The sequence below is a fragment of the Mustelus asterias genome, chromosome 1, assembly GCF_964213995.1.
Source record: "Mustelus asterias chromosome 1, sMusAst1.hap1.1, whole genome shotgun sequence".
Classification (NCBI taxonomy): Eukaryota; Metazoa; Chordata; class Chondrichthyes; order Carcharhiniformes; family Triakidae; genus Mustelus; species Mustelus asterias.
Genome location: NC_135801.1, coordinates 2855162 through 2910532, shown reverse-complemented (window position 1 = coordinate 2910532; position 55371 = coordinate 2855162). Strand labels below are relative to the sequence as shown.

Sequence of the window (55371 nt, the reverse complement as noted above, 5' to 3'; positions counted from 1 at the left end):
TGATGAAGAAAGATGACGGCAGTTTTAAGCTTTGCAATCGAGAAATACGGAAACCGCGAGAAACCTCAGAAAGAGCTGAGACAATATTTGCTGAAACTAAAAGCCTTGCCTTTCCTGAGCGGCTGACTCTCAGAAGTGCTACAGAGATAAATGAGTAGAGTTCAGGAAGCGTAGTCACTGTTCAAACCTAAAGGAACAGAATTTGTTTTAATATATCCGATTGAGTTTAATGGCACCTGCCATCAGTGTCTACAAATCATCTCACAAATCGCAGCACGGCAGATTCCATAGGAGTTGTGAATGGTCGCTGGAGGATTTGTTTATCATTAACTTCGTGAAAAATTTGGCATGTCCGCTATGACTCTCACCAACTTTTACAGATACACCATAGAAAGCATCCTTTCTGATCGTATCACAGCTTGGTATGGGTTCCTGCTCTGCCCAAGACCGCAAGGAACTACAAAAGGTCGTGAACGAAGCCCAGTCCATCACGCAAACCAACCTCCCATCCATTGACTCTGTCTACACTTCCCACTGCCTCGGGAAAACAGCCAGCATAATTAAGGACCCCGCGCACCCCGGACATTCTCTCTTCCACCTTCTTCTGTCGGGAAATACAAAAGTCTGAGATCACGGACCAACCGTCTCAAGAACAGCTTCTTCCCTGCTGCCGTCAGACTTTTGAATGGACTTTCCTTGCATTAAGTTGATTTTTCTCTACACCCTAGCTATGACTGTAACACTACATTCTGCACTCTCTCCTTTCCTTCTCTATGAACGGTATGCTTTGTATAGCGCGCAAGAAACAATACTTTTCACTGTATGTTAATACATGTGACAATAATAAATCAAATCAAATCAAATCAACAGCAACTCGTTCTCAAGCTCCTGCAAGTTTCAAACAATTGCTGCTTTTGCAAATGAATTGCACATAAAGTTAGGTCTGGTAATGATCAGCGTAATGACCTTTCCAATTGGTAATGACTGAGATCCGCCCTTCATTTCCTCAGAAAGTAAACAATTGTAAATGTGAAGTTTCACCTTTAACTTTATGATTGCTTTTAAATGTTTTTTAAGAAGTCAAATTTTTAAATGATTTTTTTTCATATCTGCGCTATCTCTCTCTCTCTCTTCTGAGCTTTCTCTCTTTCTCTCAATCCAGCCTTTCTTTCCCTCTCTTTATTTCTCCTTCTCTTCCTGATTTGATTCTAATTTGTTCGTTTCCTTTTCTGTCATCACTCAATTACCTTCCCAACGGCAACCAGGGATGGGCAGTAAATGCTGGATAAATGGCAGACTGTTGGCTACATTGTTGATTGAATAAAATGGAGAATTTTAGACTAAGTCTCACAAAGGGTTAACTGCAATGCTCTAGAAGGAAAGGACAGATATTCCTGTGATTGGAGAGAGTCTGGGAGAAAGCAGGATGGCCAAAAGCTGGAGAATGGGAGTGTTACACAGAAACATAGATAGAAACATAGAAACTAGAAGCAGGAGGAGGCCATTCGGCCCTTCGAGCCTGCTCCACCATTCATTATGATCATGTCCAATCATCATATTCAATATCCTGATCCCCCCTTTCCCCCCATATCCCTCGATCTCTTTAACCCCAAGCACTAATACCTAATTTCTTCTTGAAATCACTTTTGACATCAACTACTTTCTGTGGGAGTGAATTCCACACATTCACCACCCTCTGGGTGAAGAAATCTCTCCTCACCTCAGTACCAAAAGGTTTACCCCCTTATCCTCAAACTATAACCCCTAGTTCTAGACTCCCCCACCATCGGGAACATTCTTTCTGAATCTACCCTGTCTAACCCTGTTAGGATTTTATAAGTTTCTATGAGATCCCCTCTCACTATTCTAAACTCCAGTGAATATAATCCTAACCGACTTAGTCTCTCCTCATGTGACAGACCTGCCATCCCAGGAATCAACCTGGTAAACCTTCGCTGCGCTCCCTCTATAGCAAGGACATCCTTCCTCAGATGAGGACACCAAAACTGCACACAATACTCCAGGTGTGGCCTCATCAACACCCTGTACAATTGCAGTAAAACATCCCTATCCCTATACTCAAATCCTCTCGCTATGAAGGCCAACATACCATTTGCCTTCTTTACTGCCTGCTGTACCTGCACGCTTACTCTCAGTATTCCCATAGCTGTAAATATATTAAGAAGTCTCACAACACCAGGTTAAAGTCCAACAGGTTTATTTGGAATCACGAGCGTTCGGAGCGCCGCTCCTTTGTCAGATGTGAGTGAATACATTACAAGAGTGTTTGTATCTAACCGTCTGTGCCAAATATGAAATCTACTCCAACCCAAAAGGATAATATTATCTCGGGGCGAGAGGTAAAGGAAGGGCCTGAATTCCGGGCCTGAATTTTTCACTCTATGCAGTGGCGGCAATCCTGGTGGGCAGGCACTAAATTCGGCGTGACGGATGAAGTCAACTTGCCGTTGGCTGGATCCTGGTTTGGGATGCTGCTCTCCTGACTTTGCTGGCAGGTCAAAGGTCAAGTTCCCCTGTTGGGAACGACAATTCACATCTCACATACACTCATTAACAGGACAACTCAGTGGAGCCCGTCGTCGCGAGGGGGTCATTCGAATGCTTCGTTTATAAAGAGTGTGCACTTGAGCAGCTTCCCTTCTCCCTGTGAGGTCCGTAGCTGCTGGGCGGGGGAGGCGGGGGGTGGTGGGGGGGGAGGCGGGGGAGGCGGGGGGAGGCGGGGGGAGCCGGGGGGGGGGGAGGCGGGGGGGAGGCGGGGGGAGCCGGGGGGAGCCGGGGGGGGGAGGCGGGGGGGGAGGCGGGGGGGGGAGGCGGGGGGGGAGGCGGGGGGGAGGCGGGGGGGGAGGCGGGGGGGGAGGCGGGGGGGAGGCGGGGGGAGGCGGGGGGAGAGGCGGGGGGAGAGGCGGGGGAGAGGCGGGGGGAGAGGCGGGGGGAGAGGCGGGGGAGAGGCGGGGGGAGAGGCGGGGGGAGAGGCGGGGGGAGGCGGGGGGAGGCGGGGGGGAGGCGGGGGGGAGGCGGGGGGAGGCGGGGGGAGGCGGGGGGAGGCGGGGGGAGGCGGGGGGGAGGCGGGGGGGAGGCGGGGGGAGGCGGGGGGAGGCGGGGGGAGGCGGGGGGAGGCGGGGGGAGGCGGGGGGAGGCGGGGGGAGGCGGGGGGAGGCGGGGGGAGGCGGGGGGAGGCGGGGGGAGGCGGGGGGAGGCGGGGGGGAGGCGGGGGAGGCGGGGGAGGCGGGGGGGAGGCGGGGGGGAGGCGGGGGGAGGCGGGGGGGAGGCGGGGGGGGAGGCGGGGGGAGGGCGGGGGGGAGGCGGGGGGGAGGCGGGGGGAGGCGGGGGGAGGCGGGGGAGGCGGGGAGAGGCGGAGGGGAGGCGGGGGGAGGCGGGGGGGAGGCGGGGGGAGGCGGGGGGAGGCGGGGGGAGGCGGGGGGGAGCCGGGGGGGAGGAGGGGGGAACCGGGCGGGGCACGGGGGGGAGGCGGGGGGAGGTGGGGGGGAGGAGGGGGGAGCCGGGCGGGGCACGGGGGGAGGCGGGGGGAGGTGGGGGGAGGCGGGGGGAGGTGGGGGGGGCACGGGGGGGAGGCGGGGGGGAGCCGGGGGGGAGGCGGGGGGAGCCGGGGGGGAGGCGGGGGGAGCCGGGCGGGGCACGGGGGGGAGGCGGGGGGAGGCGGGGGAGCCGGGGGGGGAGGCAGGGGGAGCCGGGGGGGAGGCGGGGGGAGCCAGGCGGGGCACGGGGGGAGGCGGGGGGAGCCAGGGGGGAGGAGGGGGGAGCCGGGGGGGTGGAGGGGGGAGCCGGGGGGGAGGAGGGGGGAGCCGGGGGGGAGGAGGGGGGGAGCCGGGCGGGGCATGGGGGGGAGGCGGGGGGAGGCCGGGGGGAGGCGGGGGGGAGGCGGGGGGAGGTGGGGGGAGGCAGGGGAAGCCGGGGAGGAGCCGCGGGGGAGGCAGGGGGAGCCGGGGGGGAGGAGGGGGGAGCCGGGCGGGGCACGTGGGGGAGGCGGGGGAGGTGGGGGGGAGGAGGGGGGAGCCGGGCGGGGCACGGGGGGGAGACGGGGGGAGGTGGGGGGAGGCGGGTGGGAGGCGGGGGGGGGGGGCACGGGGGGGAGGCGGGGGAGCCGGGGGGGAGGCGGGGGGAGGCGGGGGGAGCCGGGGGGGCGGCGGGGGGAGGCGGGGGGAGGCGGGGGGAGGCGGGGGGAGCCGGGGGGGGGGGAGGCGGGGGGAGGCGGGGGAGGCGGAGGGAGCCGGGGGGGGTGGCAGGGAGGAGCCGCGGGGGAGGCGGGGGGTGGTGGGGGGGAGGCGGGGGTGGAGGCGGGGGAGGCGGGGGGAGGCGGGGGGGTGGCGGGGGGAGCCGGGGGGAGGCAGAGGAAGGCGGGGGAGGTGGGCGGGACATGGGGGGAGGAGGCGGGTGGGGCGCGGCGGGGGGCAGTATCTGGGAAGGGGAGGGAATTTTTTTATTATTTGCTCGTTGGACATGGGTGTCGCTGGCTGGTCAGCATTTATTGCCCATTCCTAGTTGCCCTTGCAGGGCAGTTGAGAGTCAACCACATTGCTGTGGCTCTGGAGTCACTTGTAGGCCAGACCAGGTAAGGACGGCAGATTTCCTTCCCCAAAGGGCACTCGTGAACCAGGTGGGTTTTTCCGACAATCGACAAAGGTTTCATGGTCATCTGTAGACTTTTAATTCCAGATTAGGTGGATTGGCTGCTAAATTGCCCCTTAGTGTCCAAAGATGTGTAGATTAGGTGGATTGGCCGCAGGGAATGTGTAGGGTCACGGGAATTGGGCGAGGGAGTAGCCTTGGGTAAGATACCCTGTCAGAGAGTCATTGCAAACCCGATGGGACGAATGGCCTCTTCTGCACTGTCGGGATTCTATGATTTTTATTGAATTCACATTGCATAATCTGTCATGGTGGGATTCGAACCCAGGTCCTACAAGAATTATCCAGGGTCTGTGGATTACTAGTCCAGTGACAATACCACTACGCCACTGCCTCTCCTATGTCTTAGAGGGCGGGTTCGGTAGTGTTGATGGTGGGGTTCTGGGGGTGGCCTCAGGGTATTGGTGATACACAGGATCAGTCACAGATAGAGGGGGGATGAGATGTGTTAGGTGGCAAGTCCGGGGTGAGAATCTGGCAGCTGAAGGACTTGTTGGGGGGGTGGGGGGGGCTCACTCAGGGGATGGGACAGGTGACTCAGATAATGTGAGGAGACAGGGTCAGGGTGGGCATAGGATGGTGACAGGCGCTGACATTCAGGGGAAGGGAAGGCATGTGGAGGTGGATCGTGATGGGGTCCAGAGTGACGGGGGAGGTTCAAGAGCGATAAATGGTAGTTTATGGGGGCAGGAAGTTGTTGGGTGACGGGGGGAGGGTGGAAGGTGGTGGGTGACGGGGGGAGGGTGGAATGGATGGAGGTTGAAAGATGACATGAACCATCTTCAAAACTGCCCTTGACGAGGTTTGCGAATCAGTCAGACTCTTCGGGGGGCGGGGGTGGGGGTGGGGGGGGGGTCATTGCAGGCAGATGCAGTTAAAGGTCGGGACAAGTGGTCGATTAAAGAGACACCACGATAATGATGAGGCAACTGGATGTTAGCGAAACGCACTCACTCTCCTCTCCGTGCTGAAGCGACAACTTTATCCCACTCACCGTTCTCCAAACCTGAGATCCCAGCAACGCGTGGAGTGGCCATTCATTCTGTGCCATTGGCCATCAGAGGGAGAGAGGGAGGGTGGGAGAGATGGAGGGAGGAGGGAGGGAGAGAGGCATGGAGGGAGGGAGAGAGGCATGGAGGCAGGGAGAGATGGAGGGAGGGAGGGAGGGAGAGATGGAGGGAAGGGGAGGAGGGAGCGAAGGAGGAAGGGAGAGATGGAGGGAGGGAGGAGTGAGGGAGAGAGTGAGGGAGGGAGGGAGGGAGGGAGGAAGAGGTGGAGGGAGGCAGGGAGGAGGGGGGAGGGGGGATGGAGGGAGTGAGGGAGGAGGGAGGGAGGGAGAGAGGGATGGAGGGTGAGGAGGGAAAGATGGAGGGAGGGAGAGATGGAGGGACGAAGGGGGAGAGAGGGAGAGATGGAGAGTGGCAGGGAGGAGGGAGGGAGGGAGAGATGGAGGGAGTGAGGAAGGAGGGAGAGAAGGAGAGAAGGTGAGATGGAGGGAGAGAGAGAGAGATAGAGGGAGGGAAGGAAGGAGAGAGAGGAAGGAGGGGAATGTCTCCGAGGGACACAGCAGGTGGACAGAAAACATGCCTCCATCCTGCCAGGTGAATAGCCACGGCTGACAAGAGCTTGTGTGGTTCGTGTTTCTCTGCTGCCAAGGCAGTGGTCTCGCGATAGAGTTCTGAGGGCAGTGGAGGCAAGTGGAATAGTGGCCATGTTTGGACAGCTAGATGAAGACCGGCTGCTGTGAGAAGGAGAGACCTTGTAAAGGACGCGCTCACTCAATGTGTCACTTAAATCCATTCACACATCCTCTGGGGCTTCGATGACACACCCTGCACACAACCCAGCCTTGCTAATGACTCTCACCAGATCAGGAACTGGAGGGCCAATCACAGGTTGGCACAGGGCCATAGGGAACCAGGAGCTGAGCAGCAAGAAGAGGCGGTGCCTCCTACGGCCAAGAGATTGGCAAACAAGAATCACCACAATGGTGAGCATTGGCCTGACCAGTGAGTGCATCTCCAGCAACCTACCGCCTGTGGCCCCCCCCCCCCCCCCCCACCCACTCCACAAGATTCTCCAAGCTCCTCACGGTTACGTAATTAGTGCACTGAAAAGCAGAAGATTTTGCAGGTTCACTCACCCTGCTGCCCAACGGGAACCGCACCAACTTTCCTGCCTGCAACAGGGCTTGGTCTCCAGAATGGAAGGTTCAGTCCCCGACCTCCACCGGAATGCTTCGAGCAAGTGTCAGGCCTAACTCAGGCTCAGGCCTGGTCAAAGTGATTCACTCCCTTTCACACCACATCAGCTCACACGGTGAAGCCAATGAGAGGTCAGTACACTTCTGTACAGAATGGGTGACTGTGATGATGACATTTTAGTTACCTTGGGGATTGATGGGGGTAAATCACATGTGCACATTGGAGATATATTTCAATCACTGCAGGAACACCATCGGAGAATGTGGAAAATTATCATAGAATCAGAAAATCCTTACAGTGCACAAGGAGGCCATTCGGCCCATTGAGTCTGCACTCACTCTCTGACAGAGTATTCCACCCAGGCCCTTTCCCATAACCCCACGTATTTATCTTGTTAATCCCCTAATCTACACATCTTGGGACACTAAGGGGCAATTTGGCATGGCCAATCCACCTAACCTGCACATTTTTGGACTGTGGGAGGAAACCGGAGCACCCGGAGGAAACCCATGCAGACACGAGGAGAACGTACAGACTCCACACAGACAGTCACCTAAGATTGGAGTTTGATAAATGTACTCAGAGACATGGGAAAGCCCTGATGCATTTATTAATGACTAGCAGAAGACTGTGAGTCTGGTAATCTGAAAGAGGAACTAATTCACGGCAGAACAGCTGTTGGAGTGATGGATGATACATTATCAGATCATTTGCAGTCTCCAGAAGGTTTGACGTTGATGAGGATGATTCAGTGATGTAGCCAAACTGAAAACAGGACGCAGAATTGATCAGGTCATTGGAGGAGAGAGTACCGGAGAGAGAGAGCTCGAACCCCAAAGTAACAGATACAGTGAAACTCACCAGACATGAACAAGGGAAACCAGAGAGAGGGAGGGGTTTGTGGCATGAAAAGCAAATAATGGTGGAAGCCCAGGCTAACTGTTGCTGGTGTGACTGAGAAAGATGTGGATGTGGGAACTGTCCCACCGAAGACACACTATGTCATTGGTTTAAAAAGATGAGTCATCAAAGAATTTCTAGTTCCAAGGAACATCACAGAGTCACAACGGTTTAATGGGATGGCAAACTAAGTGGCAAAGTATCTAAAAAAACTTAACAGAGTGCAACAATCCATTATCTATTTGCTTCACAGCACCAGGGACCCGGGTTTGATTCCCGGCTTGGGTCACTGTCTGTGCGGAGTCTGCACGTTCTCCCCGTGTCTGCGTGGGTTTCCTCCGGGTGCTCCGGTTTCCTCCCGCAATCCGAAAGACATGCTGGTTAGGTGCATTGACCTGAACAGGCGCCGGAGTGTGGCAACTGGGGGAATTTCACAGTAACTTCATTGCAGTGTCAATGTAAGCCTACTTGTGACACTAATAAATAAACTTGAAACTTTATCTCAGTTGTTACGCCATGACGATGAATGGTATTGGGAAGGAGGAAGATCAGAAATCATTAAAAAATCTCAGGAAGAGATTGATGTCAGCAGAAGTATGAGGCCATTCAACCTGCATGATTCTACACTAATAGCAGATGGGTCACATATTCAACTCCAAACTAGGAATCAAAAGAACCACTAACATCCTCTTCACTTCCTACAAAGTCATGGAAATGTCCAGAAATAGATTCATTTGAAATAAAGGGAAAAACATTCATGACGACATGAGATATATTGAAGTGAAACAGTTGCATGGTCACACATTGGAATCAGTGGTAACACCATTGAAAGAAATGTTTACAGTCCATGGAATTCCAGATATTGTGACATCTGATAACAGCCCACAATTCACCAACTTATAGTTTCAAACGGACTCGAAACATTGGGTGGGATTTTACGACCTCGTTCGGGCGAGGTTTGTAAAATCCTGCGCGGGACCAATGGAGAATTCCATTCATAGAATCATAGAAACCCTACAGTGCAGAAGGAGGCCATTCGGCCCATCGAGTCTGCACCGACCACAATCCCACCCAGGCCCTACCCCCACATAGTTACCTGCTAATCCCTCTAACCTACGCATTTTAGGATTCTAAGGGGCAATTTGTTTTTAACCTGGCCAATCAACCTAACCCGCACATCTTTGGACTGTGGGAGGAAACCGGAGCACCCGGAGGAAACCCACGCAGACACGAGGAGAATGTGCAAACTCCACACAGACAGTGACCCGAGCATCGAACCCAGGACCCTGGAGCTGTGAAGCAGCAGTGCTAACCACTGCGCTACCGTGCCACCCTCCGCGAGCCGCGTTCGCCCCGATTCTGGGATGAGTGAGGCGGTAAAATTCCGACCAGACTCTGTTTCCCTCTCCACAGAGGCTGCCAGACCTGCTGAGTTCATCCAGCATTTCCTGTTTTTATTTGATATTAGAATGGGTGTTGTGTGTAGGTTAAGTATATGGAGCTAACAGTATTACTCACTACTCAGGTCTTGTGCTGAATTCTGACCCCACTAGTGAAAGGATAACGTGCCAGCACACTCACTCTTGAGGGACATTAGACATTTTCAGTATAAAAATTTGAACCTTTGAAAAGTTGGAGCCTCTGCTCCAACAGAAACAATCTCTGTGGCCTCAATGGTTGTGCAAGTTGTCAGTTTACACTCAGTGGTGCCAAACAGCACCAGTGTAGAGTAACATTACTGTGATGGACACCCCCCCATTTATATCCTCACAAACCCACGCACCAGCCACATGAAACACTCTCACATTTTCAACAGCTGGGGAATTTTATAGCAATACGAAAACAGTAATTTTAACTCTTAAAAATGTCAAAGAGAGACTGATCTCCAGCCCTGCCTCTGAACAATGATGGTTCAAGTAAGTTAGCAATGAAACAAATGGAAATCTAGGGGACAGAAAAGAGTTACCAGGATATTGCCTGGTATGGAGGGTATTAGCTATGAGGAGAGGTTGGAGAAACTTGGTTTGTTCTCACTGGAACGACGGAGGTTGAGGGGCAACCTGATAAAAGGCTACAAGATTATGAGGGGCATGGACAGAATGGATAGGCAGAAGCTTTTTCCCAGGGTGGAAGAGTCAATTACTCGGGGGCACAGGTTTAAGGTGTGAGGGGCAAGTTTTAAAGGAGATGTACGAGGCAGATGTTTTACACAGAGAGTAGTGGGTGCCTGGAACTCGCTGCAGGGGGAGGTAGTGGAAGCAGATACGATAGTGAGTTTTAAGGGGCATCTTGACAAATACATGAACAGGATGGGAATAGAACATAGAACAGTACAGCACAGAACAGGCTCTTCGGCCCACGATGTTGTGCCGAGCTTTATCTGAAACCAAGATCAAGCTATCCCACTCCCTATCATCCTGGTGTGCTCCATGAATAGAGGGGTATGGTCCCCGGAAGGTTAGGGGGTTTTAGTTCAGTCGGGTAGCATGGTCAGTGCAGGCTTGGAGGGTCGAAGGGCCTGATCCTGTGCTGTAATTTTCTTTGTCCTTTATAACCAGTGGAGTCTGGAATGAAGGTGACTTATGAACAACATCCTCCACAAGCCAGTGACTTCACTCCTCTCTCAAGCATCGCCCATTTAAAAATGTCATCGCTTTATAATTTCTTCAGCTTAATCCAATGGGCCTCCCTCTTTCCTGGTCGATTTTGGAAAGGTGGAGAAATGATTTGACTCTGGAAAAACTTGAGAGAACAGAAATTTGCACCAAAATCGAAATTAAACCGCAGGGTGGAATTAAACACGGTGCAGCGCCAACACACCGCTCTACGCTGACTCTGCGATTTCCTAAAATGGTGAACATTGATATCGGAAACTCAGAACATTAACCTGGACTACAGCTCAGGAGCCCAGAATTCAGCTTATAGTTAGTAATGTCCACAGCCTCGTACCTGAGACAGGATGTTGATACATTGCTGGAGCAGAGAGACTGGAGGATTACCAAAACAACAAAAGCAGAAAATGCTGGAAAGTCTCAGCAGGTCTGACAGCATCTGTGGGGAGAGAATAGAGCCAACGTTTCGAGTCTAGATGATCCTTTGTCAGAGCTAAGCTTAGCAGAGCTAAGTTTGCACGTTCTCCCTGTGTCTGCCTCCGGGTGCTCCGGTTTCCTCCCACAATCCAAACATGTGCGGGTTAGGTGGATTGGCCATGATAAATTGTCCCTTAGTGTCAGGGGGACTAGCTAGGGTAAATACATGGCGTTATGTAGATAGGGTCTGGGTGGGATTGATGTCGGTGCAGGCTCGATGGGCCAAATGGCCTCCTTCTGCAGGATTCTATGGTTCTAACTGGGGTGAGACAAATAAAAATGGAAGGGCAACAATTTTGGCAAACAATTCTCATTCATGACAAAACATCCAAAAAAGCACAAGCCCATGGAGACCAAAGATTTATTGGTGTGAATTCTGTGATAAATGCAGGATGCACAAATAACTGTGAAGCTTCAATTCTCCATCTGTAGTGCCTTTGTAACTTTACTCTCAATATTCATGAGGAGAGGTTTGATGCGCGATTGAATCACTCGGGAGGCTGGATCGTACCCGGGAAATAAAGGCTTTTATTACTAACAAGAATGGAGCATACTATATACAATACAATCCCAGACTAAAGGGTCACCAGGCAGTGCAGTGACCTTTATACTCCTCCAGGTAGGCGGAGCCAACTGGAGTGTACCACAGAACAATATCAACAGGTAGAACACCCCAACCCTAACCCCAACAGTGACAACAGTAACATATCTACAAGTACCCATAGTGCTGACCATCTATGGTTCAGTACTCATAGTGGTAACCAACTATGGTTCACCACAAGGTTTTATCGGGAGAATTCTGCTGAGCTATCAGAACAGTTTATGAAACTTTTCTCTGTCTGTCTGCACGTACATTATTAATACAATGTCAGAGCTTTACACAGAGCTGTAACTTTGCTGATTGGTTCTTATTAGCCATTCCACAACATGACCAGATTGATTGCTCAATCTATTTACAGTCAGGATAATAATTCCCCATTATTCCCACGCAGCCTCCTCCCTCACCAGCCTCACAACTCTGGAATTTTACCCAGCAGTTGCGGAATTACATCTGCCACCCCCCTGACTCCCTCATGAATAACAAAACCTTCACTACTTTCACTGAGGCCCATTCAGGCAAAGCCCCCCAACTCCGTTCCTACCCCCCACTCATTTGAAACAATTCAACTCGGGTCACTGTCTATGTGGAGTCTGCACGTTCTCCCCGTGTCTGTGTGGGTTTCCTCCGGGTGCTCCAGTTTCCTCCCACAGTCCGAAGATGGGCGCGTTAGGTGGATTGGCCATGATAAATTGTCCCTCAGTGTCAGGGGGACAAGCTAGAGTAAATGCATGGGGTTATGGGGATAGGGCCTGGATGGGATTGTGATCGGTGCAGACTCGATGGGCCGAATGGCCTCCTTCTGCACTGTAGGATTCTATGAATTCCCAGTTCCTTCATTGCTCGGGTCACCGATCTTCAGACCTCCACCCCCGCTTTCCAAAGTGGCTCTCAGTTAGAGAATGTCCGATTCCACACCAGGTAAAAACGGGTACAGCTGTATTGTCTGAACCCGGTGAAACACTCAAGAATGCCCACTTCCTGAACGCATGAGTGTTACCATAGAATCCGACAGTGCAAAGGGAGGCCATTCGGCCCATCAAGTCTGCACCGACTCTCTGACAGAGCATCTTACCGAGGCCCTACCCCCATAACCCCATGTATTTACCCTGCTAATCCGCGCCCCCCCCCAAACACACACATATTGGAACACTAAGGGGCAATTTAGCATGGCCAATCCACATTAATGCTGAAGACTCTCTGAATTTGGGGATGAGATTCACCTGCATGCAACGGAGATTGGAAGGTGTTCGCTCTGCAACCAGTTTGACTCTGATTGGATGAATGAACTCTGGGTAAGTGATGCTGGGTAAGTGTGTGAAATTCAATCACTGCCCCCCAGAGACCTGGTGAGAAACTCATTGAAAAGAATAAGAATAACAACATCTTTCCCATAATGAAGGCAGCATCCAATTGCAGATCACTAACAGGGAGGGAAGGAGTTACACTTCAAATAATGTGATATATTCTAATTTGGATAGTTAGGCAGTGAAGGATACAACTGGTGCCAATCTTTACCCTTACAAATTTTTATTTACAGAGATACACATTATAAGCGCGCTTCTCCAAATCCAACAAAGCCAATTTCAGCCTGATCCTGTATATAGGAATCAAATTTATGAGGTGGCACGGTGGCACAGTGGTTAGCACTGCTGCCTCACAGCGCCAAGGACCTGGGTTCAATTCCCGGCTCGGGTCACTGTTTGTGTGGAGTTTGCACATTCTCCCCGTATCTGCGTGGGTTTCCTCCGGGTACTCCGGTTTCCTCCCTCAATCCAAAGATGTGTGGGTTAGGTTGATTGGCCATGCTAATAATTGCCCCTTAGTGTCCTGGGACATGTTGGTTAGAGGGATTAGTGGGGTAAATATGTGGGGTTGTGGCGGTAGGGCCTGGGTGGGATTATGGTCGGTGCAGACTCGATGGGCCGAATGACCTCCTTCTGCACTGTAGGGATTCTATGTTTCTATGTGAATCCTCAGCCAATGCCCACCAGCCGAACACTATTAAAGACACAATTAATTGTATCATCACGATAATATTTATGGAGGATAGAGATTTATGATTTGTTCTGCCCAACAGACAGGAGAAAATTTCCCCCATTTAGTTTCACTAATGTCTGAATATTTAAATTACGTTGTAGAGTTAATTTTGATCTTCATAGAATACCCTCGACTTGGCCTGATTGCAAATGGCAAACAATCTCCCCTGAAATCACCCACACATTGAAAAACATTCAAAGGTTCCTTTATATCGATGTGTTTGTGACATTATTGATGGATAATGTGATGAATTCAATGAACCAGCCAATGGGAATGGACTGTATGTTCAGTATCAGCTTCCCAGATTTGGGAAACCAGGATGAGAAAGGGGAGCAGGTGAACAGAATTCCTTCAAAGACACAACACAAAGTCAAAGTGTGAAGACCAGGCGGATTTACTGGTTCGCAAAGTAGAGGAGGGTTTCATTCATAGCAAGGCTGAGTGCACTGACACTTCCAGTGTCAATATTCCTGTGTAACATCACACAAGATGCATTGTCCTGCTGGGGTATGTTACATCTCACACACCAGAAACAACTGCGAACACACACTCAGCAACATCTAGAGAGAAAAACAACACCCGAACCAACATTTATGGAGCTCTGAAGATTCACACAGACTCAAAACTTTCTCTCTCCACAGATGCTGCAAGACCTGCTGAGTATTTCCAGCATTTTCTGTTGTTATTTATGGACCTCGAATGGTTAATTAAATATGAAAATAATGCACACAAATCAGCAATAATGCCATCTTTAACAAAGCTAGCAACAATAAACGCTGACTGATCTATCTAACTATTTCAGTATTGTTTGGACCTTTTCTCAGTTGGAGGTTTGAGTGGCTCTGATGAAGCGAGGGTTAAGAATTTAATAAACTTGTGCAAAGTCAGCACAGATGAACGGAGGGTAAATGTTGCTAATTCTCCCTCCCCCTCAGTGACTAACGTCTGGAGGGTTAATAATGATTGTATCAGCTCATTTCGTCAGATTCCCAAAGCAGGGATTGGCTGGGATATGGCCACAAGCTGAAGAACAGGGAGATAAGTTTCCAGAGGGAGCTGGGCTGGCACCGAGACTGATCCTCAAACTGCCACTGACTTCACTCCAGTCACAGCTCAGAAAGACTTTCTCTCACTTTTTAACTGGACTCCCGTCATCTCCACATCTTCTGAAAGTGCTGAGGTAATGACAGAGATATTTCAATCACTTTCAATGTTCTGTTTGTTGGAGAACAAACTCAGAGTCAAATGACTGAAATGTTTATGTAACAGTTTGCAAGATGTACATTGGTGTTCTATCTTTAATAAAACACTGAGAGGATCACTAATCTTTTCTAACAGGTGAACAGAATTGATTTTAAATGGGGCGCCTGTATTGGAGCTGATCTGAAGTAATTTTTTTAAGTGTTTGCATTGGGAAGTGGCTGCCTGTGTCTAAGAGATTGCCTCAGGAAAGGGATTTCGCTGATTGTAATGGAATCTTTTTCATGTTCAAACTCTCACATTCAATATATTCCAATTGATTTGATGCCATTCAGCAGAGTAACTGATTTCTCAACCTTTAGGGTTTGTTTAATTTGTGCATCTTTTCATTGGCTTTCAGAGCCTGAGAGGAAGTGTTGGGAAGTTTGAAATCAGCCTGGGAAGTTGGTGGAAAACATAGGCAGTAATTGTCAGTGAGCTGCCTCACGGGTTTCTGAACGGATTGCTTGCCTGTCTCAGTGCTGACAGGTGACAGCTCTCTACACCCCTCACCCACCCCATTAGAGACTCCTTTCACCATCTCATCTCCGCAGTGGCTGTGCTTCACCAGTCCCCTGGTTTACCTGTTGGGTTCTGAACAATGAAATCAGATTGTTAACTAATTCTCAGAAAGGCTGGGATCGCTCAAATCTCAATCCTGGTTGTCGCTGTGAGCTGGGTGTGAAAGCAGAACCCCTTTCTGTAGCAGTAAGAATCAAACGGGAGTTCTTACTTTGAATTAATTTGATGCAAAATGTTGAAATCTTTTTAAAGATGCTGCTTCATGAATTTTGGATATAAAGGAAGCTGCATTAACCATTTAGAAATATCCCTGACTGGGACCAGTCTCATACAAATGTTTACAGTTGTCATTTTAAAAGTGAGTTTTCCTATCAATGCAGGATAACATCCTGATATATTTCATAGAACAGATATAGTCAGACATTTCCTTCCATGTGTAGTTCCTCTCATTTTGCTCTTTTTTGTACTCAGATTCCAAGCTGTATCTTGTGGGATCTGATAGCCACCCTAAGGCATCACTTTCCCAGATAAGGGATAGTTGCAGATAGATAGTCCCGGGGCATGCATCATTTGAAACTACATCCCTCGTTCAGTTGAGAGCCTTTTATGATATGTTGCTTCTTCCTTCATTTTATATCTCGACCGAGTTAGTTTCTTGTCGATTAACCCAATCTCCCTTTACTTGTCTCAATGCATTCACTTCCAGCAGTGACTGTACGAAATGAGAATCCATCTGACATTCGGAACTGGGATATCACATAACTGAGAGAGAAACCTCAGTTCTAAACTCTGGGGTTAAGTTTCTGCTGTGGATGTAATTGGGGGCAAAATGTTCTCAAGATTGGATTGGTTAGGTAATGGTTCATCAAAAATTAATTTGCAGAATCCAAAATGTAGTCTTCAATAAACCGGTGAGGGCAGTGGAATAAAACTTTTTTTATGAGCGGCACAATGGTTGGCACTGCTGCCTCACAGCGCCAAAGGGACCCAGGTTCCATTCCCAGCTTGGGTCACTGTCTGTGTGGAGTCTGCACGTTCTCCCCGTGTCTGCATGGGTTTCCTCCGGGCGCTCCGATTTCCTCCCACAGTCTGAAAGACGTGCTGGTTAGGGTGCATTGACCGTGCTAAATTCTCCCTCAGTGTACCCAAACAAGCGGCGGAGTGTGGCAACTAGGGGATTTTCACAGTAACTTCATTGCTGTGTTAATGTAAGCCTACTTGTGCCTAATAAATAAACTTTATTTTTCATCTGTATTCATGCGTGTTTCTGAGTGTGTTTCGAACCTGGTGCAGATTTATTTCTCGAGCTGAAAATGGGGTTAACACAGAAATAAACCTTTGACTAAGAATTGTCAAAGTCCTCCTGAAACCTGAGTGCAAATCACTGGAAATATCTTTCTGAAAACTGCGCTGAGTTATTTAAGTTTCATTGATGTACAACCGGTCATTTTATTATAACATAAAATAGTTTTTAACAAGGAGGTCTTTACAACGTTGTGACTAGTGCCTGTGCTAAAGGAAAAATGAGCAGAATTGAAACTAAATCATCACACTGAGTGGTCATGCAAGGTTTGAAACTGAGGCTGGTTCAGTGGGAGCAAGGCAGTGGTGAATCTGTCAGATTACACTGATATTCCAGGTGTAACCCATTGACGGGCAACACGGTGGCACAGTGGGTTAGCACTGCTGCCTCACAGCGCGTTCTCCCCGTGTCTGTGTGGGTTTCCTCCAGGTGCTCTGGTTTCCTCCCACAGTCTAAAAGACGTGCTGGTTAGGTGCATTGACCCGAACAGGTGCTGGAGTGGGGCGACTAGGGGATTTTCACAGTAACATAATTGCAGTGTTAATGTAAGCCTACTTGTGACATTAATAAATAAACTTTAATCCACTCTGTACCTAGTCTGTCTGAGAGATGGGTTTGTAAATTAATTTCATAGAATCCCTACAGTCCAGAAGGAGGCCATTCAGCCCATCGTATCTGCACTAACTCTCCAATAGAACATCTTACCCAGATTCTATCCCTGTGACCCCATGTATTAACCCTGCTAATCTCTCTAACCTACACATCTTGGGACTAAGGGGGCAATTTAACATGGCCAATCCACCTAACCTGCACATTTATGGACTGTGGGAGGAAACCGGAGCACCCGGAGGAAACTCACGCAGACACAGGGAGAACGTGCAGACTCCGCACAGACAGTCAGCTGAGGCCGGAATTGAACCCGGGTCCCTGGCGCGGTGAGGCAGCAATGCTAACCACTGTGCCACCGTGCCGCCCAACTCTCATATACTTAAATCCACGGTTCTCTGTTATTCAAGAACCTGATGTGGAGATGCCGGCGTTGGACTGGGGTAAACACAGTAAGAAGTTTAACAACACCAGGTTAAAGTCCAACAGGTTTATTTGGTAGCAAAAGCCACACAAGCTTTCGAGGCTCTGAGCCCCTTCTTCAGGTGAGTGGACCACTCACCTGAAAAAGGGGCTCAGAGCCTCGAAAGCTTGTGTGGCTTTTGCTACCAAATAAACCTGTTGGACTTTAACCTGGTGTTGTTAAACTTCTTACTGTATTCAAGAACCTACCCGACAAGAGGTCTCGATATTAGGTTCTATCAAGTGATGTCATGCACAGAATTTTAATAACCCGGGAAATTATAGGCCGGTGAGCTTGACGTCCGTGGTAGGGAAGTTGTTGGAGAGGATTCTTAGAGATAGGATGTATGCGCATTTAGAAAGGAATAAACTCATTAACGATAGTCAGCATGGTTTAGTGAGAGGGAGGTCATGCCTCACTAACCTGGTGGAGTTTTTTGAAGAAGTGACTAGAATGGTTGACGAGGGAAGGGCTGTGGATGTCGTCTATATGGACTTTAGTAAAGCGTTTGACAAAGTCCCTCATGGTAGGCTGGTGAAAAAGGTTGGATCTCATGGGATAAAGGAGGAGGTGGCTAGATGGGTGGAGAACTGGCTTGGTCACAGAAGACAGAGGGTGGTAGTGGAAGGGTCTTTTTCCGGCTGGATGCCTGTGACTAGTGGTGTCCTGCAGAGCTCTGTATTGGGACCTCTGCTGTTTGTGATTTATATAAACGAAGAAGGTGTAACTGGGGTGATCAGTAAGTTTGCTGACGACACAAAAATGGCTGGACTTGCAGATAGTGAGGAGCATTGTCAGAAGCTACAGAAGGATATAGATAGGCTGGAAATTTGGGCAAAGAAATGGCAGATGGAGTTCAATCCAGATAAATGCAAAGTGATGCATTTTGGTACAACTAACATAGGGGGGAGCTATACGATAAATGGCAGAACCATAAAGGGTGTAGATACGCAGAGGGACCTGGGTGTGCAAGTCCACAGATCCTTGAAGGTGACGTCACAGGTGGAGAAGGTAGTGAATAAGGCACATGGCATGCTTGCCTTGATAGGACGGGGCATAGAGTATAAAAGTTGGGGTCTGATGCTACAGTTGTATAGAACGTTGGTTCGGCCGCATTTGGAATACTGCACTCAGTTCTGGTCGCCACACTACCAGAGGACGTGGAGGCTTTGGAGAGAGTGCAGAGGAGGTTTACCAGGATGTTGCCTGGTATGGAGGGGCTTAGTTATGATGAGAGATTGGGTAAACTGGGGTTGGTCACTGGAAAGACAGAGGATGAGGGGTGACCTAATAGAGGTGTATAAAATTATGAAAGGCATAGATAGGGTGAACGGTGGGAAGCTTTTTCCCAGGTCGGTGGTGACGTTCACGAGGGGTCATAGGTTCAAGGTGAGGGGGGGAGGTTTAACACGGATATCAGAAGGACATATTTTACACAGAGGGTGGTGGGGGCCTGGAATGCGCTGCCGGGCAAGGTGGTGTAGGCGGACACACTGGGAACATTTAAGACTTATCTAGATAGCCATATGAACAGAGTGGGAATGGAGGGATACAAAAGAATGGTCTAGTTTGGACCAGGGAGCGGCACGGGCTTGGAGGGCCGAAGGGCCTGTTCCTGTGCTGTACTGTTCTTTGTTGTTCACAGATCTCGGGATTGGTATTTTAACCTACAATTCATCAGTAACCCAACATTCTGAAGCCAGGTTTAATTGGTTTAGAATTCCTCACCTCAATTATCTCAGTTATTGCACTCAATGCTTTGCTGTGATTGGTTGATTGAAATGGGTAATTGGTGACAAGTTGTTTGTCTCAATGTTTTTAAACAAGAGGAAATATTTGAAAGTTTCGTTAAGTACTGAATATCCAGTGTCACACTGGAATTAACTTCCACTGTCACATTATTAACTTTCTTTGTTACACATTTATTGCATTATGTTCTTTTACAGCATTAAATAGTTAAAAGTATAATGTGATTTATATAAACTTCATCATCGATTTCACAGCACAGATGGGAGGCCATTCAACTCATCACCACTAATGATGCTAGCTCTTCCAATATCCTTTTAATATTCTTCCTTTATCCATATTTATCAGATTTTCACCCCATGTCAGTCGCCACTCCTGCTAAAGTTTTACATTCCAATAACCAACAGAATCTCAGTGAAACAAGACGGACGTGTGTTACTGTGTCAGCAACATTGACCTACCCAGCATCCACCTGTGGCCATTGACCTACCCAGCATCCACCTGTGGCCATTGACCTACCCAGCACCCACCTGTGGCCATTGACCTACCCAGCACCCACCTGTGGCCATTGACCTACCCAGCATCCACCTGTGGCCATTGACCTACCCAGCATCCACCTGTGGCCATTGACCTACCCAGCACCCACCTGTGGCCATTGACCTACCCAGCACCCACCTGTGGCCATTGACCTACCCAGCACCCACCTGTGACCATTGACCTACCCAGCACCCTGTGACCATTGACCTACCCAGCACCCACCTGTGACTATTGACCTACCCAGCACCCACCTGTGACCATTGACCTACCCAGCACCCACCTGTGACCATTGACCTACCCAGCACCCACCTGTGACCATTGACCTACCCAGCACCCACCTGTGACCATTGACCTACCCAGCACCCACCTGTGACCATTGACCTACCCAGCACCCACCTGTGACCATTGACCTACCCAGCACCCACCTGTGACCATTGATCTACCAATACCAACCAGTGACCATTGACCAACCAACACCCAGCTGTGACCATTGACCAATCAGCACCCACCTGTGACCATTGACCAATCAGCACCCACCTGTGACCATTGACCTACCCACCAGCTACGTGTGACCATTCACCTATCTCTCATTTTACAGGGGTTGGGGAGGGGTCCGACAGCTTGCACATCTTTGGTCTATTGAGGCCTTTAAGTGGTCAATTAATAATAGACTTGTGGACAAAGTCACAGTTCACAAAATAAAAGGACAGTTTGTGGAAGCATGGATACATGATTAGCTGAGTAACAGGAATCAGAGAGTAGTGGCTAATGGCAGATTGGCAGATAGTTTGTGCTGGAGTTCCCCAGGGGTTATTACTGGGGCACCTGCTCTTTCTGATATATATGAATCATCCAAACCTCGGTGAAGAGAGCGCAATTTACTCTGCAGATGATACAAAACTCAAACATTCTGAACTGTGAGGATGAGAGCACAGAAAATCCAAATCACAAGCTGGCTGAATGGGCAGACGGGTGTGCAGAGAAACGTGAAGTGATTCATTTTGGGAAGAACAATAAAACATAAAGGATGCGATTCTAAAGGGGGCGCAGGAGCAGAGGGAGCTGGGTTTATCTGTGCAAAAATCATTGAAGGTGGCAGGACAGGAGGAGAGAGCAGTTAATAAAGCAGATAGTATTCTGGGCTTTATTAATAGGGGCATAAAGTACAAGAGCAAGGAGTTAATGCTGAACTTTTTAAAAAAGTTTATTTATTAGTCACAAGTACGCTTACATTAACACTGCAATGAAGTTACTGTGAAAATCCCCCAGTCGCCACACTCCGGCACCTGTTCGGGTACACTGAGGGAGAATTTATACTCAGCTGGAGTATTGTGTACAGTTCTGGGTGCCATAGGGAGGGTGTGAGGGCTGGACTGGGTTTGGTGGGGGGAGGAGATTCTGTTCCTCACAAATCCATAGGCTACATGAGTGGAGTCTTGATGTGAGCAGAAGCCAATGAACTTTGAGGATATTGGGCCACAGGCTTTGTTGTCTCTCATCAATAGTGGCTCACACACGGGTTCTACCACAGGGCAGTGGGGTTAGCCTGGAGAATATCAGAGTAAGCTTGTTGTCAGGGCCACGGGAACAAGGTTTACCCTGTTACTCCAGACCGTAACTCACTGCAGTCTGCACCTGCTATCTTTATCCATGGTGTTGTTGACCTGTGCTTCCCCAGTCAGAGGTTACAATCTGTGATAAAGAGAAGGATTTTGGTACGTGCAGTTGTATCTGGGCTGCGGTGCACACAGGTTGACGCAGGATGTGCAGAGCTCCAGAGTGTGGGAAGGACACATTGAGTTATGGTGTATAGATGTTGCAATCTCCAAGAACCTGCCCATAATTAACCCAAAAGTGTAAAGTGTTTCTCTAACTGAGGCAAACCACAAAATAACTTGGCATGCCTCAATTTGGTTTGGAAAGAGAAAGATATAAGGGAATAATTTCTCTCTTATGTAAGGTTGTTTGTAATTGGTTAAAAAGTGCTTTCAATTTTTGTTTTGCTGTTATTGAATTGTTTATCTCGATCACATGAACAAGATATAAACTTCGATTCGGAACCAAAATGTGGCTTTCCTAAACCCATTGGCTACTCGAGATACAGCAGCTGAATTGGGAAAGCTCACAGTATGTGTCTTGGCCGCTTTATCCAAGATTTTGTTTGGTTTGTCAGCTTCCTGAGCTGGGTCTTTCAATGAGTTACCAGTCAATCTGAAACAAGATTCTGAGTTGGAGTTTTAGTCATTCCTGCAGTGTGACAGTGGGCTTTCACAGCTGTGTCAACCAATCCCATGAAGGAAATTTCTATTGACATAGCAAATAGAAAAGCAAAGAAGCTTTTTAAAAAGTGTCTACACGTTAAACAAACAGAACCAACTCGTGTGGAGGCAGGCCGAACACATCCGTTCCCCCTCGCCCCCCTTTCCTTCCTCCTTTGCATCCCCCAACCCCTCATTATCCTCCCACTCATTACCTCCAGCCGCCCTAATTGCCCCCTACCCTCGTTCCACTGATTCTCCCTTGAGCCCCATTCTTCCATATTACCCACACCATCCCTGTCCCTCATCCTACTCCCAATTCCTCTCCCATTTCCCCCTTTCTCCTTGTCCTTTCCCCCCATTCCCACCACTTGGTTCTATGTGACTGTGGGATGAGTTTTTGGAAGATGTTCCGATTTCCCACAAAGCATCACATTTAAAATCCCTGAGTTTAAATTCTTTCAGAACCTCCCCCTCCCCCATCCAATCCTCTGACTCCAATTACCTCCTGTAACCCGCCAGCTTCTCCGTCTTTTACCCTCTTTGACCAATATTTTGGTCATTACTCTTTCCATTGCCCCCTCCTTATTTGTTCCATCTCTCCACTCACTCCTTTTCCCCATTCCCAGTTCTCTCCGTTACACCGTCTTCTCATTCACCCCTTCCCCATTCGCCCCTCTTTCTATTTGCCAGCCCCTTGTTCTTATTTGTGCTCCACTCAAGCCAGAGGGTGGTTGTAGAGGGTTGTTTTTCAAACTGGAGGCCTGTGATCAGTGGTGTGCCTCAGGGATCAGTGCTGGGCCCACTGTTATTTATCATTTATATAAATGATTTGGATGAGAATATAGGAGGCATGGTTAGCAAGTTTGCAGATGACACCAAGATTGGTGGCATAGTGGACAGTAAAGAAAGTTATCTCCAATTGCAACGGGATCTTGATCAATTGGGCCAGTGGGCTGACGAACGGCAGATGGAGTTTAATTTAGACAAATGCGAGGTGATGCATTTTGGTAGATTGAACCAAGGCAGGACTTACCCAGTTAATGGTAGGGCGTTGGGGAGAGTTACAGAACAAAGAGATCGAGGGGTACATGTTCATAGCTCCTTGAAAGTGGAGTCACAGGTGGACAGAGTGGTGAAAAAGGCATTCGGCATGCTTGGTGTCATTGGTCAGAACATTGAATACGGGAGTTGGGACGTCTTGTTAAATTTGTACAAGACATTAGTAAGGCCACACTTGGAATCTGTGTGCAGTTCTGGTCACCCTATTATAGAAAGGATATTATTAAACTAGAAAGAGTGCAGAAAAGATTTCCTAGGATGCTACCGGGACTTGATGGTTTGGGTTATAAGGATAGGCTGGATAGACTGGGACTTTTTTCTTTGGAGCGTAGGAGGCTGAGGGGTGACCTTATAGAGGTCTATAAAATAATGAGGGGCATAGATCAGCTAGATAGTCAATATCTTTTCCCAAAGGTAGGGGAGTCTAAAACTAGAGGGCATAGGTTTAAGGTGAGAGGGGAGAGATACAAAAGTGCCGGAGGGGCAATTTTTTCACACAGAGGGTGGTGAGTGTCTGGAACAAGCTGCCAGAGGTAGTAGTAGAGGCGGGTACAATTTTGTATTTTAAAAAGCATTTAGACAGTTACATGGTTAAATGGGTATAAAGGGATATGGGCCAAATGCGGGCAACTGGGATTAGTTTAGGGGTTTAAAAGGGCAGCATGGACAAGTTGGGCCAAAGGGCCAGTTTCCATGCTGTAAACCTCTATGACTCTATGACTCTATGATCCCCACTCCCCCAACGTTAACTCCTTCTTCAGATCATTTCTTCTTGTGATGATGCTTCCGTTGGATGCCTTGCGACAATTTCCCCCTCATCAAAGATGAACAGAATGAGTAACAGTTGAGCAAGGTGTGTACAAACACGCTGAGATGCTGACAAGAGGGAAGGTGACTATTTGAAGCTTTTGGCCGGGTGATTTCACACTCTGCTCTCTAATGAAGGAAGTCTTGTATTGCAGATCAGAAACCCCGCATAAAGATGAAAACTGTCATTGTCATCACGTGTCTGGTGGCCGTAGTGTTTACCAGCCCGGTAAGTAGGACCTTTTCCAAATAGGAAGCTACTTGCTAATTAAACGAAACCAGAAATAATTTGTTAACTTCTTTGAATGTCTAATTGTCCCAATTAATCAGAGTCCAGCTATTACCCTTAAAGGAGAATGTATGAAGCTGGTAGCTATGATGTGGAGATGCCGGTGTTGGACTGGGGTGGGCACATTAAGAAGTCTCACAACACCAGGTTAAAGTCCAACAGGTTTATTTGGAATCACGAGCTTTCGGAGTGTTGCCCCTCCATCAGGTGAGTGAGCAGCACTCCGAAAACTTGTGATTCCAAATAAACCTGTTGGACTTTAACCTGGTGTTGTGAGACTTCTTACTGTGAAGCTGATGACATTGTCTGACTAGACTCACTGCACATGAGGATGAAGAATGTGTTGAATTGTGAGGTTTATCGCTTTAAGCACAGACCTGTACATTCCAGCACAGTGCCTGGGAACACGGGGGGATTGACAGACCCGTGTACAGGGAAGAGTGGTCACTGACACAGACTCAGGGTTATAGCCGATAGAAAGTAGAGCGGGGAGAGGCTGTAGGGACTCGTGGATGAAGATATGAAGAGAAAGGTGAGCGAAGATCAGCAAACCTTGATCACACTCACCCAACCCCAATTCTCAGAGAATATTTTCAGCCAATAACAGGAAGAGTTCTGGGTGATTTTCCCCAAAACATCGGGAAATTAACCCCAAAAACATTCGTCATTTCTCTCCCTCATCCCTGAGATTCTCCTCGAGACACTAAAGACAACAGTGACTGGAAACTGAAAATGAGAGTAAGTTACTCTGTCCCAGTGACCATCCGGAAAATTCCTTTGTATCATTCACAAGGGAATACACAATGAACAGTAAGGCGTTAGGAAGCACAGAGGACCAGAGCGACCTTGGCGTGCATGTCCATAGATCCCTGAAGGCAATAGGATAGGTAGATAAGGTGTCTAAGAAGGCATTTGGGATACTTGTCTTTATTATCTGAGGCACAGAATATAAGAACAGGAAGGTTATGATGGAGCTGTATAAAATGCTGTTTTGGCCACAGCTTGGGTACTGTGTGCAGTTCTGGTCACCACACTATAGGAAGGATGTGTTTGCACTGGAGACGGTGCAGAGAAGATTCATCGGGATGTTGCCTGGGCTGGAGTGTTTCAGCTATGTAGAGGCTGGTTAGACTGGGGTTGTTTTCCTTGGAGCAGAGAAGGCTGAGCGTGGACTTGAGATTTACAAAATAATGAGGGACACAGATAGGGCAGATAGGAAGAAACTTTTCCCCTTGGTAGATGGATCAATAACTAGGGGACATAGATTTAAGGTCAGGAGATTTAGCAGCAATATGAGGAAACTCCTTTTCACCCAGAGGGTGTTCGGAATCTGGAACTCGCTGCCTGAAAGGGTGGTGGAGGCAGGAACCCTCACAACATTTAAGAAGCATTTAGCTGAGCACTCGAAACATCATAGCGTACAAAGCTACAGGCCAAGTGCTGGAAAATGGGATTAGAATGGATAGGTACTGAATGATCGGTGCAGACACAATGATGGGCTGAATGGCCCCATTCTGTAAAACACAGGATTTTCTGTGCAACTCGCTGCGTGTTTCACCACGATGGGAGGAAGCCTACCATTGGCCGATAGCGGGATGTTCTGGTCCTACTTTTGTCAATGGGATTTCCCATTGGATGCTCCCCTCGCCCCTGTGTAACCCAGTGTGGGGGGTGCAGCCTCGGTGGGACTGGAAGACCCTGCCAGTGTGAATGGCCAGAAAGCTCCAGTCTATGACTCTAATGTCTTCCATCTAATGTTTCAGATCCGTAAAGTCAGAAATTTGGGCAGCGACAGTTATGAGGTAAGTTGCCTTTTCCAGTACTTCTAAAAAAATGTTTCCTTTAACTTGTTCAATTTTGAATAAAATGCTTTTCAGTGAATGTAGAAAGGAGTATAAACAGGTGCAGGTGTTTCACAGAGATGCTGGGAGGGGGGATGTGGAGAGGGGCTTGGTGCAAGATTAGATATAGGTAGCAGGTTTCTGGATGAACTGAAGGTGACAGAGGAGAATGAGAGATTGCATTGGCAACTCCAGTGGAATAAATGAGTCTACAGGAGGAAGAGGTGTCAGAGATCAGAGCAGGAATATGCGAGATGATTCCGGAATCTGTTCCAGCAATCAGTCAGATCACTGCTGATCATCTACCTTAATTCCAACCCCATATCCCCAATTCCCTTGATTCCAATGGCATGCACAGATGAGGGATCAATAACTGATGAGCTGGGATGGGGATGATTTGATTTATTATTGTCACATGTATTAACATACACAGTGAAAAGTATTGTTTCTTCTGCACTATACAGACAAAGCATACCATTCATAGAGTACATAGGGGAGAAGGAAAGCAGAGGGTGCAGAATGTAGTGTTACAGTCATAGCTCGGGTGTAGAGAAAGATCAACTTAATGCAGGGTAGATCCATTCAAAAGTCTGACGGCAGCAGGGAAGAAACTGTTCTTGGGTCGGTTGGTACGTGACCTCAGACTTTTGTATCTTTTTCCCGACAGAAGAAGGTGGAAGAGAGAATGTCCGGGGTGCGTGGGGCCCTTGATTATGCTGCTTGCTTTTCCAAGGCAACGGGAAGTGTAGACAGAGTCAATGGATGGGAGACTGGTTTGCGTGATGGACTGGGCTTCATTCACGACCCTTTGTAGGATGTAGACTGTGCACTGTGGAGGCTGGAGTTCACATCCATTGTACAGTGGGCACCTCACTTTGTGCCTTCCCAGCTGAGGATAAACCTTGGCCCCTGTCTCCCAGTCCACTTCCTCATGTGGGGGTGGGAGTGGGTGCAGGCCCAAGCTAATGGTATCTTAGTTGGAAAGTCCCAATCCTCTGTGAACCATCTTGGGACCATTTCTAGATTGAAGTCATTATAAATACAGAGGATTTTTTCTGTATAACTGATGTGTCTTTTCAATTCAGTCTAGTTATAGAATAAGCTTTGAGAGCAGTTTATAATGTCATGTTGTTGTTCTGTAATTGCAGAATCATTATCGTTATTATCAACAGTTCTATCCACCTGTATACAACCGCTACTCACCTTATCAACCCGGATTCCCTATGCAACCTTATAGCCCACATTATCCCTACATACCTATGACTCCTAGATTTTCTGGCTACTTCCCTACTTATAACTACCCAAACTTCAGACAGTTTCCTGTATTTAATGGCTTTGCAAGGAATTCTAATTCCCAACTACCAAAGGTAAAGAAAGATAATAATGTGATAGAAGAAAGTCCTCAGGAGTATTCAGTAATCCGCAACACTAGACCTCTCAGTATGAGTTCCGAGGCTTCGTATGAAGATTCGGGCAGTATGGAAAATACTAATTTCAGGATACCCTTCCTGGATGTACCGTATGATGTGCCAGATTATGGTGTGCCAGGAGACACAGATTATGGTGTACCTGGAGACCGAGATTATGGGGTACCCAGAAACCCAGATTATGGGGTACCCAGAAACCCAGATTATGGGGTCCCCAGAAACCCAGATTATGGAGTCTCCGGAAACCCAGATTATGGAGTCTCCGGAAACCCAGATTATGGGGTCCCCAGAAACCCAGATTATGGGGTCCCCAGAAACCCAGATTATGGGGTCCCCAGAAACCCAGATTATGGGGTCCCCAGAAACCCAGATTATGGGGTCCCTGGAAACTCAGATTATGGAGTAGCTGCAGTGCCAGATAATAAGAGACCTTTCACACCAGAGATAGATGCCAATGCAGTGGATGCTGGGTTCAATCAACAAAATACCAAGGAAGTGGCAACGGAAGTACTTGATCCAGAGGAACCTGCTAGCGTGCTCCCATACACTGACTCTGTGCAAGGAATGGATTCATTGGGATTAAACGGTGAAGATTATTCTATGATCAGAGACGTTGATGAGGGTCTTAGCCAACAAGACACAATCTATGAGCCGGTCGGATTGGATGAGAAATATGATCAAACTCTGAATAATGAGGAATTTTCCAATCAGCAAATGCCAACTGAAAACTTGGATGAAGATGATTTAACTCTGGAGGTTGAGGTATTTGTCTCTTTCTTTAATTTATTGCGAGACAGACTCGGTGCTTTATTCATTGATAAAATAGAAGGGGCTGAACATTCTCTGATGTCTCAGCTTTGATAACATGGTATTCTGACCAAGTGAAGATTCATTCCTTTCTCAGCTTGGTGTCTTTAGAAACACTGCTCACAAAGAATGTCTCAGCATCTCTGATATTCATCACATTGAGTCGACGACACAGAAACAGGCCATTCAGCCCAAATGGTCAATGCTGGGGTTTCTATTCCTGACCAGCCTCTTCTCACCCTGTCCCTGTTTCCCTCCATTTGTCTCTCTCTCCCGTTGGCATTGAGCCTCCCCTTAAACACTTCAGATTTCTGGCCTCACTGTTCTGTCAAATCCCAAACTAACATTTCAGAGCTGAAAGGCAGTTACTCCTTGTTGGAGAGTCCAGGATTAGGGGATCGTACATACGAATTAGGATGAGGACTAGACCATTCAGCCCCTCGAGTCTGCTCCGCCATTCAATAAGACCATGGCTGACCTTGTGGAATCTTCATTTAGAGTAAAGGGTCATCCATTTCGGACTGAGGTGAGGCGAAATATTTGTCACTCAGAAGGGTTGTGGATCTTTGGGATTCTCTACTGGAGAGCTGTGGAAACTCAGTCATTGAATAGGTTGAAGACTGAGATTGGTAAGAACTTTTGGACATGAAGGGAATCAAGGAATGTGGGGGAATCCAGTGGAATGAGGAAGAAGATCAGTTGTAATACTGAAAGGTGGAGCATTTTTGAGGGGCTGAATGGCCTCCTCTTGTCCCTATGTTACCATAAAAGGCAGGATTGCTACCGTGCTGATCCCTTCCCCTACCACCCTCAGCCTGATACCCTTCTGTCCAATAAACTATTAGAAATGTTTATGAGAGGTAAAAATTACAATATTGATCAAAGGAAATAATTTACAGTTAAAGAGTCATAGAGGTTTACAGCAGGGAAACAGGCCCTCGGCCCAACTTGTCCATGCCGTCCAGTTTTACCACTAAGCTAGTCCCAATTGCCCGCATTTAAACGCTTTTTAAAAGACAAAATTGTACCCGCCTCTAGTACTGCCTCTGGCAGCTTGTTCCAGACACTCACCACCCTCTGAGGGAAAAAATTGCCCCTCTGGATACTTTTGTATCTCTCCCCTCTCACCTTAAACCTATGCCCTCTAGTTTTAGACTCCCCTACCTTTGGGAAAAGATATTGACTAGCTAGCTGATCTATGCCCCTCATTATTTTATAGACCTTTATAAAAATCACCCCTAAGTCTCTTACGCTCCAGGGAAAAAAGTCCCAGTCTATCCAACCTCTCCTTATAACTCAAACCATCAAGTCCCAGTAACATCCTAGCAAATCTCTTCTGCACTCTTTCTAGTTTAATAATATCCTTTCTATAATAGGGTGACCAGAACTGTACACAGTATTCCAAGTGTGGCCTCACTAATATCTTGTACAACTTCAACAAGACGTCCCAACTCCTGTATTCAATGTTCTGACCGGTGAAACATTAGGGTTAGGGTTAGCATGCTGAATGCCTTCTTCACCATTCTGTCCACCTGTGACTCCACTTTCAAGGAGCTATGAACATGTACCCCTGGGTCTCTTTGTTCTGTAACTCTCCCCAACGCCCTACCATTAACTGAGTAAGTCCTGCCCTGGTACAATCTACCAAAATGCATCACCTCGCATTTATCATAAATTAAACTCCATCTGCCATTCGTCAGCCCACTGGCCCAATTGATCAAGATCCTGTTGCAATCGGAGATAACCTTCTTCATTGTCCACTATGCCACCAATCTTGGTGTCATCTGCAAACTTATTAACCATGCCTCCTATATTCTCATCCAAACCATTAATATAAATAATAAATATAAATAGTGGGCCCAGCACTGATCCCTGAGGCACACCACTGGTCACAGGCCTCCAGCTTGAAAAACAACCCTTTACAACTACCCTCTGGCTTCTGTCATCAAGCCAATTTTGTATCCATTTAGATACCTCACCCTGGATCCCGTGAGATTTAACCTTATGCAACAACGTACCATGCGGTACCTTGTCAAAGGCCTTGCTAAAGTCCATGTGGACAACATCAACTGCGCTGCCCTCGTCTACCTTCTTGGTTATCCCTTCAAAAAACTCAATCAAATTCGTGAGACATGATTTTCCACTCACAAAGCCATGCTGACTGTCCCTAATCAGTCCTTGAATCCCTAAATGCTTGTAGATCTTGTCTCACACAGTATCTTCTAATAACTTTCCCACTACAGATGTTAGGCCTACCGGCCTGTAGTTCCCAGGCTTTTCCTTGCAGCCCTCCTTAAACAAAGGCACAACATTTGCCACCCTCCAATCTTCAGGCACCTCATCTGTGGCTGTCGATTATTCAAATATCTCTGCTAGGGGACCCGCAATTTCCTCCCTAGCCTTCCACAATGTCCTGGGATACACTTTATCAGGTCCCATGTATTTACCTACCTTGATACACTTTAAGACTTCCAGCACCTCCTTCTCTGTAATATGTACACTCCTCAAGACATCACTATTTATTTCCCCAAGTTCCCTAACATCCATGCCTTTCTCAACAGTAAATACTGATGAGAAATATTCATTTAGGATCTCATCCATCTCTTGTGGATCCGCACATAGATGACCTTGTTGATCCTTAAGAGGCCCTATTCTCTCCCTAGTTAGTCTTTTCCCCTTTATGTATTTGTAGAAGCTCTTTGGATTCTCCTCTACCTTACCTGCCAAAGCAATCTCATGTCCCCTTTTTGCCCTCCTGATTTCTCTCTTAACTCTACTACGACACCCTCTATACTCTTCACGGGATCCACTTGATCACAGCTGCGTATCCATGTCATATACCTCCTTCTTCTTCTTGACTAGGGTTTCAATATCCTAAGTCATCCAGGATTCCCTATTTCTACCAGCCGTGCCCTCCACTCTAAAAGGAATGTGTTTACCCTGAACCCTGGTTAACACACTTTGAATGCTTCCCACTTACCAGCCATCCCTTTGCCTGCCAACAGACTCCCCCAATCAACTTTTGAAAGTTCCCGCCTGATACCATCAAAATTGACCTTGCCCCAATTTAGTATTTTAACTTTTGGGCCAGACCTATCATTCTCCACAACTATCTTAAAACTAATGGAATTATGGTCACTGGTCCCAAAGTGATCCCTCACTAACACTTCTGTCACCTGTCCTTCCTTATTTCCCAAGAGGAGGTCACGTTTTGCCCCCTCTCTAGTTGGGCCATCCATATACTGATTGAGAAATTCCTCCCGAATACACTTCTCTTCTGTCTCCCTACTGCTTTGGGTCCCGTCTCCTGCCAAACTAGTTTAAACCCTCCTGAATGGCTCTAGCAAATCTCCCCGCCAGGATGTTAGTCCCCCTCCAGTTCAGATGCTTTCTCCTCTGTCTTCCTTATCTGCCAAAGCAATATCGTATCCCCTCCAGGTGTAACCCATCCCTCTTGAACAGGTCACCCCTTCCCCAGAAGCAATCCCAATGATCCAAAAATCTAAATCCCTGCCCCCTGCACCAGCTCTCAAGCCAGGCATTCACCCGCCTAATCCTCCTATTCATACTCTCACTAGCACGTGGTACCGGTAGTAATCCTGAAATTACTATCTTCGAGGTCCTGCACTTTAGCCTCCTGCCTAACTCTCTATATTCACATTTCAGGACCTCATCCCTTTTCCTACCTATGTTGTTGGTACCAATATGTACAACGACCTCTGGCTGCTCACCTTCCCCCTTAAGAATGTCCTGCAATTGCTCAGAGACGTCCTTGACCCTGGCACCAGGGAGGCAACACACCATCCTGGAGTATCGATCGCGGCCACAGAAACGCCTGTCTGTGCCTCTAACTAGCGAGTCCCCTATTACTACTGCTCGCTTGCTGTTTGCCCGACCCTGTCCCACAGCAGAACCAGCTGTGGTGTCACAGGCCTGGCTGCTGCTGGTATCTCCCCCTGACAGGTTATCCCCCTCAACAGTATCCAAAACGATATACCTGTTTGAAAGGGGAATAGGCACAGGAGACTCCTGCGCTACTTGTCTACCTCTCCTGGCAGCCACCCATCTACCTGTCTGAACCTGTGGTGTGACAACCTCCCTGTAACTAGTGTCTATCACACTCTCTGCCTCCTGTATGCTCCGCAGTGCGTGGAAAACCAAAATGAAATCAGAACCCTGACTACAATGAATTCCTTTATGAAGTAAAAATGCAATGTTTATAAAACAGTGTAACATAGGGGTGGCACGGTAGCACAGTGGTTAGCACTGCTGCCTCACAGCGCCAGGGACCTGGGTTCGATTCCCAGCTTGGGTCACTATCTGTGTGGAGTTTGCACGTTCTCCCCGTTTCTGCGTGGGTTTCCTCCAGGTGCTCCGGTTTCCTCCCACATTGTGAAAGACGTGCTGGTTAGGTACATTGACCCGGACTGTGGCGACTAGGGGAATTTCACAGTAACTTCATTGCAGTGTTAATGTAAGCCTTACTTGTGACTAATAAATAAACTTAACTTAGAAATGATAGAAACATCACTTCTATATAATTCAGGCTGTTAGTTTTATTTAACTCTTTAAGGCAATCAGAGTTTATAAATCAACTATGATTTATTTACTCCTTTTTACTAACTGGTTTCACTAACATTAATATAATCCGAGATACACATCCTTACATCAGTGATATAATTTGAAACTTGAATGACAAATGGTTCTGCTTCAGGAGACTAAGGGGTTAATAATCTATTGATATTTTGTCTGGGATTCTTCTTATTCATCTCAACTGATCTCAGAAACTATTTCTTTACCTTATTCTTGAAATGTAAAAGTCTTAAAACAAATATGAGCCTGCACTATATACAAGCAAAGATTCTTTCATTTTTATGTGAAGAGGATACACCATTTTCGAACCATTGCATGAGGCCCCAGTTCGGCAATTCTTGATGACAATACAACATTTTTTGATACCTTTTCTCTCTCGCTTTTCCACGGTGACCCATTAACAAGGGGGTGAAAGGTTATTGGAGGGTCGGCAGGAATGTGAGGTTGAGTTTACTATCAGATCAGCCATGATCTTATTGAATGGCAGAACTGGCTCGAGGGGCCGAGTGGCCTACTCCAGCTCCTAATTCAGAAACTGCACCTTGCGGATAGACCTGTTTCCACAGTCTCCCCCAGACCACTTTATCCATAGCCTTCCACAGAGTCTGCCCAACACTTTCCAATTTGTGGTCAACTTTCCCCAGCAGATCTCTTGAACAGTCAGGTTAACTATTATTGTCATCAATCTCAGCCCCTTTAATCCAGGGTGATAATCAACTCTTTCTTTTCCTTGAAATTGGCTAGAGGATCACCTATGTTCTTATGCTCCTATTGGTGTTAAGATACTGAAAAACCTACTGTATAAAACAATTTGACGCTACATTGTTGCTGTCACATTGGGCTGGTCACATTTCAAAGTGTAACACTTTAATTACAGATGCAAAACAAAAAATATTTTACAGTTGGATTCTTCCAACCCCAATTCTACAATTTATAAGTAGTTTTCCAATCTATCCAATTGTAATTAATCTTCAGATACTGACGGGATTGTTTCCTCTTGTCTGTTGACCCAGGATATTAGTAAAAACTCAGTGGACGAACACTCAATAGTCCTTTCCAATGATGAAGATACTGGTGAAATTGAATCCAATCTCAGTGAGGAAGATAATGATAAGGAATCAAATGAAGATGAGAATGATGAGATGGATTCTGAGGCTGACAATGTACAAATCGAACTCGGTAAGTATTACCTCATGGCAGATTTGTAGGTAACAACATGAAGAATTTCTTTACTTGGCTCATAAAATTCTAACAGGACTGGACAGGGTAGATGCAAGAAGGATGTTTGGGGGAGTCCGGAACCAAGGGTCACAGCCTGAGGATACACGGTAGACTGTTTAGGACTGAGATGAGGAGAAATTTCTTCACTCAGAGAGTGGTGAGCCTCTGGAATTCGCTACCACAGAAAGTAGTTGAGGCCAAAACATTGTACGTTTTTAAGAAGCAGTTAGATACAGCACTTAGGGCAAAGGGGATCAGTGGATATGGGGGAAGGCGGGATCAGGTTATTGAATTGGATGATCAGCCATGATCAAACAAAGAAACAAAGAAACAAAGAACAGTACAGCACAGGAAACAGGCCCTTCGGCCCTCCAAGCCTGTGCCGCTCCTTGGTCCAACTAGACCAATCGTTTGTATCCCTCCATTCCCAGGCTGCTCATGTGATTATCCAGGTAAGTCTTAAACGATGTCAGCGTGCCTGCCTCCACCACCCTACTTGGCAGCGCATTCCAGGCCCCCACCACCCTCTGTGTAAAAAACGTCCCTCTGATATCTGAGTTATACTTCGCCCCTCTCACCTTGAGCCCGTGACCTCTCGTGATCGTCACCTCCGACCTGGGAAAAAGCTTCCCACCGTTCACCTTATCTATACCCTTCATAATCTTGTACACCTCTATTAGATCTCCCCTCATTCTCCGTCTTTCCAAGGAGAACAACCCCAGTCTACCCAACCTCTCCTCATAGCTAAGACCCTCCATACCAGGCAACATCCTGGTAAACCTTCTCTGCACTCTCTCTAACGCCTCCACGTCCTTCTGGTAGTGCGGCGACCAGAACTGGACGCAGTATTCCAAATAGTGAATGGTGGAGCAGGCTCGAAGGGCCAAATGGTCAATTCCAATGAGAGCAATTGGACATTAATGGAGTGACAAGAGATAATTGTTTTTCTGGAACTTGGGACTTCTTGGCATGTTTGGCCTGGCTTTTCAATCTATAGTTTTTACCCTTTTGGTGATAAAGTAGGAATGGTCCCATCTAGAGATAGCAGCATAATGAAAATTCACTTGTTGCATTCTTTCTGTTGCAGAGGACAATCACCCCTACTTTGTATTCTAAGATGCTGACTAACTGAGATGGAGATGTTGGACTTAAACGTTAATTCTTTTGAGACATTCCAGTCTTTGATCTATCAAGATGTTACAGATGGACAGTTTATGTTACTTTCATCACTGGAGATATTAAACCAGGAAATTTATCTTACAGTTTAAATAAATTTATTTTATTTGGGGCATAAGGTTTTCTGGTGTTAAGTAGGTTACATCTTACAAGATGCTGAACAATTCCTCATGGGTGTTTTCACAATTCCTCCAAGCTGGCTCAGCATCTGGAAGACTTTGAATGACTATTTACTTGTGCACAATTATTTTTGATATTCATTCTTAAGGTGTGGGAGTCGCTTGTGAGACCAGCATTTATTGCCCATTCCTAATTACCCTTGAGGAGGCGGTGGTGAGCTGCCTTCTTAAACCACTGCAGTCCCTGAGGTGTAGGTACACCCACAGTGCTGTTAGGGAGGGAGGAAGTTCCAGGATTTTGACCCAGCGACAGTGAAGGAACGGCCGATATATTTCCAAGATAGGATGGTGAGTGACTTGATGGGGAACTTGCAGGTGGTGGTGTTCCCAAGTATCTGCTGCCCTTCTCCTTCTAGGTGGCGGAGATCACAAGTTGGGGAGGGGGAGGGGGGGGGAGGTCCTGTTAAAGAAGTCTTGGCAAGTTGTTACAGTTAAATTGATTATTAAATGTCAGGGCGCACCTGTTTCATGTAGCATTAATACTGAGTCATCAAAGAAATATAACACAAGGATTTTGGTATCAAAGGTGATGACCCATTGGTTTGTACATGTTTATATTTTATATATGGGTGTTTTTTATGAGATAAAAGGCTTTTAAATTTCTGTAATGAATAGAACCCGATTTGTGTTGGCTTGTATCTGCTGTTGTTAAATCTATTTGATAAACTCTACTCACTTCTTTTAATAAAATGTTTTGGAAATACCACTTTTCCAGCAGTGATTTAATTGTATGAGTATAACCCCACATTCTTGGGAATGTTGTAAAGACAATGTTTTAAAGGCGGCATGGTGGCACAGTGGTTAGCACTGCTGCCTCACAGTGCCAGGGACCCGGGGCAGCACGGTGGCACAGTGGTTAGCACTGCTGCCTCACAGTGCCAGGGACCCGGGGTGGCACAGTGGTTAGCACTGCTGCCTCACAGTGCCAGGGACCCGGGGTGGCACAGTGGTTAGCACTGCTGCCTCACAGTGCCAGGGACCCGGGGTGGCACAGTGGTTAGCACTGCTGCCTCACAGTGCCAGGGACCCGGGCGGCACGGTGGCACAGTGGTTAGCACTGCTGCCTCACAGTGCCAGGGACCCGGGGTGGCACAGTGGTTAGCACTGCTGCCTCACAGTGCCAGGGACCCGGGCATGGTGGCACAGTGGTTAGCACTGCTCCCTCACAGTGCCAGGGACCCGGGGTGGCACAGTGGTTAGCACTGCTGCCTCACAGTGCCAGGGACCCGGGCATGGTGGCACAGTGGTTAGCACTGCTGCCTCACAGTGCCAGGGACCCGGGGTAGCACAGTGGTTAGCACTGCTGCCTCACAGTGCCAGGGACCCGGGGTGGCACAGTGGTTAGCACTGCTGCCTCACAGTGCCAGGGACCCGGGGTAGCACAGTGGTTAGCACTGCTGCCTCACAGTGCCAGGGACCCGGGGTAGCACAGTGGTTAGCACTGCTGCCTCACAGTGCCAGGGACCCGGGGTAGCACAGTGGTTAGCACTGCTGCCTCACAGTGCCAGGGACCCGGGGTAGCACAGTGGTTAGCACTGCTGCCTCACAGTGCCAGGGACCCGGGGTAGCACAGTGGTTAGCACTGCTGCCTCACAGTGCCAGGGACCCGGGGTAGCACAGTGGTTAGCACTGCTGCCTCACAGTGCCAGGGATCCGGGGCAGCACGGTGGCACAGTGGTTAGCACTGCTGCCTCACAGTGCCAGGGACCAGCACGGGTCACTGTCGGTGTGGAGTTTGCAAGTTCTCCCCGTGTCTGCATGAGTTTCCTCCGGGAGTTCCGACTTCCACCCACAGTGTGAGAGACGTGCTGGTTAGGTGCATTGACCATGCTAAATTCTCCCTCAGTGTACCTGAACAGGAGTGTGGTGACTAGGGGATTTTCACAGTAATTTCATTGCAGTGTTAATGTAAACCTACCTTTGACACTAATAAATAAACTTAACTTAAAAGACCCTCTAGTTCAAAGGATATTGAAGGACAGAAATATACATGTTCCTGAGACCAGTGATACAGGATTCCCCCAATCCCCACAGGGTATGTGTTTAAAAATTCCACAATGGCTCTGAGATTACTGAACTCACCTTTCTTGTTTTTTGCGTTCTCTTGCTCCCTGACTTTGCTCTCCTTGCCGTGCACAATTTATTCCATTTATCTTCCTCTTAAGAACAAAGAACATTACAGCATAGGAACAAGCCCTTCGGCCCTCCAAGCCTGCACCAACTATGCTGCCCGGCTGAACTAAAACCTCCTACCCTTCCGGGGACCATATCCCTCTATTCCCATCCTATTCATGTATTTGTCCAGGTGCCCCTTAAAACTCACGATCGCATCCACTTCCACTACCTCCCCCGGCAACGAGTTCCAGGCACCCACCACCCCCTGTGTAAAAAAACTTGCCTCGTACATCTCCTTTAAACCTTGACCCTCGCAGCTTAAACCTATGCCCCCTAGTAATTAATTCTTCCACCCTGGGAAAAAGCTTCTGACTATCCATTCTGTCCATGCCTCTCATAATCTTGTATACTTCTATCAGGTCGCCCCTCAACCTCCGTCGTTCTAGTGAGAACAAACCAAGTTTCTCCAACCTCCCCTCATAGCTAATGCTTACATCCCTTCAACTCCCCAAACCCCAATAATCCCTCTCATTTTCTGGATATTTGACCTTTGCCCCTATCCCTGACCTTTCACTGCTCCATTCTTTCTCAGCTTCACACAACTCTACAAGTCTGATTTCAGTCTAAGGAATGCAGCGTGAAGACCATAGAATCCAACAGCTCAGGGGTTTGGGGAGTTGAAGGGATGTAAACATTAGCTATGAGGAGAGGTTGGAGAAACTTGGTTTGTTCTCACTGGAATGACGGAGGTTGAGGGGAGACCTGATAGAAGTCTACAAGATTATGAGAAGCATGGTCAGAGTGGATAGTCAGAAGCTTTTTCCCAGGGTGGAAGAGTCAATTACTAGGGGGCATAGGTTTAAGGTGCGAGGGGCAAGGTTTAAAGGAGATGTACGAGGCAAGTTTTTTTACACCTTCCCTGGCAGCGCCTTCCAGATCACAACAACTCGCTGTGTAAAAAATATTCTCCTCATCTGTATTTGGTTTTTGTTGATTATCACCAATCAGTATCCTCTGGTTACCAACCCTCCTGCCATTGGAAACAATTTCTCCTTATTTATTCAATCAAAACCCTTCAGAATTTTCAACGCCTCAATTAACCTTAGTTAAAAGCAAATTACTGCAGATGCTGGAATCTGAAACCAAAAGACAAAATGCTGGAAAATCTCAGCAGGTCTGGCAGCATCTGTAAGGAGAGAAAAGAGCTGATGTTTCCGGTAAGCTTCTCTGCTCGACTGAGAACTTCTCAGCTTCTCCAGTCTTTCCATATTAACCAAAGTTACTCACTCCACACCCTGCCCCGCCACCCCCCTGTACACTTGAGTGAATCTCCTCTACACCATTCCTTCACATCCTTCCTAAATCGATTTAACAATGATCTTAATCTAAATGAAGAGTGGCCAATGTGACAGAGGGCAGACTCTATGAAGGGGCGGTGGGAGACAGAAATTGTTTTCTGCTTAATCATTAAACTGAGCAAGATGAAATAAGCCGAGGCCCTGGATTGGTGAACATGTCTGGAAAAGTGCAAGGAGAAAACGTCAACTCTCTCAGTTCATTGGGAGATAATCAGCACCATTACAGCAAGCAGACGACCAATCTTATCTCTGTAATCCCCTGTCGCCTTTGAGATCTCTACAATCCTATAAGGCTAGAATCATAGAATCCTACAGTGCAGATGGAGGCCATTCGGCCCATCGAGTCTGCACCGACCATAATCCCATCCACGTCCTATCTTCATAACCCCATGCATTTACCCTAGCTAGTCCCCCTAACACTAAGGGATAATTTATCATGGCCAATCCACCTAACCCGCACATCTTTGGACTGTGGGAGGAAACGGGAGCACCCGGAGGAAACCCACACAGACATGGGGAGAACGTGCAAACTCCACAGAGACAGTGATCCAAGCCAGTAATCGGACCCGGGTCCCTGGTGCTGTGAGGTGGCAGCACTAACCACTGCGCCGCCCTTAGAATCTTTGCGTACTTCACTCCAGCTCTGACATTCCCTGGCGAGCTCTCTCCACCTCTCCCTGGGAAAACTGCACTGGGAGTGTCAGCGTGGATTTTGTACTCAAGCCGCTGGAGCGAGACTTGAACCCACACCTTCTGACTCATAGGCGAGAGTGCTAACCACTGAGCCACAATCGAGTACAATCACAGTTTATCTAAGTCTCTTAAAATAATTATATCCCTGAAGCCTCAGGTATTAGATTCACAGCCCAGCAACAGCCAGTGGATGGGCTGGGATTGTTTGGAATTTGCCGTGTTTATTCTTTGTATAGTTTCACAATCGGTGTTGGGTTTATTGTGGTTCTTCCCTGGGTTGGCAATGCCGTATCCTGATGCAGCACAGGCAGGAAGAGAAATGAACACTCACCACTTGAATGTGAATTTGGAAATTATTGGCTCAAAGCCAGAAGCCATTTAGGGTTTGAGTTAACAGCACATAATCAGAATCCAGACAGCTAACCTTGCCCAATTCACTGAGCGTCTGAACAACTTCCATATTTAGCCTGAAACGGGTTGGATAGCATCTACAAACGCAACACGTCAAATAATAAACTTTCATTTTACATTTTGTTAAAAACAAAATGGGCGGCACGGTGCCAAGTGGTTAGCACGGGTACCTCACAGCGCCAGGGACTGGGGTTCAATTCCGGCCTTGGGTCACTGTCAGTTCAGAGTCTACACGTTCTCCCGGTGTCTGCGTGGGTTTCCTCCGGGTGCTCCGGTTTCCTCCCACACTCCAAAGATGTGCAGGTTAGCTGGATTGGCCATGTTAAATTGGCCCTTAGTGTCAGGGGATTAGAAGAGTTACAGAGAATGAGAAACTTCGTTTGTTCTCATTGGAACGACAGAGGTTGAGGGGCGACCTGATAGAAGTCTACAAGATTATGAGGGGCATGGACAGAGTGGATAGTCAGAAGCTTTTTCCCAGGGCGGAAGAGTCAATTACTAGAGGGCACAGATTTAAGGTGCGAGGGGCAAATGCGTGGGGTTACGGAGAGTGGGCCTAGGTGGGATTGTGGTTGGTGCAGACTCGATGGGCTGAATGGCCTCCTTCTGCGCTGTAGGGATTCTATGGAAAACTGCAAAGTATTCATTTCATGGAATCATAGAATTGTTGCTGAACAGAAGATGGCCATTCAGCCTGCATGTCTGTGTTGGCTCTTTGCAAGAGCAATTTGGCTAGTCTCACTCCCCCATCCTTTTCCCTGTGACTCTGCAAATCTTTTCCCTACAGGTGCTTATCCCAATTCCCTTTCCAAAGCCCCGTCTGAATCTATCTCCTCCACAATCTGAGGCAGCACATTCCACAGCCTGAGCATCCACTTTGCTGGAAAAAGATTTTCCTCAGCTCAGCTTTTGTTCTTTTTCTGATCGTTTTAAATCTGTGCTCTTGCTTCTCAACACTCCAGCCAATGGTGTTAAGCTCCAGATCAGAAACCCCAAGATATATCATCAAGTTAGATTACAGCCCAACTATTTGCTATTTTGGCATTGTGAGGATATGATATTTTACTCCGGGTGTGATTCTATTGGCACACTCGGAAGCTTCTATCTAAAAAACTTTATTTAACAATACAGCTCAACTATAACAAATAAATTAGCTGAACATTTACCAATTGAAATACTTAAAAATGCAAGATACAGTTCTTAACTGCTAACCTATCCCTATGAGTTCCAATTCAAGCAATATTCCTCTTACAGGCTTAACAAAAAGGGCGGCACAGTTTTACAGTGGTTAGCACTACTGCCTCACAGCGCCAGGCACCCGGGTTCGATTCCCAGCTTGGATCACTGTCTGTGCGGAGTCTGCACGTTCTCCCCGTGTCTGCATGGGTTTCCTCCGGGTGCTCCGATTTCCTCCGACAGTCCAAAAGACATGCAGGTTAGGTGCTAAATTCTCCCTCAGTGTACCCGAACAGGCACTGGAGTGTGGCGACTAGGGGATTTTCACAGTAACTTCATTGCAGTGTTAATGTAAGCCTTACTTGTGACACTAATAAATAAACTTAAACCTGTCTTCAAAATCAGTTAGCAACCCCCAGGGCTTACATGCTTGAAATTGTTAACATTCCTGTCCATTGACAGCCTCAAACAGCAGCCTCCAGAGAGAGAGAGAGGGAGAGACAGAGAGACAGAGACAGAGAGACACAGAGAGAGACAGAGAAAGACAGAGAGAGAACCTTTCAGAACCAGGCAGAAACTGACTGTTTTTAAATGAAAGAGAAACTGTGTATCTTCCCTGCAAGCATAGCTCCACCCATTAGCACATGACTCTGTCTCTTGTCAATCAACATAATCAAAACCCGACTCTGAAACGCCGGGGGGGAAACCAAATAAATGAAAATGCATTAACTCAGATTAAAAGCAAACACATCCTTGCTAAAATCAATCATTTTCCTGCATTCTCAGCGTGTGAGCTGTTGGTGCCCAGACAAGTCAGCACCGTAAAATAAAGCTGAATTTTAAACTTACCCCTTGCAAGAAACATGATAAAAACACATTTCTTAAGGGCACAGTATCATCGCAATGGGAACGGCTTCTCCCGATCTCTTCTTTATGGAGACGAACTCCAGCTCCTCCAATCTATCCATGGGATTAAAATCCTTCATCCCTGGAACCAATCTCGTGCATCCCCAGAATACTCCAGCTGAGACCCTCCTTGCTTTTGTACCCAATTTGTCTCACTGGGGTCTTGCTGTTCCCTTTAGAATTGCACCCAAAAGGACATTTACCAATGACTTTTTGCCTTCAGGCTGTTGAATGGCTCTGGGGTAAATCTCGACCCTGAACAATAAGGAATGAACCGACAACCTGTGATACATCTCACTCCATCTCTAATTCACAAACAGTCTGTGAGCTAGGAGCTGGAGGTCATTCGGTCTTCGTGCTCTGCTATTTGATTGGCCGATCTGATTGTGACCTCAACTCCACATTCCGCCCAGCCCTGATAACCTTTGACACCCGTGTCATTCCAGGATCTAACTCAGCTTTAAAAATATTCAATCACCCACAGCCTGCACTGCTCTCTGGGAAGAGAGTTCCACAGACAAACAACCTCAGAGATACAAGTGCCTCTCATTCTTCCGAAATGGGCGGCACGGTAGCACAGTGGTTAGCACTGCTGCTTCACAGCTCCAGGGTCCCAGGTTCGATTCCTGGCTCGGGTCACTGTCTGTGTGGAGTTTGCACATTCTCCTCGTGTCTGTGTGGGTTTCCTCTGGGTGCTCCGGTTTCCTCCCACAGTCCAAAGATGTGCGGGTTAGGTTGATTGGCCAGGTTAAAAAAAAATTGCCCCTGAGATGCGTAGGTTAGAGGGATTAGCGGGTAAATATGTGGGGGTAGGGCCTGGGTGGGATTGTGGTCGGTGCAAACTCAATGGGCCGAATGGCCTCCTTCTGCACTGTAGGATTTCTATGACATTTATTTTTAAACAGAGGCCAGAATTTTACAGTCTCACTCGTCCCGAAACTGTAAAACCTCACCCGAGGTCAACAGACCTTTCCATGGTCCGCCCCTCGCCCACTCCGATTCCGATGAGGACAGGCCATTAAAATTCCGGCCTGTGTCCCTTAGTTCTAGTCTCTCCCACAAGGGGGAACACCCCTTCAGGATTCTGGTTTCTCCTCACTGGGTGATCCGATCATTTAAGTCACTGGGCAGGATTTTACAGCCTCGCTCAACCCGAAACCATAAAATCCCACCCGCGATCAACAGACATAGAAACATAGAAGATAGGAGCAGGAGGAGGCCATTCGGCCCTTCGAGCCTGCTCCGCCATTCATCACCATCATGGCTGATTGTCCAACTCAATAGCCTAATCCTGCTTTCTCCCCATAACCTTTGATCCCATTCGCCCCAAGTGCTATATCCAGCCGCCTCCTGAATACATTCAATGTTTTGGCATCAACTACTTCCTGTGGTAATGAATTCCACAGGCTCACCATTCTCTGGGTGAAGAAATGTCTCCTCATCTCCGTCCTAAATGGTCTACCCTGAATCCTCAGACTGTGACCCCTGATTCTGGACTCCCCCCACCATCGAGAATATCCTCCCTGCATCTACCCTGTCTAGTCCTGTTAGAATTTTATAAATCTCTATGAGATCCCCCCTCATTCATCTGAACTCCAGGGAAAACAATCCTAACCTAGTCAATCTCTCCTCATACATCAGTCCTGCCATTCCTGGAATCAGCCTGGTAAACCTTCGCTGCACTCCCTTGAGAGCAAGAACATCCTTCCTCAGAAAAGGAGACCAAAGCTGCACACAGTATTCTAAAATTCCAGGTCCACCGCTCGCCTGCTCCGATTCCCATGGTGGGCAGGGCGGTAAACTTCTGGCCAAGGTCTATGCCACTCTCTTTGAAGAGCGAAGCTAGAACCTTAGCCAATCAAAACCCAAATCTGAAAGTTGCTGTGACCAGATTGAATGTAAAAAATCTGAATGAAATCTGACTAAACTCAATAATAATCTCAAGGTCTTTATCAGAGTTGAGGCAACCCATTCACCTGCACAATTCTGAGGTAAAACAAGGGATTACAATGGTGACAACAATGTCCTTCCATACCTGTCCAATCTGATTTCATTCCTGATGGATGGGATGAAGGGTCTCTTCCCGATTCTGGCTGGGAGAATCCCGAATGAAAATATTTCAGAGATAGGCAGGTTGGGTGATTGGACAAGTTGTCCCAAAGTGCTTTCCCACCAAGGAAGGGCTTCTGAAGTGTAGTCACTGCTGTAATGTGGGAAACACCACTGCCAAATGGTACACAGCAAGATCCCACAACTGCCATGTGATAATGACTAGATAATCTGTTTTAGTGACCCTGGTTGAAGGATATATGCCTTGCTCTTCGATCTGAGGCAGGAGATTGGGCGTCACGGTGGCACAGTGGTTAGCGCTGCTGCCTCACAGCGCCAGAGACCTGGGTTCAATTCCTGGCTTGGGTCACTGTCTGTGCGGAGTCCGCACGTTCTCCCCATGTCCACGTGGGTTTCCTCTGGGTGCTCCGGTTTCCTCCCACAGTCAGAAAGACATGCTGGTTAGGTGCATTGGCTGTGCTAAAGTTTCCCTCAATTTGCCCGAACAGGCACCGGAGTGTGGCCATTAGTGGACTTTCACAGTAACTTCATTGCAGTGTTGATGTAAGCCGACTTGTGACGAATAAATAATTTAGTACATTTGCTGCAGATTGGTCTTAGTAATGCTTCATTAGAAAAAAGACAGCCCTGACAGTGTAGCACCCCCTCAGTATTTGTACTGGGAGTGTCAGCCCAGATAATACACTCAGGTTTCTGACGTGGGAGTTGAACCCACACTGTTCTAACACACAGTGTGAGAGTGTGACTCACTAAGCCATGGTTAAGGGAAATGAGCTGAAGGAAATCAGCATTAGTAGAAATATGGTTTTGGGGAAACTGATGGGATTGAAGGTGGATAAATCTCCAGGTCCTGATAATCTTCATCCCAGAGTACTTAAGGAAGTGGCCCTGGAAATAGTAGATCCATTGGTGGTTATTTTCCAAAATTCTTTGGACTCTGGAATAGTTCCTACAGATTGGAGGGTAGCTAATGTAAGCCCACTATTCAAAAAGGGAGGTAGAGAGAAAACAGAGAACTATAGACCAGTGAGCCTAACGTCAGTACTGGGGAAGTTGCTAGAGTCCATTATCAAGGATTTCATAACTCAGCATTTGGAAGGCAGTGGTATAATCAGACAAAGTCAGCATGGATTTACAAAAGGGAAATCATGCTTGACCAATCTATTGGAATTCTTTGAGGATATAACTAGTAGAGTCGACCAAGGAGAACCAGTAGATGTGATTGATTTAGACTTTCAGAAGGCTTTCAACAAGGTCTCACTTAACAGACTATTATGTAAGGCACAAAAAAAGTGCAGTTTGACTGAGTCAGGTGGAAGACAAGCCATTACATGAATGAAACCTCCAGGAATGGGTTCAACCAAAGTTGGCCGTCCTGATAAACTCTGTGAGCCCTGCAGTCTCCGGTTTACACTCGATCATGGCAGTTTTGAAAATATGAATATTGTAACATCACAAAGGACAACTCACAAAGCATTTCATATCCAGGTAGATTGCAGAATATGCTGGTCACAGCCTGTGCTCCCTTGTGTCTAGACTAAAGACATGTTTGCAAAGGTAATGAATGATCCACTAAGTGTTATAACCTCATTCCTGTGGCTGTGTTAGCAGACAGTCATTTGCTTCACTCCAGAAGGTGGTCCAGAGATTATATACACTATGAAACTTTGGTGTTTGGACACAGTTTGGTAATTTTGAGGACACTTTTAAAATAAATCTCTCATCTTGTTTGGGAAGTCGGCAAGCTCAGATTTCAGATTGTCCTGCAAGTCTCCGCCACAGATACAATGTACAAAAAGTTAATAATATTCCAATAAAATAGAAATATTCATTGTAATTGACTCAGGACTCTGTTAAAATTCTAACCAGACACATTGTACAAAACTTAATTGTGTGAGACTGGTGCAAACTTCCACTCACTGCAGTGAACTCACTCAAAAACTGAATCTTAACTTGCACCAAGTCTCATTCACCCAACACCCCCAGTGTTCACTGACCTGTTTCCAGTATTCCCAATGTCTCAGTGTTCAAGTTCTCGTCCAGTCCCTCCATGACCTCTCTCCTCCCAAAATCTGTAACCTTTCCCAATCCAACCACCCTCTGAGACTCGATAGTCACTCCCGGGACAGCTCTGACTTTAATCACTTCATCATTACTGGCTGTGCCTTTAGTTCCTTGGGCCCTAACTTTTTTTGTGTCACAAGTAAGGCTGACATTAACACTGCAATGAAGTTACTGTGAAAATCCCCCAGTCGCCACACTCCGGTGCCTGTTCGGGTACACTGAGGGAGAATTTAGCATGGCCAATCCACCTAACCAGCACGTCTTTTGGAATGTGGGAGGAAACCGGAGCACCCGGAGGAAATCCACGCAAACAAGAGGGGTAAGGTGCAGACTCCGCACAGACAGTGAGTGACCCATGCCGGATCCATGCCGGGGTTTCCAGCATTTTTTTCCCTTAGTTTGGAGTATAAAGTATTTTGATTCCTCAGGATCAGTGCAAGCAGATCTCAAATGTTCAGAGTGACCCGCAGGGGATCAGAGAGATCAGCTCTTGGGGGTCAGAAAGATTAACCCTCAGGATCAAACAGGTAAACTCTCCAGATCAAAATGATCAATTCTTGGGATCACATCGATCATATCTTGGGATCAGAAAGATCAGCCCTTGGGATCAAAAGGATCAACTATTGAGATCAGAAAGATCAACTTTTGCAATCAGAAGTATAACCCTCGAGGTCAAAAAGATCAGCTCTTGGGATCAACTCTGAGGTTCAGGGAGATCAGCTCTCCAGGGGATTGGAGGGATCAGCCCTCTGGGTGGGATGGTTGGACAGCACTCAGTGAGGTATCAATTGTGGAGAGTTTCCTGAATTCCCAATATCCAGTCCAATCCTGCCACAAGCAAAACCCTTTCCACATTCTTCACAAGGGACAGAATCATGACTGGGGAGTTGGGGAGGGGGTGACCTGTGTGGGGGGGGGGGGGGGGGGGGGGGGGTGAGCTGGGGGGGTGGGGGGGGAATTGTTATTGAACAAATTTCACTACAGCTAAGCATCATAGAAAATCATAGAATCATAGAAACCCTACAGTGCAGAAGGAGGTCATTCTTCCCATCGAGTCTGCACCGACCACAATCCCAGCCAGGCCCTATCCCCACATCCCTGCATATTTACCCATTAATCCCTCTAATCTACACACCTCAGGACTCTAAGGGGCAATTTTTAGCATGGTCAATCAACCTAACCCGCACATCTTTGGAGTGTTGGTCATGTGATCAAACTGCTGGAATGCGAGCTGGTTAACCTCTGAATGTCTAATCCAGTAACATTGCTGCGATATTGACCCCCCCCCCCCACACCCCCACCCATCTCCCCCCACCCCCACCCCCCCCACTCATCTCCCTCCATACCCCCACCCATCTCCCTCCCCCCCCCCCACCCATTCCACCCCCCCCCCCCCCCCCACACCCCGCCACACCAACAATAAACAATAAAATCCGATCTCTGGGTGAAAGTCCGCCTCTGCAGTCGTTCCCATACAATGACTCTTTAGTCTTTAGTTATTCTTGGGATATTTTGCATGTGGAACGGTCGCATGTTGGTGAGATCAGGCAGGGTGGAGAGGGATTGGGGGGGGTGCCGGTGATACATTTCTATAACAATCCAGTTGTGTTATTGTTAAATGACCTCCTGCTAGTTTAGAATCACTATCACTGGGATTCTGTGTCCCAATCTGAATGCTCGATTCGAACAATAACTTGCATTTAGGTTTAGTGAAAATATTCCAAGGTGCCCACCCAACAATATACAAAAGGGACAAAAACAAAAATTGCTGGAAAATTCCAGCAGGCCAGGCAATATCTGTGAGGAGAAACAGGGTTCGGAGGAGATATCCACAAAGCCAAGGTTTTGTTCCTTGACTTTCCACATTCTGCTCAAAATAAATCTCAAATGGATTTGACTGGACAACAACTTCAATATTGTGTAATGAAATACTTCTCAGGGTAGGACCAGTTAGAAGCTGTGAAGCCGGATCCATGGGGAACTGGAGAGAACCTTAGATAGATACCCTACAGTGCAGAAAGAGGCCCTTCGGCCCATCGAGTCTGCACCGACCACAATCCCACCCAGGCCCTATCCCCGTATCCCACCCACTAATCCAGACAACTCAGAACACTAAGGGGCAATTTTAGCATGGCCAATCAACCTAACCTGCACATCTTTGGACTGTGGGAGGAAACCGGAGCACCCGGAGGAAACCCACGCAGACACGAGGAGAATGTGCAAACTCCACACAGACAGTGACCCAAGCCAGGAATCGAACCCAGGTCCCTGGAGCTGTGAAGCAGCAGTGCTAACCACTGTGCTACCGTGCCGCCCTTCTAGTTTAGACTCATGTCCCAACCATAGAAACATAGACATAGAAGCCAGAAACTCTCTAACTTGTTGCCAGTGTGAGCTGATGATTGGTGAGCTGGGGGCAAAGGGGGGAGAAGAGATTCTGGAACCTCAGTGAATGAAGGGGCCAATAGTCCATCTCCTGAACCAATGACACTTAAGGATTGACAAAGAAATGGAGGAATGGCAGAGAAGAGTATGAAGTGAATTAGAATCAAATCAAAAACTTGGAGAGAAATGGAGGGAGCGAAAGATTGGATTAAGGGAAATGGGGGTAACAAAAATTATAATGCAAAAAGTCTCCACCAACAATTCACTACCTGAAGGAATGAGAATCCAAGGTTTCGTTATTCTCTTTCTGGGCTGGAGAGGTTGGATGAGATTACAGGAACACAGATGTCCCCATTAAAAAGACACATCTTTAAAAAGATACCAGCCCGAACTTGCTGCAGTGAGTTTCACAGCAATGAATGCCACAAATTCTTGAAAGTCATGGGGATCTCCTGCTGCCAGTGAGGCAAATAGCACAAATTGTCCAGTAACTTGTGGCCTTTCACAGTTCAGGGCAAGCACTCCCTCAGCACAAACTGCCTCAGGGATTCGGCATTAATAACGGTGAGTGCCATTAAGCCCACAATCGCTTTGGCATCAGGTTCTGGCCCAGGATGTACCTTCCAGACAAGACCCGGTGTGTTTCACTCAATAGAGAGAGTGTTCTGTTCATTAGACCCTACTTGCTCCTGCAGACTGTATTCATTATGGTTTGTTTAGGGAACAGTGGCTAAAATGATGTCTGGTACACAATGTGATAATGACCTGTCTGCTGTCAGTCACTGGAACGATGCAGCCCATTACCTCACCCACTGGAACACTGGTGAAAATAATCATTTAGTCATTGATTATACTGTGTCTATTAGACCTTCAATTTTTAAAAATCTGAAAATAATTTAGTAACTGGTGTTAAGATAAGACAGACACGTTACAAATACAGCTCTGCATTACATTCTTCCCATGCCTGGGTAACATCCCACTACACCTTCCCTGACTATTTACAGTTGATTAACACTCAGGGACGAAATCCAAGCAAATTAACTGAGATCCCCGCGAATAAAGGGTTAAATCTAAAATTTAGGCTACTTCCAAGGCAGCAAGGAAGATTGGTTTAAGAGCTACCTGAAATTCTCCACTGATTTTAAAGGAGTCTAAAATCAGACTGGGTGTAAGAGCAGAATTGCACCCATCGGGTGCAGGCTGGAAGGGCCAAATGGCCTCCTACTGCTCCTATCTTAATTCACCTAATCTACATACCTTGGGACACAAAGGGGCAATTTAGCATGGCCAATCCACCTAACCTGCACATCTTTGGAGTGTGGGAGGAAACCGGAGCTCCCGGAGGAAACCCACGCAGACACGGGGAGAATGTGCAAACTCCATTATATTATGTTGTAGCGTCTGCATGGTCTCCCCAATGTACCATGCCTCGGGACATCCTTTCCTGCAGCATATCAGGTAGACAACGTTGGTCGAGTTGCAAGAGTATGTACCGTGTACCTGGTAGATGGTGTTCTCACGTGAGATGATGGCATCCATGTCGATGAACCGGCACGTTTTGCAGAGGTTGCTGTGGGAGGGTTGTGTGGTGTCGTAGTCACAACGTTGTCGACCTGATACGCCGCAGGAAAGGATGTCCCGAGGCATGGTACATTGGGGAAACCATGCAGACGCTACAACAACGGATGAATGAACACCGCTCGACAATCACCAGGCAAGAGTGTTCTCTTCCTGTTGAGGAACACTTCAGCGGTCACGGGCATTCAGCCTCTGATCTTCAGGTAAGCGTTCTCCAAGGCGGTCTTCACGACACATGACAATGCAGAATCGCTGAGCAGAAACTGATAGCCAAGTTCCGCACACATGAGGACAGCCTCAACCGGGATCTTGGGTTCATGTCACACTATCTGTAACCCCCATGACTTGCCTGGGCTTGCAAAATCTCACTGGCTGTCCTGTCTGGAGACAATACACATCTCTTTAACCTGTGCTTAATGCTCTCTCCACTCACATTGTCTGTACCTTTAAGACTTGATTACCTGTAAGGACTCGCATTCCAATCATTATTTTGTAAATTGAGTTTGTGTCTTTATATGCCCTGTTTGTGAACAGAATTCCCACTCACCTGATGAAGGAGCAGCGCTCTGAAAGCTAGTGGCTTTTGCTACCAAATAAACCTGTTGGACTTTAACCTGGTGTTGTGAGACTTCTTACTGTGTTTATCTCCAGCCACCTAGTGCTGGTGTTTCTGCTCCACTCAATCCCCCTCCATCCCATCAGCATCTCCTTCTATTCCTTTCTCCCTCATGTTTATCCCACTTCTCCTTAAATACATTCATCCTATTCATCTCAACGAAACTTGTGAGATCCACAATCGCCCCATTCTCTGGGTAAAGATATTTCTCCTGAATTCCTGATTGGGTATATTAGTGAGAATGTCTTAAGCTTTGAAATCCCCACACAATGAAATACCTTCTCCGTGTGTTCCCTATCAAGCCCCTTATAATTTAAACGATCTCTATGTGGTCACCCCTCAGTGTTTTCTCAAAAAGAGCAAAGAGACCCCAGGCTGGCACAGTTTTCTCTTTGATTTCAGTGCCGGGATCTGTGAGGTGCTGTTGAAAGAGCCTTGATGAATTGTTGCATTGCGGTTGTAGATGGTACACACGGCTGCCTCCCACCAGGTGCAATTCTGCTCTTACACCCAGTCTGATTTTAGACTCCTTTAAAATCACTGGGGAATTTCAGGTAGCTGTTAAACTAATCTTCCACCCATCCTGCAACAAGTTATGTTGAAATGAGCCTTTATGATTCACTTTTAAAACATTCGCCCCTTTGATATTCAGTACGCCCTGGTGGTTTTATATATTTAAACTGGTTTGCAATCTTTTTTATGCTTTGGTTAGGCACGAAGTTCTGTTGAAAGTTAAAACTGGTGCCCAACTATCTATAAAAACAGAAAGTGTTTACTTTAACTCTGGCCCTGTGAAAAAGTACACAGTGCCATGATTTTACTTGACGCCAAGCTGTGGGAAACATAACGTTTCATACAAGAAATAAAAACAGCTCCTACTTTTCTTGTGTTTATTTATTTCTGGTGTGAGGAGGAGGTTTAGCAAATATCCTTACCCAAACCTCTGCAACCTCTCAGAAAACAGCGCTTGCACTGAAATAAACCCCTGTCTGTCCCAAATATTATTTTAAAACCTCCCTCGGTATTTTTTCTGGAATGTTAGCTGTTATAAACATGATTATTTAAATCAAAGCACTTGAATCTTAGTGGAGTTGGTAGGAATGCGGTTTTCTGCTTTTCCCATCAGGAGGTCCCGTGTCCACATGCCTAGTGGAAATTTTGTGCGTAAGCTGTCACACTGTGATTACACTCACGAACAAACACTCAGTTATGTCTGATTCCATTTCTCACCTCTCTTTAAGGTCTCTCGCTTGCTCTCGCATTGAGCTGCTAATGTGTAAAACCTACACTCACAGAAGCAATGATTGTTGGATATAAGATTAATACTGTGTGGAGTTAGACACCTAACATGAAAAGATCATTGAAGTTACCAATCTTACACTGCTGTTATGTATTCTGAGTGCGAGGATCCCCTCACTAAATTCTCAGTGAATGGTACATATCTTGGGACATATAGAGAGAGACTTATTGTGTATATGGCTGTTCTTGATGCCAACATTCAGTGCCTCTGTCTATATAAGCCGTGCTTGTGAACCTGCCTCCACTCACCTGATGAAGGAGCAGCGCTCCGAAAGCTCGTGATTCCAAATAAACCTGTTGGACTTTAACTGTGCCCACCCCAGTCCAACACCGACATCTCCACCTCAACTTTCAGTGAGAAAGTTATTCAGTTCCTCAAAAGATTGCTCTCTTTACTAAATGCAGAAATCCACAAAGGATTCATTGGTAATAACTTCCTTCCTCCACCAGTCTTAGTCAACAGGTAAACTACACCCACAGAGGTGAGCATGTGTCACAGTGAAGCAGGATTAGGTTTTGCCTGTGGGGGAGTTTTGTGGTTGGTTTTCAGCCCTGTCTCATTTGTGATTCTCAACATGGACAGATGAGTAAACAGCTTAAAATTTCTAACTGGGAACCCGACAAACAAATAAATATCACTTCCACCCTCTGATTACACAGAAACTCATTTCATCCAGGAAGGCTGGTCATCATGGCAAAACCTTCTGACAAACCATACAGCAACAACCTCCCCCTTTCTCTGTGTAGCCCCATGTTTGCCCACACGGTTCCACACAGATATTCTATATGAGTGACATTCCAAATGCTCTCCCCTCCAGCTCTCCCCTCTTTGCCAGGGATGCAACCTCAGCTGACACAACGACACAAAAAGAACAAAGAAAATTACAGCACAGGAACAGGCCCTTCGGCCCTCCACGCCTGTACCCACTATGCTTCCCGACTGAACTAAAACCCCCTACCCGCTCGGGGACCGTATTCCTCCAATCCCATCCTGTTCATGTATTTGTCAAGACGCCCCTTAAAAGTCACTATCGTATCTGCTTCCACTACCTCCCCCATCAATGAGTTCCAGGCACTCACTACCCTCTGTATAAAGAACTTGCCTGGTACATCTCCTTTAAACCTTCCCCTCACACCTTAAACCTGGGTCCCCGAGTAATTGACTCTTCCACCCTGGGAAAAATCTTCTGACTACCCACTCTGTCCATGAACCTCCATCGTTCCAGTGACAACACGTCTATCTTGATTCACTGAGATTTTGTTGGTTTACACAGCGGAATGTAGAACTTTAGCAGGAGTGGTGACAGACACAGGTTAAAATCTGATGATGAGTGTAGGGCTGGAGGTGATTCCAGAGGTTGGCCGGGGGGGGGGGGGGGGGGGGGGGGGGGGGCGGGGCGGGGGGGGGGGGGGGTGCTGAGGACACAGACCAGCTTGAAAACATGAATGAGAATTTTAAAATGAAAGTTTCGTGGCCAGGGATCAATGTGGTCAGTGAACACAACTGACAAAAATTTCCAGAGAGCGAACTTTGGGATTATAGAAACATAGAAACTAGAGCAGGGGTAGGCCATTCGGCCCTTCAAGCCTGCCCCGCCATTCATCAAGATCATCAAATTCAATATCCTGATCTCCCCTTCCCTCCATATCCCTTGATCCCTTTAGCCCCAAGAGTTATATCTAATTTCTTCTTGAAATCACACAATGTTTTGGTCCCCTCGGGATCTTATATGTTTCAATAAGATCATCTCTCATTCTTCAAAACTCCAATGGATACAGACACAGCCTGTCCAATTTTTTCCTCTAAAGATTATCTCCCTCCCATTTCCTTCCATCCAGTACAGTTGAATAACCTTCTCGGGAATGTTACCATTGCATTTATATCGTTCTGAAATGAGGAGACAAAGCTGTACATAGTACTCCAGATGTGGTCTCACTAACACCCTGTACACATACTGTAGCAACATTTCCCTACTTTTATATTCCATTCCCTTGCAATAAATGACAACTAAAACTCCTTCCTAAAACCAACACAAACTTCCTCACTCGATAGCTGACTGCGTGAATAAACATCTCAATAATAAAGAAAAAAGTAATCTGATACATAAAAACGTAAAACAAAGAATAAAACTCAATAGAAAATAACTCAATATAAAAGAACTTAATACAGTTGAAGTTTATTTATTAGAGTCACAAGTAGGCTTACATTAACACTGCAATGAAGTCACTGTGAAAATTCCCTAGTCGCCACACTCCGGCGTCTCTTTGGGTACACTGAGGGAGAATTTAGCGTGGCCAATGCACCCTAACCCGCACGTCTTTCAGACTGTGGGAGGAAACCGGAGCACCCGGGGGAAACCCACGGCAGACACGGGGAGAATGTGCAGACTCCGCACAGACAGTGACCCAAGCTGGGAATCGAACCTGGGTCCCTGGCGCGGTGAGGCAGCAGCGCTAACCCACTGTGCCATCGATACAAAAACTCCATACAAAGAAACCGCAATACAAATATGGTAATGAGACAATGCAGGTCAGCTGACTGATGATCCAATCATAATGCCCGATGTCACAATGGGGGTTGGGGCCTCTGAGTCTGAGCCAATGGGAGTGGAGGGTGAGAGAGAAACTCAATTACAATCATTCGTCTCAACTCAACTCCTGGCACCAGGTGAGAGCTCCTGTTTGTTGTATTAGCTGGAGGGTGGAGATGAGAGGGTTAATAATCCTTTTGTTGCCGATAGCCCAGAACAAAATGTCAATTCAGTCCATTTTGCTTCAAAGAAAATTACCCTCAATCAGTTCACTAATCAGATTGGCTTATTGTCATTTCCAGGATGCTGCTTTGGCTGCCCAATATCAATTATTACATCAGGAGCCACATTTTAGAACTATTTCATTGGTTGTTAAATACTTTGACTCTCCTGAGGTTGAGGCAGATGCAAGAAAGACTTGCATTTGTTAATGAGTTGTAAAGATTCGAGCGATGAGTATTAATCACTCAGGTGTGGACGGCTCCGAATGCGATATCACACAGGGATAGCGCCAGTCAGATCAGCAACCCATGGAGCTTTCATTAAGCCTGACTGAGGGGAAGTTTGCTCATTGTGAACTGAGACCTCCTGTTA

The 55371-nt window shown here is 47.3% G+C and overlaps 1 protein-coding gene across 1 annotated transcript; it reads left to right on the top strand.

The window, feature by feature from the left end:
• The first annotated feature begins 14553 nt into the window (after positions 1-14553).
• Positions 14554-36280, top strand: LOC144494256 (uncharacterized). The gene is made up of 6 exons (XM_078213940.1): positions 14554-14679; positions 24181-24271; positions 26095-26133; positions 27321-28361; positions 34013-34178; positions 35308-36280. The coding sequence occupies exons 2-6, from the start codon at positions 24218-24220 to the stop codon at positions 35334-35336; spliced, it is 1329 nt and encodes a 442-aa protein (XP_078070066.1). The 5' UTR covers positions 14554-14679; positions 24181-24217; the 3' UTR covers positions 35337-36280.
• Positions 36281-55371: the final 19091 nt, after the last annotated feature.

Bases quoted from the DNA above. Each gene is read 5' to 3' on its own strand.
- LOC144494256 (XM_078213940.1), top strand. From the start codon at position 24,218: ATGAAAACTGTCATTGTCATCACGTGTCTGGTGGCCGTAGTGTTTACC. The intron at 24,272-26,094 runs GTAAGTAGGACC...CTAATGTTTCAG, and splicing joins CCGTAGTGTTTACCAGCCCG to ATCCGTAAAGTCAGAAATTT. The intron at 34,179-35,307 runs GTAAGTATTACC...TTTCTGTTGCAG, and splicing joins CAATGTACAAATCGAACTCG to AGGACAATCACCCCTACTTT.